The sequence below is a fragment of the Lithobates pipiens genome, unplaced genomic scaffold, assembly GCF_037356315.1.
Source record: "Lithobates pipiens isolate NorthernLeopardFrog02 unplaced genomic scaffold, aLitPip1_a1.2 Scaffold_19, whole genome shotgun sequence".
NCBI classification, from domain to species: Eukaryota; Metazoa; Chordata; class Amphibia; order Anura; family Ranidae; genus Lithobates; species Lithobates pipiens.
Window position 1 is genome coordinate 84,423,221 of NW_027507764.1, and position 69,245 is coordinate 84,492,465.

Below are 69,245 nucleotides of genomic sequence, written 5' to 3' on the forward strand. Positions count from 1 at the left end.
GCCTCCACTCTGAAATGCTATCTCCAAGCCACAGCTCCATTCCGGGCTTCCATCAGACTGTTCATAATTCCCTGGGGAAAACGTAAAGGAAAGGAGGCATCAGCCAGAACGATCGCTTCATGGATCGTCAAACTCATCCACAAGGTGTACAGGACAAAGGGACTAGAGACCCCTTCAGCGGTCAGGGCGCACTCCACAAGAGCGGTCTCTGCCTCTTGGGCGGCAAGAGCGAATGTGTCGATCGAAACTATTTGTCGGGCAGCAACCTGGTCATCCCAACACACATTCCTGAAACATTACAGGGTGGACCCAGGAGCTCTCTCCTCAGTGGAGTTTGGCAGACAGGCAATCACTTCGGCCTTAGCCTCTTCTAAATAATAAATTCTTTAATAAACCTCTAAGCATTATCCCACCCGTCTCAGCTAGTTATTTGTCACAGGTATGCTGCCATGGAGGCACCAGGAAAACAGAAAATTGTTCCATACTTACCGTAATTTTCTTTTCCTGGTGCCTATCCATGGCAGCATACAATCCCACCCTCGGTATTCTATATTAACGAGAATGCGGGGGCTGTACTAACCTTTTCTTTTATAATATTCACTAGTCCTGAGGGAGGAGCCAAGGCGGAGCTTGTCACAGGTATGCTGCCATGGATAGGCACCAGGAAAAGAAAATTACGGTAAGTATGGAACAATTTTCTGTTATTTTGGCTATGCAAAGTTACAAATTAAAAAAAAAACAAATGTTGCATCTAAACCAGGGGTCTCAAACAGGTGGCCCTCCAGCTGTTGCTAAACTACAAGTCCCATGAGGCATTGCAAAGCTGGCAGTTACAAACATGACTCCCATAGGCAGAAGCATGATGGGAATTGTAGTTTCGCAACAGCTGGAGGGCCGGCAGTTTGAGACCCCTGATCTAAACAAATGCAATGGAATTAATAATAATAAAACATTTTATTATTAGTGTTATTTATTATTATTAATTCATTACATTCCATTTATTTAGATATGGCATTTGTTATTTCGGGAAAATTCGCAACTTCGGATAAATTCATATTCGTTACATTCACTAACAGCAAAACTTGAAAGGAAATTCCAATACCTATAATTTATTTGTAGGTAATAGTTCATTTATTATTAGTTAGTTATTTCAGATTTTAAAATTTTCGTTCTTTTCATTTATTTTCAGATTTCCGAATTTTCAAATTTCGTAAATTCGTAAATTTGAAAATTTGAAATCCAGAAATTCAAACATTCATAAATTCTTAAATTCAGAATTTTTACATATTCAAATTTACAAATATTTGGAGAAATTTGTTAAACAGGTTTTCATTAATTCGTAGAGAACATGCAACTAATGCATAAGGAGCCTCCCCCTTGGACTTTTTAGGTAGAAAGAAGTATAGAAATATAGAAATACATAAAAGGCAACTCTGTGCCACTTTTATTTAGATACAAAACGGTTTTGTATCTAAATAAAAGTGGCACAGAGTTGCCTTTTATATATTTCTATATTTCTATACTTCTTTCTGCCTAAAAAGTCCAAGAGGGTGACTCTTTATGCATTAGTTGCATGTTCTCTATGTTTATAATACAGAATGTTGGCAGTCCCTCACATTCCATTCCCCAGCAATCTAGTTTTCGTTAATTCGGATATTTACGAATTTACAAATTTGTCGAAGTGCGTTAAAAAACGAATTCAGAACTAAACGAATTGCACATGTCTACAAAACATGTATTATAGGGATGTGCATAGTTTTTCATTTGCCCAGACATGCATTTTAAGTCTACACACAATACCTGCTAAAATAAATTGAAGAAAGATATAGAAAAACTCAGAGCATCTATGCAGCTAAATCCCCCTAAAACTATAATTCCAAGAAAAACCAAGATTGTCATAATAAATCATACCTTTATTAAAGATTTAAACATTTGTATTCATTTTAAATTTGTATAAAGTGTTTTTCATCCCCTGTAGTGAAACAATCAGACTTTTCCTACTAACCCTGATGCATTCATGCAAAATTTATTTTTGCACCTTGCAGGTTGCACTGCACCTCTTGTACCATTTCTTAGGATCCTATCCTCAATGATACAGAGAATAACATATACATTTGTGTACAAAAATCTTAGAAAATCACATAAAAACAAATATTTTGTCTTAATAAAATATAAATATATGTATGCACATAAAAAAAGAAATCATAAAAAGCGACCAATGATATATGGCCAGAAAAACAGGCCGATTCACCTCAATTCACTTCCTCTTAAAAAAGTTTATTACGTTCTCAAGTCTTTTTCTATGCACTTAGAAACAGAGAAAGTTTGCTTTTAGTGTTTATGTGAATTCCACTTAGAGCATTGCAAGATCCTCCAGTACAGAAAAAAACATGATAATAAAAGCATCCAAAGTTGGCTTAGTCCTTGATAGAAGGAGTGTACTTCTTAAAAGCAGAGCTGTGTAAATTATTTCCCCCACATCACCAATCACATTCAAACTATCAAAGCAAACTTAAAACTGATTGGTTTATTTATTTATTCATTACAGGTACATAGCACCTTCAATTTATGGCACTACCTGCTTGGAGTTTGCATGTTCTCCCTGTGCCTGTGTGGGTTTCCTAGAAACTAGAATACCTCCCACACCTCAAAGACATGCTGGTAGGTTAATTGGATCCTGTCCAAATTGACCCTAGTATGTGTATGTATGAATGTGAGTTAGGGACCTTAAATTGTAAGCTTCTTGAGACTCATGTGAATGTGAATGTACAATACATATGTAAAGTGACGGTTGCAATAAGAAATTCCATAGCACTGGCATTTTTTAACATTAGACAGCAAGGATCTTTGACTAAGGCAACTCTTACGTTAGCCATTTTTTTGTTGAACGAAAAAAAAAAATGTATCCCATTTCCGTATCCACACATTTGAGGTGGATGGGGGTATTGCTCCCGCTGAGCTTTAGTGTTCTGATAGTGGGGAGACTTCCCCCCATCAGAACACATTGATCAGCACTGCTATAGCCGGCAGCGCTAATCAAATGGTATTTATCCAACAGGGTGGTTGTAAAAGAGGTAATTCGGTAGATCTACTCCTGCACAACCAATGTCCCCATACATGGATCAAACATTTAACCAGTCCCTGCTGGACCTGCCAGATTTCTATCTATGTATGGCTGACTTAAGTAGCATCCCTGGCAAATGTGTTTTAGGATCACCTGATTACAGGCAAAGGGAACTGAAGTGGATTTATGCACTCCAGCAATGTTTTTGCTCAAAAACTTATTCACTCAGCAAGTAAGTGGTGTCATCTGTGTGCTCATTAAAAAGCTAAACTCCAGGGGGAAAAAATTACCCTTACAGTGAGGCTCCCCTAGCACAGCAAGGTTTAAAATCTAATTTTTTTAGGTTGAACATAGTCACGACCAGTCTCCAAAGACTGCTTTCAACATTCTGATCAATGGTCATACTTTGACTTCATCATGTACAATGTAGGTATAGCATGCATTGTAAGTGAGGAAGTTGAGGGTCCACCCACAATCTTGAGTGTTGGAGACCAAAGAAAGGAAACAAGAAATAATGTAAGTAAGACTGCTTTTTTCTGTTAACATTTACCCCTATTGCAAGGGTCACTTTCTTCCTTTTCTTCCCATTGTTCTTTTTTTAAATTTGACTCCAGCATACAAAATTCTGTAGCAGCTTTATTGATGGCATATTTATGGTGATCAAAATACTGTATATTAAATCATGGCAAAGCAAATATACCATGCTTCATTTGATAAAATATAGTCTTGGTAATGCTGCTACGCACTGTTAGAGTGAACAATAAAAGTGTACGATTCATGATTTCATTATTAAGCATGATAATTCATACACCAGAAGACTGACATGTAAGATTAAGTTTGTCTCCTCAGTTACAGGATCATCTTAAACTGTAGTCTGAGCAGTGTGTAGTCTGAGCAGTGTTCATATAGGTGACATTTTGAAAAAAATCTATGATGACACCCATAAGATAGATAAGTTTGTCCCTTTCTCAGTTGAAATCTGGTTGATTCTTCCACGTATACAATCAAGCGAAACTGATAAAAGTGTGCCGTTTTCTACATAAAAAGATGAACGGAGAGATACACTAGTCCATTGAGTGCCTTCTGGCATCTGACCACCAATTTGTTGCGTGACTATAGATGGCTGTGCTTGGTCACTTATCTTGGTATTCAATGTCACCTTTATAACATTACATGAGTGGATTAATTTTAAGTTGAAAGAAACACTTACGCCACCATTTTCAGTGAACTTAAAATATTTATGGGCATACTGGCCAGTGGAGATGAGTTGGATAATTTTGTCTTGTGGCAAATCGTGACTGAAGCTCAAGAGTTTGTTCTTGACCGCCCCTGTGGGTAATCCAGTTGCAGACACTGAAGCTGTGATAGCAGTGGAAATACCGGTGGGAATCCATATTAGGCTTAGCATGCTGATTCCAGAGTTTTCTCCAAAATATCGAACATTGCATTGTGCAGGAGAAAGGACTTCAAAACTTATTATATCTCCAGAATTGACCTTGGCTGCGCTGGATCCTGAGATAGATGTATCTCTATAATTAACACCAGACTTAAAGACCTGAATTAATTCTGAATTGGATCCATTTCTGTTGATGTAGGAAAGGAGAGTAAAACCTTCCCGCACACAGGTGGGACCCATGGAGTAGAGAGCTTGCTGGAAAACAAATTTAACAACACCAGATTCAGTAAATTTAATGCTTCTTCCATCATGAGTCAAGCTGATCATGTACGGGTCAGAAACAGATAAGATCCTAAATGTTGGTCTGTAGTTAGTTTGGTAGTGCATAGCTGTAGACATTTGAGCACTCATGGCCACTGCACCTGTATCATGAGACAACCAAAACAAACTAAGTGGCATGTTCAGATCATAAACATGCAGGTCTTTGCTTTGATTGCAGAACTGATTGGGGCTTTTAAGAACCACAGATAAAGTCTGGCTTGGCTCAACTTCAGCAGCAGAACTTATACTTGTGCTCTGAAAATATTTACCATCTGGCTGCTCTATCCGTGAGCCACTTAACTCGTAGCCTTCCTCACTGTTGTTGAGTTTTAATGAAAGCTGTAAAAAATTCCTGCAGTTATGTCTTACTGCAAAGTTAAGGTCAACCCATAGTAGCCCATGTTGTTTGAACACGATCTGGTTGTCATCTGGTGACAAAATTTCACATTGCACTTTTTCCTTGATCTTCAAGCTGAGACCTGGGAATATTTGGGAGTTAGCCATTTTAGGTGAGGGCACTGACAAGCCAGCAGACCATGATTCGAACAACTTGCTCTCGCTTGCCATTGTGCACACAGTATCACTATCTGCTGTGCATGGAAAAGCAACAACACCTTCTTCACACTCCGAGCAGGCCTGGCACTCTTGCAGATCTTTATTGAAAAAGTATTGATCGCCACAAAGTCCCAAAGCAGCATCCTTTTCAGGAACCCCAAGGCATCTGAAGCCACCTAAAGAGAACAGAAATCATATATTAGACTCCCGATTTAGATCAGAATTACAGCCCTAGCAGAATTCCACAAATTAATAACATCACACTCAAAGGTGTTTATGTCACTTCGGGCCACAATATCAACCATAACTGTGTCCATACGATTTTTACCTGGAAAAAGAACAAGATCAATGGCTTCACCATGAATACAATGAATGCTGCCTGACCAGACTTGAACTCTCAGAACACAAAGCTGTACATTTATTAAAGGGAGATAAGCTGCGACAGTAGCTATTGCTGCTTATCTCGGGTGTCAAGCGGTTTCAAGCTGGGCTGAGGAGTGGAAATTACGTTTTCTGCTTCTCCTCACAGCTGTGTGAGAAATTGGCACTGCACTCAATAGAAATGGGCAGTTTAATAAGGAGTACAAAAGCACTGTACAAAAGTTTTAGGCAGATGTGACAAAACACTTTAAAGTAAGCATGCTTTCAAAGATATATATTTTAATAGTTAATTTTTTTTATCAATTTACAAAATGCAAAGTGAACAAACAGAAAAAAAATCTAAATGAAATTAATATTTGGTGTAACTACCCTTTGGCTTCAAACCAGCATCAATTTTAAGCCCTTGTACACAGGGTCGGAGATTCCGACAACCAAATCCGTTGGATTTTGTCCGACGGATTTTGTCCGAAACTGTTGCATACACACGGTCGGACAAAGTTGTTGGAAAATCCGATGCGATTACGTTATTTCGTTACGACGGGACTACGTTCACGCTAGTAGCCAATAGCTTTGGTGTAGGAATTTGATCTGAGCATGCGTGGCACTTGGAGTATGTCCGATCGGAGCATTTTGTCGGAAAATTTTACCAACAAGTTGGAAAACTTGGTCCGTCGGATACTCCGATGGAAACAGTCCGAGGTAGACCACACACAGTCGGAATATCCGACAAAACAGTCCGATCGGACACATTCCGTCGGAATCTCCGACCTTGTGTACAAGGGTTTACACTTGCATACTTTGTATACTTGCACAAAGTCAGAGATTTTGTAGGATTAGAGTCCGGTGTATGAATAACCAGTTATACCATACAGGTGCTAATGTTCATCAATTTCATATGTAGGTTGAAACAAACGTATTAACTGAAACAGAAACAGCTGCTATATATATATATATATATATATATAAATTACACTTTGCTACAATGTAAAGTAGTGAGTGTACAGCTTGTATAAGTGAGTACACCCCTAACTGAAAATATCCAAATTGGGCTCAAAGTGTCAATATTTTGTGTGACCACCATTATTTTCCAGCACTGTCTTAATCCCCTTGGGCATGGAGTTCACCAGAACTTCACAGGTTGCCACTGGAGTCCTCTTTCATTCCTCCATGATGACATCAGGTAGCTAGTGGATGTTAGAGACCTTGCGCTCCTCCACCTTCCATTTGAGGATGCCCCACAGATGCTCAATAGGGCTTAGGTCTGGAGACATGCTTGGCCAGTGCATCACCTTAACCCTCAGCTTCTTTAGCAAGACAGTGGTAGTCTTGGAGGTGTGTTTAGGGTCATAATCATGTTGGAATACTGCCCTGAGGCTCAGTCTCCAAAGAGAGGGGATCATGCTCTGCTTCAGTATGTCACAGTACATGTTGGCATTCATGGTTCCCTCAATGAACTGTAGCCCACCCCAGATCATGACACTCCCACCACCATGCTTGACTGTAGGCATGCAGGCCATGCAAGACACAAGACACTGGTTGCCATCACACAAACGTGACACCATCTGAACCAAATAACTTTTTATTGGTCTTATCAGACCACAGGACATGGTTCCAGTAATCCATGTCCTTAGTCTGCTTGTCTTCAGCAAACTGTTTGCAGGCTTTCTTGTGCATCAACCTTAGAAGAGGCTTCCTTCTGGGATGACAGCAATGCATACCAATTTGATGATGAAATGTGCGACGTATGGTCTGAGCAATGACAGGCTGGCCCCCCACCCCTTCAACCTCTGCAGTAATGCTGGCAGCACTCATATGTCTATAGCCCAAAGACAACCTCTGGATATTACGCTGAGCATGTCAAATCAACTTCTTTGGTTGAACATGGCGAGACCTGTTCTGAGTGAAACCTGTCCTGTTAAACCACTGTATGGTCTTTTCCACCATGCTGCAGCTCAGTTTCAGGGTCTTAGCAACCTTCCTATAGCCTAGGCCATCTTTATGTAGAGCAACAGTTCTTTTTTCAGATCCTCAGAGAGTTCTTTGTTGAATTTCTAGTGACCAGTATGAGCGAGTGAGAGCAATGACACCAAATTTAACACACCTGCTCCCCATTCACACCTGAGACCTTGTAACACTAACAAATCATATGACACTGGGGAGGGAAAATAGCTAATTGGGCCCAAATTGGGCATTTTCACTTAGGGATGTACTCACTCTTGTTGCCAGCAGTTTAGACATTAATGGCTGTGTTTTGAGTTGTTTTGAGGGGACAGCAAACTTACACTGTTATACAAGCTTTACAAGCAGCAACACTCTATGATGTTCAGGTGTGTGTGAGTCGCCATTTAGTTTGGTTGTGTTTTCTGCAGTGTGCCAAAAAAATGCTAAGTTTAAAAGTTGAACGTGTCAATTTGATTTTTTTTTTAAATTGCACAAAACACCAGCAGAATGTTTTCAAATGCTTACTACAGCTTATGGGAATGATGGCTTGTCTCGTGCATGTGTGTTTGAGTGGCACAAAAGATTCAGCGAGGGACATGAGAATGTCAAATAGGATGAATACCTTGGATGACCTTGCACTTCATGAACCGAAGAAAATGTAGTAAAAATCTGTCTGATTGTTCGAAAAGACCACCGCCTCAGTGTTCGAATTATAGATGAATCCATGCTCACTGTGTTTTTCGATATCAAGGGTTTAATTTTGAAAGAATGGGTTCCAGAAGGCTCAACAGTTACCAGCATTATTATAAGGAAGTTTTGATAAGGCTGAGAGAAAGAGTCTGAAAAATATGTCCGTAACTGTGGGAAAATAGTTTCATTCTTCACCAGGACAATGCGCCTGCTCACACAACACTTTCTGTGAAGCAGTTTTTGACTGACAAGCACATTACTACACTTGAACATCCTCCATATTCATAAGATTTAGCACCATGTGACTTTGATCTTTTCCCAAAAGTTAAATGAGTGCTTAAAGGGACACGTTTTGAGTTAGTTGATGGCGGATGTGTTGAAACAGCTGACAGAAATGGATTTTCTCCATTCCATCGACCAGTGGAAAACAAGACTGTAGCAATGTTATAGTGCAAATGGCGAATATGTTGAAGGGGACAAGCATTAAATTTGTAAGGGAACTTTCACACTGGGGCAGTGAGGTAGTCAGCGGTAAAGCCCCGCTAGATTTAGCCGGGCTTTGCCGTTGCTTTAGCGTTGCCTTTTCGTCCATTTTTAGCCCCTGATAGTGGCTGAAGAAGAGATTAATAGTGCCGGCTTTAGCACCACTGCCAACTCATTTCAATGGGCAGGGGCATTTTAGGAGAGGTGTATTTACCACTCCTAAACTGCCCCAAAGATGCTGCTTGCAGGACTTTTTTTTAACGTCCCGCACGCGCACCGTTCCAGTGTGAATGCACTCAGGCTTTCACACTGGAATGACAGGAGAGGCATTTTACAGGCGCTTTGCACACTCATTACTATTTTTAGCGCTAAAACGCCTGTAAAGCGCCTCAGTGTGAAAGTAGCCTAATACATATAAATAAAGGGGAGTTATTTAGTCAGTCTTGTTATTTAATAGACACGCCTTGTGTGTGTGTGTGTGTGTGTGTGTGTGTGTGTGTGTGTGTATATATATATATATATATATATATATATATATATATATATATATATATATATATACTATATTGACAAAAGTATAAAAGTATTAGGACACCTGCTGTCACACGCCCATGAACTTTAATGGCATCCCAGTCTTAGTCCATAGGATTCAATATTAAGTTGGCCAACCCTTTGCAGCCATAACAGCTTCAACTCTACTGGGAAGGCTGTCTACAAGGTTTAGGAGTGTCTATGGGAATGTTTGACCATTCTTCCAGAACTTTTTTTTCTTTTTTTAATTGCAAATGGCAATTTTACATTGTGGGACAGCAATGCAACAGTGAGCCAAGTGTTTAAACGTAATGGGCTATTTTGATAGGTGGTGCTACCTGTCAAACTCAGCAGGCTGTGTATAAAATGCTGCAGTTGTGCAGTAAAGCATTGCAGCCATGGCATGTATACAGCCCTGCCAGACTATATTAGGATTTGTGTGGGCAGCCAGGGATTGCAGTAAATCCATGGCTCAGATGCCCATGTTGAAGAGCCTTTAGGCTGCATTCACATTTGACGTTTCCTGTATGTGTGACAAAGTGCACAGGTAACATGCGTCTGGTACTGCATTTTAGAAATGAACTGCAAATGTGCAAAGTACGTGTGGTGCCATTCATTGTTAATGGCACACCAAATGCAATTAGCAGACCTGCGATTTGTTATGTGACAGACTTGCAAAGCTGCACGCCCTTAAAGGTTCTAGAGCCTCAATGATTTGTTTATCCCACATACGGCAGCCAATTCAATTAATGGAGGACTCCCCTATGTGCGAAAAATAAGCAAAAAAAAAAAAAAGGCTGGCTCCTGGCATATTTACCCCTCTCCAAAATCCTGTAGTTTCTGTTGTTTCACTCCAGCAGCAACTGTAGCTGTTGACTTTTAAATAACACACCCAATGTCTTCAAGCTTCACAGATCACTTCCTGATCACTCAAACTTTGTAGTTTTGGATGGCATATGGAAGGGTTAGAACCACTGGCAGGTTTCCGCTGCTGTTATTACAAATACTAAGAAGCCAACTGTCAATTGGTTTTACCATTTAAAACCTTCAAATACCTATACCAAGTACAACCATAACAATAACCCCTACAAAGTAAATATGCATGAGAGTATATATTACGATATATTTCATACTGTATTTTTTATTTTTTTGCAGGGAATAAAAAAAATCTTTATAAGGTTCATAAAACCTTATGTATGTTGGGTATAAAACAAAAACATACTCTGCTCTATCCAAATCTGAAAAATGGTTGTGGATTTAGATAAACGTACAGTAAACTTTTGCAAGTAAAAGTGTATGGAAAAATACAACAATTTAGATTTCTTGGTTAAACCACTTGCAACGACAGCAATATTTGTTTAATTCCAGTTTGTAACATTATAACCCTCAGAAGTTTTTCTTTTTGGTAGTATTCAGTATTCAAGGGAGGAGGACATATGGATACCAGATAGTGGTTGGGAGAGGTTAAGGTGGATTGCTTTGCCTTTTGCTTTTTAAAACATTTTAATAAAATGAAGCTACTTATAATAAAAAGAGTACCTGGAGTATTTAGGCATTTTATCTTCTCTCCACATATACTTGGAGAATCCATACATTCATCTCTGTCCTAGAAAAGAGCACGGTAAATGTTAATGAGTATTCAACTTTAATACCAATTGTGCAAACATTGCATGCTATGAAGCAAAGCTGGTCATACACAGAGTGAATTTCGAGTTATGGGTGGCCCAGCCTACTCCCTCCTGCCTGACATCCTTTTTTGATATGAAAATCGAAAATTGTCTGCTAAACAGCAGCTGGACCCAATCAGATGCAGCTACTGATTGAGTATTCAGACGGCCAAAGGTTCTGGTTGTCAGACTACAAGAGTCGGCAGGGGAGATGTTTGGTGTGGATAGGGAATCAATAGATTTCTCTTTATCAGCCTGCTAGTTTATGGTTTATGGCCAGTTTAAATGTGTAATTTTAGCCCTTTCCCAACCACCTACTAGGTAACCTGGACTATATGAGCTGTGCATTTCGAAAATACTATATTTTACCTGCCTTCCTTAACTAGATGCTCCCATTATTCAATGCATTGCTGGCTTCAGATAAAAGAGCACTGGCGGATATCCAGTTGCAGTTGTAACCGGCCAGTGACCCCTGTGATTAGACATGGTGATCACACCGGAAAAAAATGCCAAAATTATGTAAATGCAAATCTGAGCCGTCTTCCCATTTCCGTTCATCTAGTTGGAGGAACACAGAACACTGTTAAAACTTAAATTCATATCTCTGTTTTAAATAGAGCTTGTTTCTAGACCATTCAGAAGTAATAAAGTAAACCTTTTCAAAGTTTCCTTACCCTTTTGACACCACCATCCTAAGTGGAGGTGGCAACTAGAGTCGCCACCTCATCCCTTTAAACCCAAACACATATTAATTACAGGCTAATTACTGAGGCTAATTTAATGCAGATAAGACACTAAGCGAGTTTAATTACCACCTTAATCAGCCACAGAACCTGTGTAATTAATATGTGTTTGTGTTTAAAGGGATGAGGTGGCAACCCCACCACCCGAATCTTTGTACTTACCTAGTTTATACCACTGAGGGTTCAGACATTGTTTGCAATATTCTATCAGTTTCTTGACCTGCATCTACAAGGCCGAACTGCATGCATTGGGTCAAGAAGCTAGCAGATTAAAATAAACAATGCAACTGCTACTTTAGTGGTGAAAACTAGATACGTATAGAGATTTGGGGGGAGTCTAAGCTATATCTGCTTAGGGGAGTGGGGGAAAAAGGTTAAGGAAACATTATGCAAAAGTTTTTTTTTTTTACCCTTTAGTTTACTTTATTTATGTTATTTACCTGTAAATGCCATCCATTGTGTAGACATCCAAAATACCTGTGACTCCTGTTGGGTGTCACCAATGTGGATTGCTTTGTAATATTATTATTGCACTTAGTATTTTTTTGAGATTGTAGCGCTGTAATTTACTTGCCATTTTTTATTAACTCTTTGTTATTGCACATATTTAGGGGTTTTATAATAGTTTACAATAGTTGCTGACTTATCGTCTTTTATTTATAACACACTAAAGCCAAGAGCATGGTTAATAATATTATTTAAAATACTTTTTCAATTTTGTAAGTTGTCAAGATCTCTCGAACTTCAGAAATTAACAACACCACAAGATTTAGCTGTAAATCTGGGGGTAATGGTGACCATTATCACTGGGACAATTAAGGCAATATAAAAGATTTTTAGTTGTCACAAAGTCAAGAATTGCGGGGCGGTTTCCAATGGGGCCATCATAGTCCTAGCCATAATAAATAAAGAAAGAATATATTAACTTACTATATATTCTTTTTAAGAAAGCAGTCTACAACTTGGTGAATCAGAAGAACATGATTTTCTGACTGTCTCTGGGTCATGGAATAATAATGTAACCAGTTTCTGCTTCCCTTTGTCAATCGATGGGCTATTCATGCCCACCACTGGCCTTAATTGGCTTGGTAGCCTCTGGGAGGTGACTAACGGTAGGTTCTTAAAAGGCATTTACTGGGCATTTTGGTTCTAAATTCAAGTAGTAAATAGACACAAGTCTGTTTTTTCCCCAAGAGACTGCATAGTTAAGTGTTCCTTTTCATGTACTGTAGAATCTAAACAACTCAACAACTGGAGCCAATCTAATCAAATCAACCAAGCAATTCATTGTAGCATTCAACCAAATACTGGCTGCAGTTGTACATGACGCACAATGCCACGCTAAAGGTAAAGGGTTATGATCCACAGCTGATTCTATTACAGAGTACTAAGAATAAAGACGTTTTCAAGATGCAATCACCAACACCAACAAACACGCTGCAAGAAGAGTACACAATGCATCAAACTCTAGTAAGAGGGTTCTCCCTTCATCCTTGGATGCGGAACTCTAAGTGAAAAAAAAACAAAAAAACAAATGGGCCACCAAAAGTAAAAAAATAAATAAAAATAAGCACCTTTTGCTGCAATACTCACTTTCAATCCAGAGCTGTCTCTTGCAGTAACGCCTTTCTGCCATTAGTTATCTCCAGGTGTCTAGGTTGAATAACAGCCAAGCCAACAAATCAGGCTTTCCTACTGACTGGACACACTCATTGAGAAGAAGTAATTGGCTTGGGATAGGAGTACTACTGCACTGCCACTAAGCAGTATTAATACATCATTGGGTATGCACACTAAAGTCTAGCAGTAAGGACTGCCCACTGCTGCCCCATAGAAAAGAAAGGACTTATGTCATCAGACCGACTAGAAGTTCGATTTTAGGAAGGGGGGTTGCCTTATAGAAAGAGTATAATTTTGCTTTTACTCTTTTCATTGGTACACCAATAGACTTGAAATTTTACCAAAAACCCCGAAAGTTATTTTTTGGGGGGTCTATACCTAATATACAATCTTATATGTGATACCTAATGTTACCAATGGCAATAGACTACATCCAGGATAATGTAAGTAAAAACACATTTTGGGTGGTGAGCCTCCTAAATTGGACATCATTTGAAATCAATGCAACAGAGCTTTTAATTCACCTGACAAATTCGGTCAACATTTTCTGTGCAGTCGGACATTTGGAAAAATCCAGCAGGACACAGAGTGCATTTTTCACATTGTGGAGGCGACTTTTGGAAACTGCAAAACTCATCACCTTCACAGGGGCCACAGTCAGGCAGAGGTGCACCAGCACCGACGTCGATAATATTGGCATCCACATCCATTTTATGCACAGAGTAGGTTTTCTGGAGGTGGCTACGGACCTGGTTCTGCAAACCTTGGAGATGAGCTTCGAAGTACTGCTGAATGTCCTCCTGCAAGCTTTGGAAGGACATCTGCTTCACTGTGTCAAACAGAATGCTGTACTGGACTTTGATCATGTCCATTTGCTCATACATCCTCCTTTGTTGATCAAGAATTTCCCGCTGTTGGTTCACTAGTAAGCTCTGCTGTTCCGACAGCTTCTGTTGCAATTCAGTTATTGTCTTTTGCTGGCTCTTTAGGGCCTCCACAAATTTCTCTTGTCCTTTGGCTAGCTGAAGTTGGAGAATCAAAGCATCTTCTGATGGGACCTCATTCTCTCCTGTAAGATGCAAAAATTGTAGTTATTTGCATGGCTTCCCTCTTGTTGGCCTAAAGCTTAACTCCAGGCAGATATTAAAAAATTTGACTTTAACAACTTCAGCCCCAGAAGGTTTTACCCCCTTCCTGACCAAAACACTTTTTACAATTTGGCCCTGTGTCACTTCAATTGGTAATTGCGCGGTCATGCAATGCTGTACCCAAACAAAATTTGTGTCCTTTTTTTCCCATAAATAAAGCTTTTTATTGGTTCTATTTTATCACCTCTGTGGTATTTAATTTTTGCTCTATACACAAAAAAAGAGTGACAATTTTGAAAAAAAAAACTGAAAAAATATATATATATTTTGCTTTTTACTATAATAAATATCCCCAAAAATGTTTTTAAAAAACTATTTTTTTTCATCAGCTTAGGCCAATATATATTCTTCTACATATTTTTGGTAAAAAAAAATTGCAATAAGCGCATATTAAATGGTGTGTGCAAAATTAATAGCATCCACAAACTATGGGAAAGATTTATGGCATTTTTATGGCATTTTTATTAGTAGTATTTTTATTTTTTTACTAATAATGGTGGTGATATACAATTTCTAGCGGTATTGCAACATTGCAATGGACAGATCGGACACTTCTGACACATTTTTGGGACCACTGATATTTATACAGCGAGCAGTGCTATAAAAATGCACTGATTACTGTGTAAATGACACTGGTAGGGAAGAAGTTAACACTAGGGGGCAATCAAGGGGTTAAATGTGTGTTCCCTCAGTGTGTTCTAACTTTATGGGGATAGGACTGAGTAGGAGAGGAGACATATCGCTGTTCTTTCTTACTAGGAACAAACGACATGTCTCCTCTCCTCTGACAGCACATGGATTTGTGTGTTTACACACACAAATCCCCGTGCTGGTTCTCATGCACACGATTGCATCTGCCAGCCATGTGCATCGGGTCCTCCGCCATGCAGTGGGCACACGCGCTCCCTCTGGCGGCTCTTAAAGGAACCCTGTACCTGTATGGGGGTTTCGCGCAAGGGAGCCATTCTGCCCCCATAAATACACGTGAACCGGTCGGGAACCGGTTAATATTTTTACCTCAACTAGCCTATGGGGTTGATTTATTAACGGCAAATAGACTGTGCACTTTGCAAAGTGCAGTTGCTCCAGAGCTTAGTAAATTACGTAAAGCTTCACTTTGCAAAGAGTACCCAATCAGGTGCAAGGAAGATTTAAAAAAAACAGCATTTTTGATTGCACATGATTGGATGATGGAAGTCAACAGAGCTTTTGCTCATTTACTAAGCTCTGGAGAAACTGCTCTTGCATAGTGCAACTGCACTTGCAAAGTGCACAGTCTATTTGCCTTTAGCAAATCAATCTCTTTGTGTCTAGAGATTAAACATAAACATAAACGCATGCTGATGCCCACGGGTTGCCAAACTGCACATACCCAAACACGAGAGGGGATGAAGGAACAGAGGGGTAAAAACACAGATCCCAAAAGACCTCCAGGGATCCAGGAGCAAGGCAGGGAGATGGGAGTCTACAGGCATATGAACAAACCAATGTGGTGCAGGTCGCACCAAAAATAACATAAGGTATGCATTGCCCATTTAGTTACCAAGCTAAACTAGCACAGAACATGTCGAGCTATTTTGCTAACTAAAAATAAGGACCCACATACCTGGCACCACTCTCTGGGACTCTGAATATTTTTCTACTATTGGAGACCAAACCAATGGCTTTGTATTGTTAACTATTGTATTATATACTTTACTGGAGAATATCAGTGGTCAGGCAATATGGGTCGAGCAACACTATGTTTTATGTAAATAATTGCTGTACCTATGTGATTGTTTTATGTGTATGACATTTTTGATAATTAAATAATAAAATATTTCTAATACTTTTTAGATTGAATACTCATGTGCCGTATAAAGTCCACCTAATATTACCCTTTTTTCCTTATGTAACCCATATCGAGATGTTGGCACATTAATATTGGTGTGTTCGTAGTGTCACCCTACGATACATACTATCTCCTCTAGACACTTCCTCATTCTCATAACCTGTCAAAATCAGGTACCCGCCCCCCAAAAAGTGTCAAATGTGGCAGTGGAGGTGCAAACAAGCGGAGCTTCCCCTTTTGGGTGGAACTCCGCTTTAAGAGCAAATCATTTATGCACATGCTGACAAGGATAATGCTGGCAGGAGGAAAGGGGACAGTGAACAGAGGAATCAGACAGAGACTCATTTTTGTGCTGCTACTCCTACATTATCCAATCACAGACCTGGAGCAGGTTTTTCTTAGTTGCAGTAGAGAATAGTCAAGTCAGGTGTCCACAATTGTTTTGCCACATATGTGTGCTTTTTTTTTAATATTGATAATCTGTTTTCATTTTGTCTGGTATATACAAGCAGAAGCAGTCATCATGTCTGCATATACAAAGCCTGATGCATTTACTATCTCTAACTCTATCCACCAACACTTGGGAAACACAAGAATTGTATAGGTGTACTACTAGTATGGGGTAATGATATGACATGCAGAGATCATAACATAAATATCATTTAAAAGGGGAAGGATTTAGCCAATCTTGTTAGCTTCTATTTTCGCCGTCTACAGGCATTATTGGGAGATTTATTTCAATTGACAGTACATGTTTTAAGGGGCTTAAAAAGCTCATTTACACTGTGACGTGAATACAACTCAGTCTTTTGCTCCCTAGAATGTAATCCTCGCATTAAGTGACCATCTAATTGAAAGTTATATAGATGGAAAACATCTGTGTGCACACATGAGCCTTGGGGCTAATATGAACATATGTTTTGAAGACACAGAACAGACGTGGCGGCAATTATATCAGTGGCGGATCATACTCAGCTGCTCCGGAATGCTGCCATAATACCCCAAACTGCAATTGCCCCCAGACTAATTCGCTGCCAGCAAAAATTACACTGCGTCATTAGTAAGCGTTCAGATTCGACAGCATTAGTAGTAACGTAAGCCATTTTTTTTTCATTCATTCAATTCTAAACAAAGCCATCCGCAGTCACTAATGATCAGGAAAGACATGGCAGCAAAACAGTCCGGAAGATTGTGGTAAAAACATACAGGTTCCCACTGGGTGAGCCAGTATGGTTGTTCCTACAGAGCTCCCAGCACCCCACATTAATGAAAAGGAAAGCACCGCTCCAGGATAGCCCTCCATGGCAAATGCTCTTCCTCCTATCAGTGAGCCCCAAGTGCTGGCTGATACAAACACAATAGCCAGGTAGGCAGGAAAAAACTCTGGATGGCCGCACACCGGAAAAAGACTTAAAATCCTGTATTTTATTGAAAATCGTAGGTCACATCACATCAAATAATCCACAGCAAAGGAAAAGGGTGAAAAAATACTCACGCGTTTTGCACTGGAATCAGTGCTTACTCGGTAAGCACTGATTCCAGTGTGAAACGCGTCAGTTTTTGCACCCTTTTTCTTTGCTGTGGATTATTTGATGTGATGTGACCTATGATTTTCAATAAAATACAGGATTTTTCCTGCCTACCTACCCCACATTAATCTTTGGTGTTCTTTCTCTCATGAGAAAATAGAAGCAATAAGCCATGTGAATTCCAATCTGTCTGATCCCTACACTGCAGGTCCTCAGGTATAGTTTTTTCTCCAGCAAGGAGAACAATGATCAGCACAATGGTAACATTATTAATTCTCATTTCAAGACTGGCAGTAACAGGCAGCAATGCTTCAGATTAGGCATTACTAAATAGCAGACCGTTGTCCAGACCTGGAACGAGTGGCAGTTCTATCTGGACCGCCATCCAGACTTTAGCACAGGTTCCACCTCTCGGGCTGTTAGGACTGACTTTCACTAAAAGGGGATGCTGATGTCAGGGGGCACGCTAATGGTGACACCTGATGTAAAGGGGGTACTCTGATGGGGACAATAGATATAGGGAGGCATTCTGATGGGGAACAAACAACTGCCCACTGCCCCAACCTTCACAGAAAGGAGCATGTGGAAGGGCAACACATGCAAAGCAAAACCAAAGAAAGTTCCCAGCTTAATCCACCAGCCAGTCTGCAACCAACCAAATTATCTTTTGGGATAAAAACTGGGGTTTAGTTAGCACACATTTACAAATGCATGCATAAACTGCAGAGCTGCTCCAAGGTACCCCATTATTATCTGCAGTCCTAACTCTTGTAAATTTATGAGAGCATCCATAGTAGAAGCACAAGCATTCTAATGGATAGATAGAGGGCAGGTGAGTCTGGAGAGAGCCCATCCCTCCTTAAAGACACAGGAGCACACTGAACACATAGCACAATGGCAGCATAGGTGTCCAGTGTGTCCTCTCACCAATATTACATCAGTAACAAACAACTGGCCCCTGCCCCAACTTATAGCTGGACTTCATAGCATGGAGCACATAGAAGGGCAACGTATGCACAACAAAACCAAAGGAAATTCCCAGCTCAACTTGCCAACCACTCTTATGGGCCCATTTAATGTAGGGGAGCACTCTGAGAGAGACACCTGATGCAAAGGGACACTCCGATGGGGACACACAATGTAAGGTGGCACACTGAAAATTGATAATAGATATTTAAATGTTAGGTAATTTGTACTTTGCTTATTTTTTGATAGACATAAAATGGCTTCATATAATAAGACATCAGTTATAGCACAAGCATGAGATTCGGACCTCTGCTGAAAGGAAATTTTAGTGACTGGACCTCCTTGAATTTTAATTCAATACTCCTGCTTTAAATTATGTCATAGGCATGGAAAGAGTACTGGTATTCTTCAGGAAGAAATCAAGACAGGTCTTTTGCTTAGACACAATTAAAGTAGAACTGAAGCCAATATGTTTTTTCTTTTTCATTCTGGATAGAGTATGAGGGGGTTATAACTGCTGTCTGTACCCCATGGGGCAGATTTCCCCTCACTTTCACTAGTTTTAGGCAAGTAGAAGAGTTGGGAAAGAAAGTTAAAGGATTTATTTATGTATTAAAGTTACCTAATTGTAGGGGTGGGGGCTCAGGGGGTCATTGGAGTGAGGAGAGGATGGAGGATCCCATACCTCCCAACTGCCCTGGATTTGGTGGCACTGTCCCAAGATTTGAAATTACATTTCGGTAACCCGCAAATCCAGGCTGAATCTCAGAGCCCAGTGCCAGAACAAGTTCCAGCTCTTGTCTCCACTAATTACCCAGGCAGGGGCACTAGCACAGGCACCCGTCCTGCATTTCTTGCTCCTCCCCTTTATTTAGACCCTTGGCATGTGATTAGCAGTGGATGGGGTTTATCTCTCCCATGCTATGTGCCTAAAAAACAAAAATACAGGCAAATGATAATTTTTTCATCATAGTGAGGATCCAGTGTATGCCAGCCCTTCCCACCCCCCCCCCCCCCCTCCAGGAACTGCAGTGCATGGAGAGTCACTAGCAGGTACATCTGAGAACTTGAGGGAGCACCCAGGGACTTCAGAGACCTTAGACCTGGTAGGGTCAGTTATAATGATATTTTGTTGTTCTATTATGTATTTCATGTATGTTTTGTTTTTTTGTTTTTTGTTCAGGCCATTTGACTCCAAAATGGATAATGGTTGTCTGGTCATTTGGGATGGGGGGAGGTGTAGTAGTTGTGTGTTTCATGGTTGGAGTAAAGGTAAGCCTCAGTATTCTGCAGTCCCTCAGTTATGTCTCTTAGTCACAACAGGAAGTTCTGAAAGGAGGGAAATCCCCTCACAGGCAGGTGTCACTAGAACTAGAGTCCTTATTGGAAGATGTCCATAATATGATATCTATGTATAAAAACCTCAAAAGGTCCATATGGTAAACTTGATGCAAAGGGGGCACTGTTTCTGTCTGGACGAAAAGAGGCTTAACCGCCGCCTACAAAAAGGTGTCTTATAGAAAGACCTGTAAAAAATACAGAACAGACTTCCTCAGGAGCTTTTTCTAGCCCTCGCAGTAGAATGTTTGAATAAAAAAAAAAGCCAGATATATTTCTCAACACAGAAAATAACTAGTTATTCATATTTATAATTAATAATAGGACTGAAGATTGTTGATCCAGAGAATATCCAAGTGCCTGAGGACACATGTGTCAAACACAAGGCCCACAGGCTAAATCCGGCCTGCCATGACATTATATGTGGCCCTCGCACACCTGTGAGCCCTGCACTAGGTTCGTAGCACACCTCTGAACCCTGCACTAGATACATAGCACACCTCTGAACTCTTCACTCAGTATGTAGCGCACCTCTGAACCCTGCACGCAGTATGTAGCACACCTCTGAACCCTGCAATTGGTACATAGCATACCTCTGAACCCTGCACTCGGTACATAGCACCTCTGAACTCTGCACTCGGTATGTAGCACACCTCTGAACTCTGCATTTGGTACATAGCACACCTCTGAACCCTGCACTTGGTACATAGCACACCTGTGAACCCTGCACTTGGTACATAGCACACCTGTGAACCCTGCACTTGGTACATAGCACACCTGTGAACCCTGCACTTGGTACATAGCACACCTCAGAACCCTGCACTCGGTACATAGCACACCTCTGAACCCTGGAAATTGGTACGTAGTGCACCCCTGAGCCCTGGACATGGTAGGTAGTACACCTCTAAGCCCTGCACTTGGTAGGTGGTACACCCCTGAACCCTGCACTGTGTACGTAGCACACCTCTGAACACTGCATTTGGTACATAGCACATCTCTAAACCTGCATTTGGTACACAGCACACCTCTGAACCCTGCACTCGGTACGTAGCACATCTCTGAACCCTGCGCTTGGTACTTAGCACACCTCTAAACCCTGCACTCGGTACATAGAACACCTCTGAACCCTGCACTTGGTACAGAGCGCACCCCTGAGTCCTGCACTTGGTAAGTAGTACACCCCTGATCTCTGCACTATGTATGTAGCACACTTCTGAACCCTGCACTTGGTACATTTCACACTTCTGAACCCTGCACTTGGTACATAGCACACCTCTGAACCCTCCACTTGGTACATAGCATGCCTCTGAACCCTGCACTCGGTACATAACACACCTCTGAACCCTGCATTTGGTACATAGCACACCTCTGAACCCTGCACTTGGTACATAGCACACCTCTGAACCCTGCACTCGGTATATAGCACACCTCTGAACCCTGCACTTGGTACATAGCACACCTCTGAACCCTACACTTGGTACGTAGTGCACTCCTGAGCCCTGCACTTGGTAAGTAGTGCACCCCTGAGCCCTGCACTTGGTAGGTAGTACACCCCTGAGCCCTGCACTTGGTAGGTAGTACACCCCTGAACTCTGCACTATGTACATAGCACACCTCTGAACCCTGCACTTGGTACATAGCACACCTCTGAACCCTACACTTGGTACGTAGTGCACCCCTGAGCCCTGCACTTGGTAGGTAGTGCACCCCTGAGCCCTGCACTTGGTAGGTAGTACACCCCTGAGCCCTGCACTTGGTAGGTAGTACACCCCTGAACTCTGCACTATGTATATAGCACACCTATGAACCATGCACTTGGTACATAGCACATTTCTGAACCCTGCACTTGGTACATAGCACATTTCTGAACCCTGCACTTGGTACATAGCACATTTCTGAACCCTGCACTTGGTACATAGCACATTTCTGAACCCTGCACTTGGTACATAGCACATTTCTGAACCCTGCACTTGGTACATAGCACATCTCTGAACCCTGCACTTGGTACATAGCACACCTTTGAACCCTGCACTTGGTGCATAGCACACCTCTGAACCCTGCACTTAGTACGTAGAGCACCCCTGAGCACTGCACTTGGTAGATAGTACGCCCCTGAGTCCTGAACTTGGTAATTAGTTCACCCCTAAACTCTGAACTATGTACGTAGCGCAACCCTGAGCTCTGCACTTTGCATGTAGTCCACCCCTGGACTCTGTACCATGTGCATAGTGCACCCCTGAAACTTCACTCTGTGCAAAGAGCCCCCCTGAACTCCACATTAAATGCACTCCTGGTATTTATTGCAATTTGGCCACACCCAGCATTCAATGTGGTTTGGTGGGGGGGGGGGGGGGGGATCCTGCACATATTCCCTGAGAAAAAAAGCCCTGGATACATTTATGTAGTCTTACAGATACAACCAGCCCTTTGAGGGCAACTATAATGCCGATGCAGCCCCTAATGAAATTGAGTTCGACACCCATGCCTTAGGAGATCAAGAACATGTTTTCCCTGTTTTAGTAAATTGCGCATTCTTTAATAGGGAGGTTTTTTTTGCATTCCTCTGGAACAACAATAGGTTTAGAGTTCTGTGTATGCAGGTTTTATTTTTCAAAGTGGTAGTAAAGACTAATAACAATTTGTCTTGAAAATGCTCTCCCCACCCCTCCTCCTACCTATCCTGCATAGCCTGTATAAAAAATGAGCAGTCTAAATACATTTTTTTCAATCCGGTCCAGTCCGGTCACATGATCTAGCAGCTCCAGCTAAGGGAGCTCTCGACAACGGGTGTGAATTCCCGGAGCCGTGAAATTACCCATAGGCTCCTAACGCCCGTCTGTTGTCAGTGATCTCTCCTCTCCTCTGCAGCCACCACTCTCTGACACAGGAGAGCTGAAGCTGCTGGATCATGTAAATGGACCAGACCGCATTAAGAAAAGGTTATACACAGGCTATATTGGATAAATAGGAGGAGAGGGGAGGCAGCATTATAAGATAAATTGTTATTAAACTTTTCTTCAACTTTAATTCATTTTTTATTAGTTTAACTCAATGGACTTGGGTATTTTTTCTATCTGAATAACTATTTACACACACAAGTTAAACCAAGTGATGCTGCGCGCTGCCAAAAAATAAAAAATAAAATAATCTTAGTGTATAAAAACCCTAAAAAAGCTGCCGCAAACACAGATTTTGTCCCCACAATAATAAGTACTAAAACAAAAATATTTTGTGCTTGCGCTCCCAGAGAAAAATTCCATAAACACCTTCTTACAATATTGTAACCAAAACTAAATAAAAAGTGCATAATAAATCAACCTTAATATCAGCACAAAATGAAATAAAATAAATGTGCAATCTCAAGTGAGTCGGTGCAATGTGTTTAACTACAGCAATATTGCACTATAAGTCCAGCAATAAATAGCTTCCAAAAGCAAGTCCAAAGCTCAGAAGGAGATAATGTGCATGTGTTAGAGGCTCTTCACCCTCATAAATGAAGTGCTCCATCGCCAAACAAGTAATCTTCCACCAACTAAATTGTTCACTCACCTTGTGAGTGGCCCCTTAAACAAGTATAGGTCAATCAAACATATCAGGACCGCATCAATGGTGCAATAATCCTCCAGCTTAGGTCATCAGCTTGGATCCTTTTTAAATGTAAACAGCAACCTCCACTGGCCCCATCTCCAAAATATACTAATATTAACCACTTCAGCCCCGGAAGGATTTACCCCCTTCCTGACCAGAGCACTTTCTTGCGATACACAACTGTGTCGCTTTAACTGACAATTGCGCAGTCATGGGATGTTGTACCCAAACAAAATTTACATCCTTTTTTTCTCACAAATATAGCTTTCTTTTGGTGGTATTTGATCACCTCTGTGGTTTTTATAACAAAAAAAGACTGACAATTTTGGAAAAAAAGCAATATTTTTTACTTTTTTGCTATAATAAATATCCCCAAAAATATATATATATAAAAATGTCTTTCTCAGTTTAGGCCGAAATTTATTCTTCTGCATATTTTTGGTAAAAAAAAATCACAATAAGCATATATTGATTGGTTTGCGCAAAAGGGATAGATTTATGGCATTTTTATTATTTTGTTTTTATTAGAAATGGCGGCGATCTGCGATTTTTATCATGACTGCAACATTTTGGTGGACACATTGGACACTTTTGACGCTATTTTGGGACCATTGTCATCTGTACAGCGATCAATGCTATAAAAATGCACTGATTACTGTGTAAATGACACAGGCAGGGAAGCAGTTAAACACTAGGGGGCGATCAAGGGGTTAAGTGTGTCCTAGGGAGTGATTCTAACTATAGGGGGGATTGTCTCACTAGAACACGATGGAGATCACTGCTCCCAATAACATGGAGCAATAGACCTCTGTTGTGTTGCTAGGCAGAACCGGGAAATGCCTTGTTTACATAAGCATCTCCCCGTTCTGCCGCTCCGTGACACAATTGCGGGCCCCCGGTAGACATTGAGTCCGCTGTACCCATAGGCATGCTCACGGAGCACGCGGCAGGAGCGCACTATGCCGCAATTTAAAGGGGACATACCTGTGCGCCCATTTGCCAAGCCGTGCCATTGTGCCGACATGTATCGTCGTGCACTGGTCGGCATGTGGTTAAGGTGTATTTATTTTGCACTTACTTAGTTTCGGTTACAATATTATAAGAAGGTGTTTATGGAATTTTTCCAGCAGCACAAGTACATTATATTTTTGTTCTAGTATTTGCACACACACACACACACACACACACACACACACATACAGACGCACACACCTATCAAGTGTCATAGCAGTCAGTTTAACAGTGAATAATTAAACTGTCACTAAGTACATCATATGGAAAATACCCCAGGGAAAGCAACCTGATATTCTGAAAAGTAATTCTGCCTTTCAGCAGATTTTACTTCCAGTCGCCTGGTGCCCCGGACACATAACTCAAGATAATTCTGTACAGAGGATACAGAGAAGGAAACATGAAAGCAATCTCATTAAGAAGTAGCTGCAAGAGAGGAGAATCAGGCAAAATAAACACCAAAATCCTTCACTAAAAAGTCTTATCTCCTGAAGTGAAATCAAAGGCTGCAGAAAACTAACAAGAAATTTCATTTATTTATTCTAGATACTGCTGCAAGTGTTCTCTATTCCTTTTTTTTAATCGGAGAGGGCAATAAGAGAAGCAATGATAATCTGCACACTGCAATAGCTCCTAGCAACCAATCATATTTCAGTGCAGATTTCATTTGCAGATAGATCTGTGCAAAGTTACTTTAAACATCAGAAATCAATACATGTTACATTTACAAACACCCTCCTCTGTGCACCCCTCTGATTTAGCTTCACTTTGTTACAGTGACTTGACATCTGGACTAAGCCTTGTCTAACTACCAGCCCCCTATCCGATCAATACACTTTATTTGTCATTAAAGTGTGTCTAAAGAGAATACTTTTTTTTTTCAATCTACTGATCTGACTAGAAAGAAGTCTATTCCACATTTTCAAAGCTCTTACTCCAAAGAAGCCTTTTTGTAGGCAGAGGTTTAGTCTCTTTTCCTCCAGATGCAAAGAGGGACCCTTATGTAGAGCCAGGTACTGAAGAGCATGTGCTATGTGTTTTTCTCTATTTAAAATGAGTAAAACCACAGTTTGGTTTTGGGCTTAATTATACCAAATTATGGTTTCAGTACCAGTCTAGCTGGATTGCACTGTGTTCTGCTTGGCCACAGGTGGCGCTGTCATCACTGGCAAGTGTGAGAATGCAGTTCAGCTGGGTGCATTGAGTGCCACTTTTTCTCGGAACCAGCCCAGTGGGAGTGGCATCCTGCTGTGCATTCTGGGAGAGGGTACTTAAGGTACTAACATCATGTGCTTCTGGGTTTCAGTCCAGAAGATTCTTCTGTCTGTTTGATCCTGGTCCTCCTGACCAGCCCCCATGGCTCTCATGGCCTGGGGTGCGGATCCATCCAATTCCGAGTCTCAGGGCTGGCTAGCCCGAGGCAAAGTAACTGGAAGGAGGATTCAAAGGGGGTCCAGTGCCATCTCGTCTGAGGAGAGGCCAGGGCAACTGAGGAAGCAACCAGGGGAGGACACTTCGGGAGAAGGCAACACTGAAGGCTGGCTTCTCAGAAAGAGCCTGGAGGCTTAGTTGAAAGACACCAAGTGAATCTACACTCGTACAGTATCGCCAGACCAGCTGCAAGATATTGGTACCATATGAGGGCTCCCTAAATTTACCTACATCCTTCAGTTACTACAAGTGTTCTACAACAAGTCTGTGGCAGAGCCTTTACTACAAGTTTTCTACAACAAGTCTGTGGCAGAGACTTTACTACAAGTTTTCTACAACAAGTCTGTGGCAGAGACTTTATTCACAAATGTTATACAAGTCTGTGGCAGTTGTGAATGGCTATACTCTGGATTTCTATGGTGAGAGACTTTCTATTTTGAGCAGTTCCAAGAGTACCTGAACTTTCTGCCTAAACCCTCTAAAGCCCCGTACACACGAGAGAACTTATGTCCGACAGACTTCTGAAGGAGTTCTGCCGGAGTTCTGCCGGAGTTCCGACAGAGTTCTGACGGACTTTTCGACTGAGCGGACTTGGCCACACACAATCACACCAAACTCAGACGGATTCGAACGTGATGACGTACGACTGGACTCGAATAAGGAAGTTCATAGCCAGTAGCCAATAGCTGCCCTAGCATCGGTTTTAGTCCGTCGGAATAGCATACACACGAGCGAATTTTTCGGAGGGACCGGGTCCGGCGGAAAAATTTGAAGCATGTTCCATTTTCTAAAGTCCCTCAGACTTTTCGAATCAAAAGTCCGTTGCAGCCCACACACGATCGAAAAGTCTGACGGAATCATTCCGTCAGACTTTGGATGTTGAAAAGTCCGCTCGTGTGTACGGGGCTTAACCCTCATTGAGAGACTGTGTTTTGTCTACTCTTTTTTTAGTGAATAAAAATCCCAAAAGCGTATCCAGTGTCAGTTTCTGAAATTCTTTGAGGCATCTACCTAGGGAAACCCCTAGACGTACACAAGGTCAAGAAGGTAACGGTAAGCCCAACAAAATCAGACGCTCCTTCAGGAGACAGTGCTACACTTACTTTAGGTACCATTTATGAATTTATACATAGTGATCCTATCCCTCCATAAATGTGTCTTCTAAAGGGAGAATACATTAAATTCAGCTAATCATTCCTCATAGCTGAGAGCCTTCATGCCTCTTTAGTTTAGTTGCCCTTCTCTGAACTCTCCTTAGTTTTACAACCAAAAAGGATATAAACATGTGGTCAAACTTAGGCTCCTTTCACACTTCTGTGACTTGGGCTCAGAATTGTGAGACCCCAAGTTGCAAGACATGTGCATTTCAAAGTATGTCTATGACAGCCGTTCCTGCTGATACTACTGAAGTTGCTGCTACTTCAGGAAAGATTCCTGCACTACATTATTGTTGGTATCCTTCCAGAGCCTGGACTGGCTCTGTGACATCAGCCAAAAGTGGTCTTTAGAGTTCCCTTTTGAAAAGTGAAGATTCGTTTTTTTTATAAAAAGAGCATCTAGAAATTGTGCAACTGCAGCCAATTTTTTTTTTTTTTTTTTTTAGAACACGTGTCCCGTTTTATTTATACTGGTAACCATTTTGACCAGGACTGAAAGTGAAGGGAAGTCCCAAATTTTATAGTTATCACAAAATCAGAAACAGGAGAACTCTTCTAATGGGGACATTTATATTTTAGTGACAATTGTCTAAGTGGGCAATTTGCTCACTTCTGATAGATTTATATTCACTTCCTGTTTTGTCTAAAGAAGAGTAAGTGAATATAAATTTCCTCAAAGGGTCACATATAGCAGAAAAAAACTGATAGAAGATATAACCTTTCCCTACTCTATCCAAAAAAACAAACAAAAAAAAAGTCTGAGCTTTAGATATACTCTAAAGTGTATCTTTAGCCAACCTTTTTGCTGACATCTCCATTGCACCACACACAGGTTGAGTTCAATCAGATCCCTAGATTTTCTTCTGCAGGCACTGGTATGCAAACTATGCACTCCAAATGCCATTCATACCTTATGGTGTGTAACACTCTCAGTGTACAGAGTAGGAACATTTAGCTGGGCTCCTCTGTAGGCAGAGGAGCTGGGGTAATTTGTTTGTGTTATCTGGGCAGAGCTCCAAGGGCTGGGTATCTGTTACCTCCCCTGGCTTCTAGAACTCACTGGATAGTTCTGGAACATAGAGGGTGGAGGCACAGAGACTAAGCCTGAATATTTATAGAGTCTCCTCCAATCCCTGGGTAGGTAAGGCCCAGTAGGTGGGGAGATGGGCAATAAATGTTCTGGAATCTGGCCATGTGAGCAGCAGAGCCTGGTGTCCAGTTGCCTAGAGGAGATGCCTGTGCTGAAGGGCTCTGCCCCTAGACAGAGGGAAGAAGCTAGTAGAAGAGAGAGAGAGAGAGCTGAAGACTCACACTCTTTCAAACCTCAACTAGACGTAGCTGGAGTTACCCTGAAAGTCAGGAGCTGGGCCTGTTCAGCAGTCTCCTGGACTTTAGGATCAATTCAAGAGGGACTGAGTGAGTAACCTTCATTCTTCACACCCCAAGCTTGGACAGAGGAGGGGCAGCAAGGTGCCATACTCTACTAGCCTGTAACCAGGAGGCAGCTTAGAAACATTTCAATTGTTAAAGCCACCCTACACCTCTAGCTTGAGTCCAAAGTCAGCCAGGTGCATCAGCATTTCCTTATGGATCAGCACCTGCACTCAACAATTGGGACATTCTTTTTGTTATTGAATCAGCTGATCCTTCAATTCTATGAGAGGACAGCATATCGATTTTAATTAGTTCATTCCTAGTAGCTAGAGACAGTATCAGGTCCTTAAGTTTGTTTTCAGGGCATCCCATGCTTCTATCCCTATCCACGTTTTAACTAACTAAATAAACAAAAACACAACAAAATACCCTGGACTGGTTCGTAATATCTAATGCCTGGCTGTGTGTAAGGGAGGGCCTGAAAATCCTGCAGCCCTTACAGGGGTGGCACGACAGGTGCATACACAGTAGCCTATGTAGCCCTGTGGAAACTCTTTGAATGCACAGGCGTGCACACTATGCTTTACAAAGGCATCTCAGAATGTCACACCATCTAGGTGCCATGTGGGTTTCTCTGTGTCTCCACATGGATGCCCCGTGAAGGACACTGCAGGATAAAACCCTATGAAAATCTTGCCTTGTGGAAGCTTCTAGAGAGAAAGAGGCAGATAACAGAGAAGTAGTCTCTCTAATCAGACAAGTTATTTGGAATTTTTTTTTTAAGGCATTTTCTGCAACAGCACCGTTAGACAGACCTTGCAACTAGTCACTGAAGAGAAAACTGCCTTAGACAGTTCACCCGGAAGGGAATCTAAAGAAGAAGCCATTTCCCCTCACGTTACTCAGTGACAATGATCATTAATAAATACAAATATAGGGTACATTTTCCTGATGAGAACAAAGTATGTAGCACACCTAAAGAAATCATTACCAAGTAAAATATCACTCGGAAATTATTTTAATCTTTGTTGTGCATCAAGTTTGTAAATCCTCCAAATCACTTTTAAAAATTGACTTTTTTGGTGAGCTTTCTGAACAATTCCTCACTTGTCCCTTCTACTGGAGCAAGGAATCCTGCTAAACCATCCCTGCCTAATCTCCCATATGTTTCTGAATATATTAGCAGGGCTGAAAGGTCTAATCTTTTCCTCCCTCGGGAGCTGTCATCCAGTTTCCTGTTATGAAATCAGCTTCAATCACTACATGATTGACTGATAGATTTGTAACTGAAGATAGCACAAACCTTCTCACATCTCTGTGACTTGAATGAAGTAATTTAGACTAGCCATTAGGGCTATGATATGCTAAGGGTTTTCATAACCTGTCTGGGGAGTAAGCAAACCTAGAATCTGAAATCTATTAAATGATATATAAATCCTCACCTTGTAAAGCTTTCCATAAAGTTTCAAATATAAATGAAAGGCAAAACATTTGTGTATACATATAAAAAACATTATAAATACCGGTTTTCCTTTTTTTTTATAAGTGATTACCTCTGTTTTCAGCTGCATAAGGAGCTCAGAGACTTAGGGGAGGATAAACAGCAGTACACTGCTCTTCCCAGTGAATGGCTGCATGTATGTGTGTATCAGGGACATGCAGTCAGGAGAGGCAGGTGAGGCAAAGCCATGAACATAACAAAAAAAAAATATATATATATATATATATTTTTTTTTTTTAAACCAAGCTTCGAGGGATGTAGCTTGGCGACCTGAGATCACAGAGACCCCATTTGGGCGGTAGGTAGCCTAAATGTTACCCCACCACTGGTAAAAATTTGGAGCTCTTGCGACCTATGGTTCTAGAGATATGGGGCTCCATGTACAGCCTGTCAGAAGCTACATACAGAGCGGCCAGTTTAAATACAAGCTGGCACACTCAGCAGACTGAGAGGATGAGCTCACAGTGCCTCTCACTTCTTCTCAGAGGTACTGAGCTCAATGGAAAGCTTGGAGTCTTGGACCAATGGTAAAGTACCATTAGCCCCAGCTGTCCAATAAAAATGCTGCAGTGGAGGCACTCCTCTCACTGCAGAGTCATAACAAATGCTCCCTTCCAGCCCAGCCCTCTAAACTAGAAGGAAAAAACGGAAATGGGTTTATGGGTATAAGATTTACTCACACAGTTAAGAGGGAGAACGAGAATTTGCTGCTTTTGAAAAAGCAATAATCAAGCTAAATAATATATTATTATCCTATATGTTATAAGATATATAACATATTGCATGCTCTGTAGACAGCGGTACCTGTCTTTTGCAAATATCTCCTAAACCGTGTAGGTTTTGAGATATTTATTGCACCTACAGGTAAGCCTGAATCTAGGCTTACCTGTAGGTCAAAGTGGTCTGTAAGGGTTTACCACTTTAAAGTGTATGTAAAACCAATACCTTTTTTTAAATTTTTGTATGGAGTAAAACCCATCAGCTTATTTTATGCTGTCTTTGTCCAGTTAAAGAGATATCCCTTCACTTCTTGACCCACAGAACAGGAAGTGAAAGACAATCTCTACAAAGTGAGGGAATTCCGCTCAGAACGGGAGTCCTCCCTGAAAGATTTCCCCTCAGTTCTTGTTTTGGCGATGACTGTACCATCTTGGATTCCCCCACACTCTCTATTTCGGTCAACTGGACAAAATCAGAGAGTGAATAAAGAGTAAATGTGACCAAAAAGGTTTCCTAATTCTAAAAGCCAGCCATAAATGGATCGAAATTCGTCCGGTTCAACAGGCACCGCCCAAATTTTGATCCATGTATGGGAACTACGGTTGTTCAGAAGTCAATTTACGGGACAACTTCTGCACAATCACCCTGACAGATTTTCCCAGCTCAATCTGCACTGCAAGCTATAACCTGCAATGCTGGCCAATGTATTCTGATGACGGGGAAGTCTCCCCGATGTCAGAATACAAAGACACAGCAGGATGGTTTCTCTCATCCACCTTGGTCTGTTTTTTTTTTCAACCCATTGCATAAACAAAAGAAAAGCAGACTTATCTATGGGCAGTCCATGCAAATACCAATGTTCGGAAAAATTATTTTTTGCTTTGGGGATCTGAAGTACTTTCTGAAGAGGGTATACAGAAACAATGTAGCGACGCTATTGCGCCTTTTTGTTCATACTGTACAGAGTCATTGTCAAACTGTTCCTTCAAATGCAGCTGAGGTACACAAAGAAAAAACTGCTAAAAGGTAGAATTATTTTTGAAAGAAGAAAAAGTCTCTTCTCCCAAACATGTTTTCCCTGGCCTCTAGCAATGTTTTAGTATGTGTGCACTGTCTGCAGTGCATGGACAGTGTACATCCATGGCTCATCCCTGTAATATACCAAAACTAGAGCCTGGGATGATGTAGTTGTTGGGCGCACATGCAGGAGTTACATCATCAGTAGCTGCCCAATGGTGGAAGTGGAATGACACTGGACCTGGGCAAAATGGCAATCAACATAGCAGCAAGGGGGGTGAAGTAACTACAGCGAGCCTGGACCTGAATGCTTGCACACTATGGCACCCAGCAGACTTAAACACGCCCTGTCATGACTAGGTCACTTATATGCTAAGCACACCCTCTAAAACTAGACTCGAGCATCTACACACAACTTTCTGGCAGACCATATCTTCAAATTCCATTGCTTTGCTGCTCCCTGGCCAATACACTTAAGGCTGTTTTTGGGTGCTGATCTCCCTGGCACGTGCTTGTACATAACTAAAGGATGCAGGACCTGGCAGGAGGAACTACACAGCAGGTATTCAACACATCAGACATGGACCTCCAGAACATAAGTATAGATGCTCTTCTTTAATAGGTTTGTGGTGATCACAAGCCTGTATTATGACAATTTGCAGGCTACTATTGCTGACCTTGTAACATTTTGAGTAATTGTGCCATTTTCTGTAAAAAAGTGTTAATGTGTTGTGAGTACCTACATCCAAAATGCTATGTTTCAAAATATGGTACTGTCATAGGAACCTTTACGATTGGTGTGCCATCCTGGCCTATGGTAAGCCTTATTTTGATTTTTTTTCTCTATAGATATTTGTGCTCTCTACTCTTGAGAAAGCGGCAATAAGCCACAAAACATGTTGAGAAGAATTTGAATAAGACTTACCGGTATGTGAAAGGCTGTACCATCTTGTAATTTAGTATCACTCTAATTGATTCCAACTATTATGCTGTGTACACACGAGCGGAATTTCCATCAGAAAAAGTTCAACGGGAGCTTTTCATCATATATTCTGATCATGTGGACTTTTTACATTAAAAATTCTGACGGACCTAGAAAGAGAACATGTTCTAAATTTTTCTAATGCTGTTCCGACGTACCAAAAACTACGCGTGCTCTGAAGCAAGCACGAGACGGAAGCTATTGACTACTGGCTACTGAACTTCCTTTTTCTAGTCCCGTCGTACATGTTGTACGTCACCGTGTTCTTGACGGTCGGACTTTGGTGTGATCGTGTGTATGTAAGGCAGCTTGAGCGGAATTCCGTTGGAGAAATCTTCAGAGTTTATTCCGACGGAATGTACACGGCATAAGAGAGCATTTTTAGTGCTTAATAATTGGCATTTGTATGTATATGTAACACACCCCCCCTCCCTTTTTTTTAATGATCGATTTTGTAATAAAATATGTTTTTATAACGAATTACTGGTGTCTCAAAAAAATTTAATTTATTTTGTATCCTCACAGGGTGACACTGTGGATACACTAATAAAGATGTGCCACCGTCCTGATAATGTTTTAAAAAAAATTGAGATTACAAGAATGGACTTTATAGGCACACATGTTTAGAATAAAAGTATGAACATTTTTAATTGAATAAGGTTAAAAAAGCTTGTATACAATACATAAAAGAGATCACACATCATACAACAAATTACATAATTACTGGTGTCTATGGCATTACCACAAGTAGACAAAAGCCTCCACAAATATTTTTAGACCTTGCTGGCTGCCTGGCTGCCTCTCATTTCAATAGCTGTGCATCACTGGCCCCGAACAAACATGTAACAAGTCAAATGGAAATTAGAACTGATCAGTACAATTTTTTATGGCGTAATGACTAGTAAAGTATTCAAGCCTTTGGATCAACATGACACCCAGGCAACTAACATTAACATAGTAAAAGAATAGCAGTAGCAGCCTCCTTGCTATTTTATATGTTCCTTTCAAGTAAATATCACACCTTACTACATAACCTTAATTTTAAATGGCTTTACTTCTGATAAACTATTGTAATATTTCCCAAAAATCAACATTTTACTTGTGTTTATTGTCCCCTCTTAGCTGAACCCCTGGCAGGTTTTAATATTAATTGATGTGGTTAATGGTGACTGTTGGACAAAGTAAGCTCACGTCTTAATTACTACACAATGTCTACAGCTCTTTTAATCTGACACTGACAGATAATAATAATTAGTGCTACAAGTTCCAGCAAGTCAGCAACACAATACGATACACTTGCCAACCATCCAGGCTTTGGAGAATTGTCACTTTCACTGGAAATCTCCTGATTTGGTCTCATAAATAAAATCCCATATTTAATGTATTTTGAACTGTCAACTTTGCTTTTTCAGCTGTCTCGAAGGCACACGTCAACCATACGGCTGAACAGGTGTAGGCAGTTATGTCTGAATCAGCAACAATTTTTTATTCTAATTTTGTTATTGATAATAATTTTAAAAAAAATCAAGGATCCTATAGGCAGATTATTTTCCTCTCCTGTGCAGGTTTGCCTACCTCCTGCAGCATTTTTTTACTGACAAAACATGGAAAATTTACTGGCAGAACACATTGTTTACTGGCAACCTGAGAAATTACAGAACTCCTATTGAAAACTTACACAGTGGATAATTTAACTGTATAAAAGTGATATGGAAACACCAACAATACATAAAACAAAGTAATTTGCTGGTTTACACTTAAAAAGTCAATACAGCATGAAATTATCAGCCACTGATATTTACTGGCAGTTGTAAAAAAAAAAATCACAGATTTTTACAAACTGTCAGTAAATTTACTGGCAGTTGGCAACCCAGCTCCTGTGTCATGACTTTGTATTTGTCTGAAGTCTCTTAATTGGTCTCTTTTATTATTGTACAGTACAATGTGTTGTCACTCTATAAATACGGATAGTAAAAACAATAAAGTGCCAATGACTGCTACTAGAAAATGTGTGATTTATAACCTATTGGTTTACTAAAATAAGTTACTGTTAAATTTACACTTAGCCTAAACCACAGTTCTTTATTTTTATTTTTTTTTATCCAAAAGAGTTCTTATCAGTATTAAAAAACTTTAACAACATCAATGCTGACAAAGACATGCACCGATGTTGTACATATTTAGTAAAAGCACAGTTTTTCTTTCAGTACTATTTCCACATAGCTCTTCTATTCATGCTATTGGATGACATTGCTTTCCGGCTTGAATATATGACAATACTAAGCAACAGTCCACAGCAGATTTAGCAGAAAATGTCAATGCACAATAAAGCATCTAAAGTTGTGTTAATTTTATGATCCTTTAAATTTGTAAAGTAATTAGGCTTTTTAACTTATTTGTAGAGTACAATTTCTATTTCAGATTTATTCCTGAAATGATGTATTTGGTCAGTACATTGGGCACTTACCTGGCTTGATATCACAGGTGAGCTGAACTCCCAATGGAGCTCCTCCCAGTTCTGCATTGGCGTATTGGAATTCCGGTACTTCGCCAATGAAGTGTGCCGCTCTGTCTGACAAACGCACAACACCCTGCTGTCCTTCTGAAGGTGGGCATCCCTCCCCGGTGCACAAAACTCTGCCTCGAGACTTCATGCGGATCCGCAGGGGCAATTTGCATTCAATTCCTTTGCAGTCCTTGGTGGCATTGTTGTGTAGGTGGGGAGCTCCTCCCCAAGTGTCTGTGGTACCTGAAACTTCAGCTCTTGAGGATGCTGAGGGCAGATGGCTAGCTCTCCCAGGTTGTAAAAAGCCATCACTGCTAGCTGTGTGTTGGTATGAACGAGAAGCTCTGCTGGCTTTGGCTGGGCATCTGGTGCCCACACATGGTTTTTGTTGGTCACTGTCTGTAGAGCCGCTGGTACAGGATGGACCCCCAGTACATCTCTCCGCAGGGACTTCATAACAAACAAGAAGGAAGAACAGACAACTCAGTCTTACAGAGGACTGCCAACTCACCATTGTTACCTGCAAATCAAAAAAATAAAAATTAAGAACCTTAACTGTTACCCAACAGCCAATTCAACACAATTACTGTGGAATAAAATGCATTATGACATTCGATTTCTCTAAACAGCTGTGCTGAGATCTTTGGAGAATACAGCTGCGAGCAAGTTCACATCTCTGAGTACTCTGTGACACATAAAATGCATTCTTCCATGCAAACAAAATAGAACCTCTTTAATGTCTCTACATAAAAGCTTTTGGAGCATGTGTTTGCAATTGTCTCTCTTTCAGTGTTCTTGGATTCAAGTATTTTCGTTAAGCTAGAATAGATTTGTAAAGAGACCTTTTTATGGCAGGAATACCTTGGGAAGGCTTGCAGGGTCTAGTCTTCTATGCTGCTACCTCCAATTAATGACTTATCATCTGTGCAGAGTGCTCGCTCTATCCAAGCAAGTGTGACCTCTACAGAGCTACAGGCTGGAGAATGTTATGTGCAACATTCCTCAGATTTCATTAGCTTCAAATTTCTTAGAGACCACCCATTAACCCTCCCCTCACAAGCCTAAATTGTTCTGCAACTTACCTTAAATGAAAGTCTCATTCTGCAGTTCCCTCTACGATTCTTCATTTATATACTGTACAAACAGCCATGCTGGTTTGTGAATTCCATGTCAGCTTTTCAGTCGTTCATTAAGAGTGTCCTGGGTTCCCCCATGCTGTCACTTTGATAGAGGAGAGAAGAATAAGGTTAAGTGTTAGTGACTCCCTCAAATGTAAATCCAAGTTTTAGCCTAATTATGGTAGCCAGGGGCAGGAATGCTTTTCATTGTGTAGTCAATCTTCTCTTTCAGACTGAAGTTGGTAAAACCTTTTTTTCTTTTTTCATTACTCTCCAAGGTTCAGCTATACTCAAGATGTTTAAGAGCTATTGGGTTTCAAGACCACTTCCTGCATTTTTGTGGGGATAGATAATTTACTTACAAAAACAAAAACAGAAGCCAAGAATAGGTATATCTCCAACTCTCTCCGTTGACTTCCATATAAACGAAAACATAAGTAGGAATATTTCAACATGTCTATTCCAGGAGAATTTCATCTTTGTTTTCAATGGGGGCAGAACAAAGGATCCTGAAGTGTTTCCATGCCAAGTGCTAAATAAAAAAAAAATTGGAAAAGGAATTCTCCAGACTTTGTTTAATTTACCATATATCAAACAAAGTCCATGGCTCGTTGGGGGGTTCTACAAACACACCGTGTAAGACATCCCAACAGAGAATGACTGTTGCCTTTTCTGGTTGAGTTTGGAGGATGAAGCAAAGCTCACCGTAGTCTAAGCCCTTGTACACACGGTCGGACATTCCGACAACAAAATCCGTCGGATTTTGTCCGACGGATTTTGTCCGAAACTTGTGTTGCATACACACTGTCGGACAAAGTTGTCGGAAAATCTGATCGTACTTAACGTGACAACTTTATTTTGTTACGACGGGACTACGTTCAGGCTAGTAGCCAATAGCTTTGGTCTAGGAATTTGATCTGAGCATGCGTGGTACTTTGTCTGATCGGAATTCTCTACACACAATCGGACAAAGTCCGATCGGATCATGTTGTCGAAAAGTTTTATAGCCCAGCTCTAAAACTTTGTCCGTCGGATATTCTGACGGAAACAGTCCGATGGAGCCCACACACAGCCGGATTATCCGACAACACGGTCCGATCGGACATTTTCCGTCAGAATGTCCGACCATGTATACAAGGGCTTAGGCATGTATGAGGACACTCGTGATTGGTAAATGCATATTTTGCATGAAGAAATTACTTGGAAACCTCTGAAAACTTAAATTAACACCTGTTAAGTAATTTTATATTTTTTTCCAAATGTCCACCTTTTTAATTTTGTACAAACCTAATGGTCAAAGTATATTTATAGTCAAAACTATAAAACCTCTAACAATTTGCTCCCTGCTCCCATTTTTTTTCTTTTTGTTTTTTTTTTATTTCCACTTAGTTCCTATTCTGCAGAAGCATTGGAAAGTGAGAAAAAATCTCTTGAAATTTTCCTCAAAAAAAGTTGTTACTGGAACAATAGAAAATGAAAGTGCCCTTCGTTTGGATTTAAATTGTACCTCATTCTCTCTTTCTATTAGCCTCTGATAGTGATCATCAAAGCAGAATTCATACTGGGAGGGATGCAGAAGCACTGTAAGCCAATCAACTTAAAGCAGTATTGAACACAAAACCAAAAATGAAATATATTGCAGCTTTCCAATCATTAGATGTGGTGGCTGCATTAATTTTCTTTTTGAGACTTTTTTCCCTCTGTTTTCACCTGGTGAACAGTCCTGCTTTACTAGAATGCCTCCACTCTGGATGAAGGAGCAACAAAACGAAGAAAAAAAACGCAGAATGCCAACGCACAGCTTGTCCCGTCGTGTCACTTCTGAAGGAGCAACTGAAACACCATTGGATAGCAGCACATCTAACAGGGTGTACTAGCAGATTTAAATACATTAACCACTTCAGCCTTGAAAGGTTTACCCCCCATCATGACCAGGCCATTTTTTGCAATACGACACTGCGTTATTTTAACTGACAATTGTGCGGTCGTGCAACGCTGTACACAAATAAAATATATGTCCTTTTTTCCCACAAATTAGGCTTTCTTTTGGTGGAATTTGATCACCTCTGCAGTTTTTATTTTTTGCACTATAAATAATTTTTTCAGCAGTTTAGGCCGAAATACTACATATTTTTGCATATATTGATTGGTTTGCGCAAATCAATGTGCCTCTCCTGTGAATGATCACTGGGTCCAATCACAGCCGGTCGCTGGCAGTGCATGTGCATGCTCCAGACCCACTGCACAAAATCACGTACCTGTACGTGATTTCATGAAGGAGGGCTGCCCTGCCGCAGTATATATGCATGGGGTAGTCCTTAAGTGGTTAAATAAATTGAAGCCAAATTCCAGCTAACAGTTTTTAAGCAGGTAAAGCAACAGTTTTTTTCCTTTTGCGATAAAGGCTTTACATAATTAAATAAAAGCTGATCTTTGTAAGCATCCCTGTCAATGTTAAATGGTGTGCCTCAACCTTCTAATTGCTACATCTGTAGGACAGATGTTCTGTTGAAAAACAGCAGATTTACTGGCAGAATCAACAGGTGAAAATAAAAGAAAGAAAGCCTGGCCAGGAAAGTAATGGCGAGCATGCCCCCCTCCCCAACCAAACCAAGACACTTGCCCTTAACATGGGGGGTTACCCCACTGGGCATGTTACCCTAACAAAGCACAATGTCCCCATGTTGATAAGACCAAGGGTCTCTCTCTCACAAACATGACTTGGTGGTTGTGGTTGTCTGTGCGCTGGGTCTTATCGGACCCTAGGAGCACCCTTTACCAATAAAGGGACACCCAACCCCCTCTTCCCACATTAAAGAGTAAGGGGAACATAGTAAAAAGTCTTACAATGTACATCTATTGCCAGTCATGTGGTCCAGTGATACAGTTCCATGTCAATCACAATGTCTGATCGGCAAAATGGCCGACGGATCACTTTCTGTTTGCAGTTTCTCTAAGGGGACACCATGATTTGAGCAGTTTTGAGAGGATAGAGGACCCCTTAATAATATCCTATATGACAAAACGTCATGGGGATGAGACACTAGTGCTAATGTCAGGCCACTGTTCGACACTGGGACGGCAATGGCACCCATTGTCATAAGTTTTTATGATTTATTTTATTTTGGCTTTTAACATACAAATTCAATAAATATTGCACTATGGAGACTTCATCTGGAACCCATTGAGCTTTTATTTACTACAACTACATCTGCGAGTTTCTGAACAGCCTTCCCCACAACCAAGGGCATTGCTAGGTCTGCAAAAGATCTGGGGCTAGAGCCCATAGCAGTAGTCACCAACCTTTTTGCATGCCTACGGGGGGGGGGGGTCTGGTGGTAAGAAATTTTTCATGGGCGATGGCTGGTGTTGGCACTTCAATCATCATGACACCATGGTTGATATGATGTCAGGGTGATTGAAGTGCATTATTTCTAGATTGCCACTTGCCACATCACCTGCAACCATTTGCAGATTGTCACTTGCCACATCTCTTGCCACTATTTGCAGACTGTCACTTGCCACGTCACCTGCCACCATTTGCAGATTGTCACTTGCCATGTCTCCTGGCTCCATTTACAGATTGACACATCTGCTGCCACCATTTGCAGATTGTCACTTGCCACGTCACCGGCCACCAGATGTGGGTTGTCACTTGCCAACTGATGTGGATTGTCACTTGTCATACCAGCCAGTGCCACCAAATGTGCATTGAAGCTGCATTGGTGGCAGGCTGACAGCACTGGTCCATTTATGGAGAGCAGGAGAGTGGTGATGCCGGGCGGGCAGTGAGAGATGATGCCATCTCGCTGCTCCACCCGCACCTCCGACATTGAAGCAAGGGGGTCTGGCTGCAAAGTGGAGCTCCATGATGACCTCCACTCCATTGTGCTGTGAGGGAAGAAGAGTGCAGAGGTGTGGCGGGCAGTGAGAGATGATGTCATCTCTCTGCTGCTCGCTGCACCTTGCTCCCAAATTGAAGAGGCCCGGCTGTGAAGAGTGTTGATGTGGAGCGGGCGGAGAGAGATGTCATCTCTGCTCGTCCGCCTGCTCGCTTCTTTCCTCTCCTCCTCCTCTCTCATGCAGCCAACCCGCCCACCGCAGCAGCCGCAACCCTCTGGTTAGACAGGGAATCTGCAGCAAGAGACTCGGGGTTATGGGCCCCAGATTCGGGGCTATAGCCCCAATAGCCATCCACTAGCAACGCCCCTGCCCACAACAGATGGCGGATCTACACTGAGCGTGTGTTTGCTGCTGTAACGGCAGCCAGCTTTCCGGTGAGTGTCCATTTCACAGGGGTGCGGTGGATGATTCTGGAGCACCGTACTGGATCACCTCTTCATTTTTCAAGTCACCACCAATTGTTTTGTGCACATATTAGCACTGAACTATTGTGTTTTCACCAATAAGTTTGTATTGCTGATCTTATCATGGGACTGTGCATTTAAATCTATATTTTTCACTATATTGTTTTTTTATTGTTGATCTCCATTCAAGATTGGACTTATATATATTTTTTCAATTTAGCATTTTTTTCAATTTAACACTTTTTTGCACTTTATTTCAATGCGCTGTCCATTTAAAACACAGTATTCACATTTCATCGCTGTTCATTAACTTTTGGCGCTACACAGTTTTTCTTAAGATTATTTATAAGTTTGGTATATTGCTTATCTGTGTAAGCTTCCACCCCACCACAGCAGAAAGATAAACCTTTTTTTTTATTAATGTATGATGCTTGTTGACCAGCCAAAAGAAAAAAAAATGCACACTACCGACCCACATATTGTCCTCTCGTGTCACTCCTGCCAAAAGAAAGGTCCAGCAGATGAAAAATGTGTATGATGTATGATGTAAACAGAGGGTCAGGGTTTTCCGACTGACGTAATTGACCATATATGGACATGACCATATTTGGTTCGCTATAATACAAGTGGCTTAATTTCGGACCTTAAGCCCCATACACACTATCAGATTTTCTGCTGATTTTTGTCTTCAGATTTACCAAAACCATATAACATGAGGTCAAACCTTAGGAGTTTCAATTTGTATGCAATGAGGCAGGTCCTTGCACTACATGGTGTTGGTAAATCTGAAGACAAAAATCAGCAGAAAATCTTATAGTGTGTATGGGGCTCATCCTTACAGTGCAATTATGATCTAATTGATTTTGTCATATTCAAACTCCTTACGTTCCTCTGATTCTGATTTTATACCATATAAAACATTTAAAAAAAAGGGAAAGGGGGATCTGACTCATTTGCATGTGTGTGTAAATTTCATCCTAAGCTATTGAGCTCTGTTAACTAAAGGCTTTTTTAGCATAGCAAATAAGAAAAGGCTGCAAGATTGGAAAAGGAGTCAAAGGGCTCGTTCACATCACCAGACTGGGCCACTCACAGACAGTTTGCCCCCAGGACCGTTCATCTGTGCCTAAATGCATAAACCTGTTCAGATGTGGTCTACATGTGAACAGATATAGCACCTGTTGTCCTGAAATTGCTTTGCACAGGCTGCTGACTGTGGCTAATAGCAAACACCTGAGTGTACTCATGACAGAGAAACATTGATTCTTGGTGGTGTACGGCCCAGATCAGCCACGTAAATGAGCCCTAAAGCTTTATCTGCTGGCTGAAATAAAAATATAAAATACGCTTAAACAATATTTCATATATACTGGGCTAAAAAATGAATTTTTTAATGCTAACCATAACAAACAAAGAAAGGTAATTTATATACAAAAGCTCCATTCATTCCTTTAGAGGTTGCCCTTTGTTACTGACATAAGAGCTTAAGAGATGTAAACATGTTTATATAGCTCAGACTAATTCTATAAATCCGGCATGCTCCACTGCAAGAAAACACTGTGGTTTCCGCTTCACTGCATCTCTTCTATAAGCTCTTTCCAATGAATTTCATACAGAGATATTCAGACAGGCACCTTAATATCTTAGTGCTTCACTCCACGGCGGTTCTTAAGTGATTCAACACTAATCAGTTTGAGGCAGAGATTGCAGCGATGTTGTAGCATCATGGCAGATACATACAGATCTAAACTTCATTATGGCTGATGGACACTTTACATATTTGTTACATCTTTTACTACCATACACTCTTTAGCAGGATAATCACCCAGAGGTTTTTTTTTCCATTTAACCTGTTGGTTGAACGAAAAAAGAAAAAAAAACACACAGATTCCCGTATCCACACAAGCAATATGGACGCAGTGATCTCCCCTACTGTGCTATTGCGTTCTGGTAGCGGGACTCTCCCATCTTGTCAAAATACACAGATCAGCTCTACAGCCATTGGCTGCAGTAGCTGATCAAACACTGGCTTTCCAGCAGGACTGCATAGACAGAAGCAGGTTTAACGATCAGCCTCTGTTGAACAGTGGGGGCACAGATATGGAGGGAGGGACAGGGAACGGCAGGATCAACCAGGCCTTTTGCAATCTACAGAAAAAAAATGTTCTAGTGGCAATGTGAGTATGAACAGTATGAAATATAGTAAGTACCGGTACTGACAGTTTATAATAATTTGGGTTCACTGTCAGAGTCATATAGCTTCCCCAGTGACCCAGGATACCATAGAGCAGTGTTCATCAACCCTGTCCTCAAGGCCCACTAACAGGCCAGGTTTGCAAGATAACTGAAATATATCACAGGTGATATTTGCTGCTTAGTGATTGCAGTATTCTAGTCTGCATCTCCCCAAGTTAATACATAAAACCTGGCCAGTTAGTGGGCCCTGAGGACAGGGTTGATGCCACTGCCATAGAAGAAACATGTTCCTCTTGACTTCTCCACCTACAATGGAGAAAATAGACTGCACCTGCCTACAAGCTGATGCAGAAAATTTTCAGCTTCTACCTAGCGAGTGGGCCATTTTCAGGATCTGGGAGAAATGGGTCAAATTGAAAAAAGAGGGAACTGCCCTGCTGAACGAGGGACATTTGCTAACCACACATGTGTTGGTCCTTAGGCTCACCTGGGTGATGTTTCTGAGTGTGATCTTGCTGGTAAAATTGTCCACAATAGCACCTGATTAATTGGTAGTTATGTCTACACATGCAGTTGAATGTACAGTAGTACCTTGGATTACGAGCATAATCTGTTCCAGAAGAATGCTTGTAAGCAAAAGCACTCGTATATCGATATGGATATGGATATTTAGGGGGAACCCAACGTCAATTTTTTTTATTTGACGCAGGGTTTCCCCTTAATATCCATACCAGACCTGAAGGGCCTGGTAATTGAATTTGAGGGAACCCCACACTTTTTTTATTTTTTTTTAATCAATGACTTTCAATGAGTGTTCTCTGTATTATGGGATCTGACAATTCATTATAGCCGCGAGTGATCTTAAATGAATTTTTTTCCTGCAGAAATTACACTTTGTGCAGGGACAGTTCTAAGCATGGGAAACATGCGCCCGTTCACAGGCATACTATAGACCCCCCCCCCAGGTACGAAATTTAAAGGAATATTACACATTTATTGTTTCACTTTAATCATTATTAAAATCACTGCTCCGGAAAAAACTACAGTTTTTAAAACTTTTTTTTGCATTGATACATGTCCCCTGGGGCAGGACCCAGGTCCCCAAACACTTTTTAGGACAATAACTTGCATATTTGCCTTTAAAATTAGCACTTTAGATTTTGAACGTTGGAGTCCCATAGACTTTAATAGGGTTCTAAAGTTCAGACGAAGTATGCTGTATAGAGTTTAGCAGCTCCGTCGAATCTTCTTTATACATTTGACAGACACCATAAGCCTTCAAAGACAGATTCGACCGTAATTTATGTGGATTTTCAGACGAATGCAATTTTTGAACGAAAAACTAAATAAATAAAAACTAATTTCGGGAGTAACTAAATAAATTTATTTTTCAGACGAAAACGAAATTCCGAAACTAAATATTTCACTCTGCACATGTCTAGTGACAATACAAAATATGGGAAATTCTTTCATTGGTGATAATGATAATGGTAAACATGGCAAATAGGGTAATTTCCTTAACAGGGAAAGAGACAGCAATAAAAGCCTAAAAGATGTTCTAAACCCTCTTTACACTATCTAAAACGAAAAGTTTTGCTTTTAGTTATATTTTAACTCTAGGTCACTCATATTTGTTGGAAATTAAAATAATTGGATTGGACATGTCACATCTACTATTAGGAATGACCCCTCGTTGAAATAAAATTAAGCTAGCCATACACTAGTAGATTTTCAAAGTTTGTACAAAGTTTGTACAAACGTTCATATGAATGTAGCGCTCACAGCTGGAGGGGCTGCTGGAAATATACATGTCTCCCTTACATGTTAAAAGGCTGCCAGCCTTGCTACCAGCTCCAGAAGCCCAACGACAAAATTCAGGCTCAGTCTAGGGGGTGTCTTTAGAAGGATGAGGGTGCAGGATACTCAAAAATCCATGCAGGTCTTGGTGGACTGATTCTTAAACAAAGTCCTGTTTTAGCAGAATTGGGCCCATCAGTAGAAGCTTCAAAGTAATGCTGGAGCTACAGGCAAATGGTCCTACTCACAATATCCAGAGGTAGCACCCGCCCTGCTCCCCTGATCCTCTTTAGTGAAAGATTTCCCTGTCCAGCCCAGGTTCCTCAGGTAGTGTCCTTCAACAAGTCTACTTTAATCCAGCCTCATTTAGCCCCTCAGCCATAGCACATGCAGAGGCCTAACAGCAGTAACTCTTGACCCCAGGAGGAAGGAGACCCCAGGAGAGAGCTCTGATCAGACCCTCCCAAAAATGTATCCTCTCCCCAGCTACACTTTCTGGGACAGCCTTCCATGGGATTAACTAGGGTCAGATAAATATTCATAATCCAGGGACTGACCCTCCTACACTATTTCTGGAAAAAAAATTCAGAGGCAGATAGAAACAATCAGCCACCAGGTTTAGGGATGAACCTGATCAGATCTAAAAAATAAATTGCAGCTCAGCTGGTTACAGCAAAGCCATACACTAAATTTAGCTGGCACAGGGCAGGGACACTACACAAAAATGCTCAGTACATTTGATGACTTTACAAATGTTGTTTGAATGTACTTCAAAATTATATTTGCTTTTAACATCCAATTTTTGAATGAATAGGCTTTCCGGAAGGAAAATCACAGTAAGAAATGCTATAAAAAAAATTCCATCCTTCAAATTTTCTCATCACTGCGGTCAAGTGAATTTTAATTTGGCCCCTGAATGATTAGAGTTTCTAACAGGTGTTCTTAAAACAAAACAATTTGAACGAAATTCCGATGACCAGCTTTCGGATGCAGTCACTGCACATAAATCAGTAAGATGCGGTTTTCTGTTGATAAACGTGGTGAAAACAGCTTGATGAACTCTTTAATTTGATGCATTGCCCCATTAGGATGTTCATTGTTGCACCAATATAGTAAATGGACATACATGTAACAGTTTTAAACATCTCACAATGTTTGAAGTTCCTTTCGCAGCTTGCATAACATACGTCTTACACAACATAATCTACCATATCAAGGTGTAACAGCTGTTCCGCATATGTGTGCTGGATTAGTGTCCAAAGTTTGGTCCTAATCTTCTCTGCTTCCAAGTAAATACACAGAGGCCATAGATAGTATACTTTCATCTCCACTTTAAAGATGAGCTTATCTTTGTATTCACTATTAACAATACATTTCCCAATGAAAGCTTTGTAGCAAAAAAATCCAAAATCAGATGACTTTGAGAGCACGCACCGCTCAGTCCCCAGAGGGGGATGCTGGAATTTCAATTCTACTCCTATAGAGAAGCAATAGCTACCTTTGCAGGTGATATTTCAGAACGACTGGATTTTCAGTGCTTTGAGTGGGTCATCATGACATAACCAAGCCATTGTTCCAAAGGAATTGGGGCTTGTTTTCATCCATTAATTAGAGTATGGGGACAGAGTTAGCCAACATTTCAATTGTTTAAAGTGATTCTTAACGGGGATTCCTCATTCCTGCTGGATGGACCGTCATTGGAAAGAAAAAATGATCCCAATATTCTTGGACGCTGATGAGTCCATATTGTAGTAATCACCAGCTGGTATTAGTTGGAGAGGGGGACACACTGTTGAGGACATTTCCCTTCACTTCCTGTCCTGAAAAGGGCATCAAGAAATTCTTTAAAGTGTGGAAAAATCAAGTCTTAGCTTTAAGTTCCACAGGTGTTCCTATTTGAGCATTTCCCTTCACCAAAAATGTGGGATTTACCATCACTTTCTGCCAAGGTATAAATGGTCACCAAGATAAATAGAAAGGCAGAATCTCTCTATCAGGGACCAGGCAGTAATAAAAACCTGACAAAAGATCTAATCCTTCCCTAATCTATTCAAAAGTATTTTAAAAAAGTTGTGGCAAAAGATATAATTTAAGGTAAATTTTGTATCTGATACACATTGTACTAGCTTACTTCTCCCCAATTTTGTAATTGCAATAAAACACAACTCTGGAAAATGTGAACATTATCCCTTTCAGTGGGACTGCACAAGGGAAAGGAAAAGCACTATCCTCCACTCCTCCGACAGACAGTGCTCTGGCAATGGATTGACCTTGGTGTCAACACGGCCAATGCAGAGCTTTAAACCTTGCACTGGTCTTGATGACATAAGGTCCTTAGACCGCTGGAGCATAGGAAAAAAGAAGCTGCAGTACCCAGTCTAGCAGCATGGAGAATCTGGTAAGTAAATCTTGCTCAACAAGTTTCCTAGACCTAAACAAGCAATTTGCCCTTGAAGTGGGAGCACAGACCCACTGCAAAGGAGAATGTTTAATTTTTCGACTCCCCGGAGTGGGACTTTAAAAAAAGATTAGCCAGTAAAGGTAGCTAAGTGCAATTATTGTCTCTTGCCTAGCAACTGTTGAGATGAGTTTTCAGCCACACAAAGAGCGCATTATTTTAATTTGATTAATAGACCTGAATTGTAGGAAGAACCAGTAAAGCACAGCCATTGTGGAGCACTACCATGCTGAAGACACTGCATATATATATATATATATATAAAGAAAATACAAGACTGCCCCCATGTAAATATATACTCACAAAATACATATATTTGGAAACAAGTTTGGTCCAAATAAACTATTTAGTCAAATGAAACATGGAAATCAGCTTTAAATACTATCCTACTTTTAATTTCTGGCTATTTCCCATAAAATAGACATAAAGCATGTATTGCTGTAGACTTCATGGGAAAATTCCTGGGGCAGGTGGCTTTCTTCTTTTAAATGAACGGGTCAACTGTACTGAGGTTGCTTTGAGATGACTGGGTGAATAGGCAGGGCACTGATGAAAGGTAGCATAATTGCTCATAACACAAAGAGAGGGAGATGAGCAAATGAGAGACTGTTAAAATGAACTGTTACTTTGACATTAACCATATCATAACTACAAAGTGCGGGAAATTGAGCAGAGCAGAAGGGACTGGCAAAACATCAAAACAAAACAGTTCATAAAAGCAGATGGCTCATGTCAATTCATTTATTCCATCATACTTTAAAGTGAACCTGTTGGCCGTTTGAACTATAACTGAAATCATGGCTTGGTGCTTACACGAGGAGAGATCCAGGTGACAGCGCTGGTGTATGAGCGGCCAATCACCAAGTGCCAGCACTGTCATATGACAGAAAGACGAGGGGATCCACTCCACTTCTTTTAAATCCACTCCACAACAGTGGTGGGGAATCAAATGGTCTCCTAAAAACACATCTATTATACTTACCGTTAGCTCCTCTGGTGAATTCAGTCTTCTCTCTTTTTTTGCAGAGCTAGAAGCACCATTAGGTTCTTCAGCATATTCTCTGCAGGGACACACTAGTGGCATATTGGATCGCTAGGATCTTCAGCATCCAACACATGAATGTGTTGGACACCTGCATCAACCCGATTCTAGTCTCTGCAAACATCACTAATGTGTCCCATAAAGCTGATGCTTAATATCTTATTGGTGTTTAAAGTTCTGCAAAAGAGCAAAGGCTGAATCCACCGGAGGCGTTAATGGTAAGTCTAATACAAGAATTTCAGAGAGAGACGGTCGTTAAGATACTGTACATGTATTGGAAGGAATCTGGGAAAACACCACTCTCCCATATGGTGATTTGTCACTGAGGTAAGCACAAACAATTTGTCAATAATAAAATAGTATATTTATTACAGAAACATAAATAGCATAAAAATTTACAAATAAATCGAGCCACATTTGGCAATTGCCAACACTACTTGAATCCTTTAAAAGCTTGAAAGATGCTGGTGCATGGAGTATTCCAATGCGATTTGGAGAGTCATGAACTGCTTCTTCTGGGTAACTCTACATGCATCTATATTTATCAATCAGATTACAAAAAGCATCATTATAATAACATTAATATCATTTTAATTTAATTTATTCTCATAACACATATGATACCATTACTATAAGTGCTCACCAAATTACATAATATTGACCATATGTGACCAACAGTATCACAAGAAAGAGATTCGGACCATCATCCGGTAATTGATCGATAGTGTAAGAGTCATTGATCTAGTCTGGTGGACATCAGATCGTAACAGAGGCAACGGGACAGCCATCAACCAAGGATTTCCTATATTACCAAAGTTATATACTGAGATGCACAAAATACATCTTCATAGTGTACACTAACGATATATGGCAATTAGACCAAGGTATACAACTAATCTCTATTTTCTGCATAAATCAACAGGCAGTCCGGGCACAGAAAAGGTTTCAAAAGGGGCAATGAAGGAGGCATTCATTCACACAAAGCTAACTAACCCCATGCAAATCCAACCAATCAAAAGCAACCACACCACAACAGCGCTAGCAAATGCTTGTGCCTATTTACATACAGTCACCCTCATATACATCCACATAACCATAGGCAACCTAAAAATACATACAGAACCACATACAGCATAGGATATAGGGACTCTAATCACACACATGTGAAGAAACCACCTGGCCAACCCAAGACACCAAGTGATACAATCAACCATGTGGTCTCCATATACATTGTGTAATAGAATCAGACCCATACCAATTGCAATTTTCAGTCATCCATGGTAGTGCTGAACCTAGTCACAAACAAACCAGCCTCTATCTAATTATCTGATTGAGAGTGTTATCATGCATAAAGGTGCATAAGCCTAGAGTGTCGATTCGCCCCAGCCTAAATTGCGTGCATTTCCACTGCCGTGGTATGCGAAACATACACAGCCCAGTTCTGTGAGGAGAGGAGAGAGAGATCATGAGTTCCGACGACCTGGGAACCATGATCTCTCATCTCCAATAGTCAGTCCCATCCCCCACAGTTAGAGCACACACATAGGGAACACAGGTAACCCATTGATCGCCCCCTAGTGTTAACCCCTTCCCTGCCAGTGACATTAAACAGTAATTAGTGCGTTTTTATAGCACTGATCGCTGTATGATTTTCAATTGACCAAAAAATGTGGCAAAAGTGTCCGATGTGTCCACCATAATGTCGCAGCCTCAATAAAAATAGCATAGATCGCCGCCATTACTAGTAAAAAAAAAGTATAGTAAAAATTCCATAAATCTATCTCCTATTTTGTAGACGCTATATCTGTTGCGCAAAGCAATCAATATACGCTTTTTGCGATTTTTATTACCAAAAATATGTAGAAGAATATATATTGGCCTAAACTGAGGGAAAAAAATGGGGCTATTTATTACAGCAAAAAATACAAAATATTGTGTTTTTTTTTTCAAAATTGGCTCTCTTTTTTTGTTTATAGCACAAAAAATAAAAAACGCAGAGATGATCAAATACCACCAAAAGAAAGCTCTATTTGTTGGAAAAAAGGTGTAAATTTTAACACGATCGTGCAATTGTCAGTTAAAGAGACGCAGTGCCGTATCACAAAAAATGGCCTTGTCATTGAGCAGCCAGTTCTTCCGGGGCTGAAGTGGTTAAAGTGGAGGGCCACCCTAAAAAAAAAAAAAAATTAATATTCTTAAAAAATAAAAAAAATAAACATTTGAAAATACTTTTTTTTTTTTTTACTTACGAGAAACCCCTGTTGCTAGACAGTCTTCCTAATCTGCCTCTTCCTACTCCGCGGTAAACTTCAGTCTTCTCTTCTCCTCACGTTGTCTTCTGGGGAAGATGGCGCGGTGTGTTCTGGGAACTCTGTGTGTCCCAGAACACAGTGCGCCCCATTCACAAAGAGCCGCGTGACTCGCTCATGCGTAGTAGGAAACGGGCAGTGAAGCCGCAAGGCTCCATTGCCTGTTTCCCTTAGTGAGGATGGCGGCACTGGGACACGATACAAGGGACGTATCGGCCTCAGGGGGGGTGACATCACGGGCACCCTGGACAGGTAAGTGTCCTTATTTAAAGTCAGGAGCTACAGTGTTTGCAGCTGCTAACTTTAAAAAAAAAACACCCGCTGAAACACCCCTTTAATCACCGTTATGATCCCTTAGTGATTTTGTTTTTTGCCTTAGAAGTCTTCTCCCAGAAATTGCGGGGGGGAAATTTTGATAAAAAGATATTACAACAAGAGGCTAAATGTATTTATAATCAAAAGGCGACTATACCACCGGCAGGGCCGGACTGGGAATAAAAACCAGCCCTGGAAAAAATGTCATACCAGCCCCACAGCATTATTATACCAGCCCAACAGCATAACGTCATTATTTTCTTGTTCATGAAAGATAAAACCATACATTTTAAAGCACATTTGATGAAGAGTGTATTATATACAGATATTAAATCACATAGGGATTTTTATATATATAATTAATTAATTCAAGTTAAAAGTGGTAAGTGGTCAATCATCAAGGGGGACCCAGGAACTCAGGACGTGGGGGGACCACCTTCCACAGAAAGAATACACAAGGTAAGAGGGGGCGTGAGTTACTACCGTGTTTCCCCGAAAGTAAGACAGTGTCTTACTTTCTTTTTATCCCCAAAAGCCCCACTATGTCTTACTTTCGGGGTATGTCTTATATTGGAAAAAAATCCCAGCATGCAGAGCTGCACTGCGCTACAGAAGAGGACTACAAGTCCCAGCAAGCAAGGCTGCACTGCATTACAGAGGACTACAAGTCCCAGCATGCAAGGCTGCACTGTACTACAGAGGAGGCCTACAAGTCCCAGCATGCAAGGCTGCACTATGGAGGACTACAAGTCCAAGCATACAAAGCTGCTATGCTCAGCAGAGGAGAACTGTAAGCCCACACAGCCCGGTATGTTGGGACTTGTAGTCCTCCTCAGCTGCATCTTGCGGTTACATAATAAGAGCTGCAGAGAATCTCTTCACATCCCCCCTCCCCCTCCCCCTCCTTGGTCTCTCTCTGTATGACCAGCACTGACCTGTACCGGGAGGACACAGAGCCAGTGACACCTGTCGGCAGTGATCCGGGACCTGGCGCAATAATCCCCTTCTCTGTGGTTGCGTCGCGCCGTTCTGATCAGTCTCGGGCAGCGGCTGTCACTCACAGCTGAGCAGAGTGAAGCCACCTCCCCCTCCTCTTGTATGGCTACACAGTGCTGTGTATGGAGGAGGAGGAGGAGGGGGAGGCGGCTTCAGGGAAGCCGCCTCCCCCTCCTTCTCCTTCATGGACAGCACTGTGTAGCCATACAAGAGGAGGGGGAGGCGGCTTCACTCTGCTCGGCTGTGAGTGACAGCCGCTGCCCGAGACTGATCAGAACGGCGCTGTCTCTTCAGTCGGAGGGGGAGGGCGCTGGCCTGGCACCCCCCCCAGGGTGTGGCACCCGGTGCGGCCCGCACCCCCCGCCCCACTCTTAGTACGCCACTGGAGGCAGCAATACCCCCGTGTTTCCCCGAAAGTAAGACATAAGTCTTACTTTCGGGGTACGGCTTATATTAGCCGACCCCTCTGAAACTCCCGATACGTCTTACAATCGGGGGTGTCTTACTATCGGGGAAACACGGTAATATAAGGAGGAAACCCTTTATATCAGTGCCCCCTTACTTTATAAAATTCACTCCCCCTTACATCAGTGGCCCCCACCCCCCACCCCCCCTGACTGGCCTGGTGGCGCTGTCACTGACCTCCTCTCAGGTGTACTGTGCAGGGTTCAATCAGTCGGCTCCAGCTTGGTGGCTCTGGTTTGATCCTATAGTCTCCTGTCCACAGTCCACACAAGTCTGACTTCTCCCATGACCCCCATCCCGGTGGCGCTCCCACTTTTGACTCCTCTCCAAACTCAGAGACTGCAGACATGATACAGGAGATGGTCAGAGACAGCAGTCTTGATGCAAGAACTCAATGCAGCCTCACCAGTGCCCATCAAATGCAGCCTCACTGTCCCCATCAATGCAGCCTCACTGTGCCTGCCAATACAGCCTCACTGTGCCCACCAATGCAGCCTCACTGTGCCCACCAAATGCAGCTATACCTTGCCCGTGAATGCGGTCTCACTGTGCCCACAAATGCGGCCTCACCGTGTCCACCATTGCAGCTTCACTGTGCCCACCATTGCAGCCTCACTGTGTCCATCAAATGCAGCTTTACTGTGCCGTGAATGCAGACTCACTGTGCCCATCATTGCAGCCCCTCCTGTGCCCCATGTCCCAGTCTGCAGTCCCTGTCTGTGGGAAGGTGTGTTGTTGATGCTCGGTACGGTACCTTGCATGCCAGCAGAATATCCATGGCGGCCAGCAGCAGGCAGGGTCTGTTCTCGTTTTGGATGGGGACAGTGCTCCTTCCAGAGGATCTGTTTGCTGTGAGATGGAGTGGTCCCTGGCCACCTGCACCTTCAGCCCTCCTAATTTTACGGCCCGAGTCAGCCTGTTCTCTGGTCCTGGGGAAGTTGAGAGCACTGGGTGGGAGCTGGAGAGAAGGGGGAGCAGAGAGTTCTGGTGGGGTTGGAGAACACATGGGTGGGACAAAGAGCAGGGTGGAGTGGAGATCACAGGGGTGGGGAGCGGAGAGCGCTGGGGGGAACTTGAGAGAAAAAAGAACAGGGGTGCAGAGCACGGTAGGCTGAGAGCAATGGGGGGGCTAAGAGTGTGAGGTGGTGAAGAGCACTGGGGGGCAGAAAAACAGGGGTGGAGAGCATGGGGGCTGGAGAGTACTGGGGGGGTACAAAAAGCAGGGGGTAGTGGAGAGAAATGGGGGGAGCTTGAGCGCACCAGTGGGAGCCAGAAAGAACAGGGGTGGAAAGCCCGGGGTCTGGAGAGCACTGTGGGGGGGGGGGGGTGGAGAGCACTGGCAGGGTTGGACAGCACATGGGTTCGGGGCAAAATGCAGGGGGGAGTGCAGAGTACAGGGGTGGAGAGTCCTGGGGGTAGCCAAAAAGAACAGGGGTGGAGAGCAAGGGGGGGAGGTAGAGAGCACTGGGAGGGCTGGAGAGCGATGGGTGGAGCTTGAGAGCACCAGAGGGCCAGATAGAATAGGGGTGGGGAGAATGGGCGGCTGGAGAGCACTGGGGTGGGGGCTGGAGAGTGATGGGGAAAGCTGGAGAGCACTGGGGGGGAGAAAGAACAGGGAGGAGAGCACTGGGGGGAGTGGAGAGCACTGGGGGGGAGGACAGGGGGGAGATCACTGGGGGGTGTGGAGAGCACTGGGGGGAGAGCACTGGAGGGAGTGGAGAGCACTGTGGGGGGAATGGAGAGTACTGGTGGGAGTGGAGAGCACTGGGGGGGTAAGAATGGGGGGAGAGCACTGGGGGGAAGAACAGGGGGAGAGCACTGGGGGAGTGGAGATCACTGGGGGGAAAGAACAAGGGTGGAGAGCACGGGGGGAGAACAGGGGGGGGAGAGCACTGGGGGGAGTGGAGAGCACTGGGGGGGAAGCACTGGGAGGAGTGGAGAGCACTGGGGGGAGAGCACTGGTAGGAAAGAACAGGGGGGATAGCACTGGGGGAAAGAATGGGGGGGCACTGGAGGGAAGAAGAGGGGGAGAGCACTGGGGGGAGAACAGGGGGGAAAGCACTGGGGGGAGTGGAGAGCACGGGGGGAAGAACAGGGGGGAGAGCACTGGGGTGAGTGGAGAACACTGGGAGGGGAAAAACAGGGGGAGAGCACTGGGGAGAGTGGAGAGCACCGGGAGGAGAACAGGGGGAGAGCACTGGAGGAGTGGAGAGCACTGGGGGTAGTGGAGAGCACTGGGGGGGTAAACAGGAGGGGGGACACTGGGGGGAGAACAGGGGGGAGAGCACTGGGGGAGTGGAGAGCACTGGGGGGAGAACGGGGGGAGAGCACTGGGTGGAGTGGAGAGCACTGGGGGGAACAGGGGGGAGAGCATTGGGGGGAGTGGGGAGCACGAGGGGAGAACAGGGGGGAGAGCACTGTGGGGAGTGGAGAACACTGGGGGGGAGCACTGGGAGGAGTGGAGAGCACTGGGGGGAGAACAGAGGGGAGAGCACTGGAGGAGTGGAGAGCACTGGGGGGAGAACAGAGGGGAGAGCACTGGAGGAGTGGAGAGCACTGGGGGGAGTGGAGAGCACTGGGGCGAGAACAGGGGGGAGAGCACCCGGGCCGGCTATGACGTCAATGATCCACGTCAGGTTCAGTCATTTCCGGGAGGATTGTTTTATAAGGACAGTGACGGCTGGACTCAGTGGAATGCATACCAAGGCAGTGGAAAGGCTTGCAATTTAGGCTGGGGCGAATCGACACTCTAGGCTTATGCACCTTTGTGCATGATAACCCTCTCAATCAGGTAATTAGATAGAGGCCGGTTTGTTTGTGGCTAGGTTCAGCACTACCATGGATGACTGACAATTGCAATTGGTATGGGTCTGATTCTATTACACAATGTATATGGAGACCATATGGTTGATTGTATCAGTTGGTGTCTTGGGTTGGCCAGTTGGTTTCTTCACATGTATGCGGTTGGATTCACTATATCCTATGCTGTATGTGGTTCTGTATGTATTTTTAGGTTGGCTATGGTTATGTGGACATATATGAGGGTGACTGTATGTACATAGGCACAAGCATTTGCTAGTGCCATTGTGGTGTGGTTGTTTTTGATTGGTTGGATTTGCATAGGGTTAGTTCATTTTGTGTGAATGTATGCCTCCTTGATTACCCCTTTTCTGTGCCCCGGACTGACTGTTGATTCATGCAGAAAATAGAGATTAGTTGTATACCTTGGTCTAATTGCCATATATCAATAGTGTATACTATTAAGATGTATTTTGTGCATCTCAGTATATAACTTTGGTAGTATAAGAGATCCTTGTTTGATGGCTGTCCCGTTGCCCCTGTCACGATCTGATGTCCTCAGACTAGATCTATGACACCATTGATCAATTACCGGATGATGGCATGACTCTCTTTCTTATGATGCTGTTGGTCACATGATCAATATTATGTAATTTGGTGAGCACTTATAGTAATGGTATCATATGTATTATGAGAAAAAATTTAATTAAAATGATATTAATATTATTATAATGATGGTTTTTGTAATCTGATTGATAAATATAGATGCATGTAGTTGCCCAGAAGAAGCAGTTCATGGCTCTGCGAAACACGTCAGTTTACTCCATGCACCACCATCTTTCAAGCTGTTAAATGATTCAAGTAATATTGGCAATTGCCAAATGTGGCTTGATTTATTTGTCAATTTGTATGCTATTTATGTTTCTGTAATAAACTTACTATTTTATTATCGCCAAAATGTTTGTGCTTACCTCAATGACAGCCTCACATCCTTCAGCGGCCAATAACCATATGGGAGAGTGATGTTTTCCCAAATCCTTTCCAATATACTTCATAGGGATGTGGATGTGATTGACTGTCCCTAGAACTGATCTAACAACTATATATATATATATATATATATATATATATATATATATATATATATATATATATATTGTAAATGTATTCTTGCTCAGCAAATACAAATGATGCGCCTTAAGGCACCTATTAAAAGCTGCAAAATGCTTGATAGCAATATATTGGAAGTGAACTCAGGTAAACGAGATCATGCAAGCAGAGGAATGGATAGCCACCTGTAAGGGTACATTGGAATATTTCCATACAACATGGGCAACCTGATAAGAACACACCACGGCTGCGGAATATGCTTCATCTAGCCTCGATGTTGCCCTTCTAAAATTAGCAGATCCCAACTTTGGGTTAACTACTTGATTTTAACATGTGTTTTTCTGCAAAATGGTACGTGCCAATGTGAGTGGTCTCGTGGAGATATACAATGCGTCCAATCCTTCCCCCCCTTTTCCACTACTTCTTATCTTACCTCCCCCCTTCTCCCCCTCTTACCTTCTCATTGATTCTTTGTTCACCTACTGTTGATGCTGCACCTAGGAAATATGAGGCGCTTAGGTAACTAGACTAAGTGCATGATAGATAATCTTATATTATCACTCTGGTGGTTCCGGGCTCCCAATAGACCTTGAGGTGGGTGCCAGAGCAAACCCCCTGTGTGGTGTTCACACCTTGCGGCCCATTGATTACTGCCCAGACCTTGTTACAGTCAGTGTGACCCTTTTTCTTCTGGGTTGGCCTCTGATCCTTATGGTTACACAGGATACTGCTGATTCCTTTTAGGCTGGGGTTTGTGTTGTGTCTGTGTATGTTGACTTCGACCTTTAGTTTCTTTTGTGTGCCGCGTTTTGTTTTTCGTCCCCTTTGTTTTTTTTTTTTTTTGTTTCTTCCAATATGTATTCTCATGTATGTCACTCAGGTGATTTCTAAAGTGTGCTTTGAAGCATGGTTGGATACATGTAGACAACTGTCTGCACATGTTATACTGTTAATTTGTTATGATGTCTGTGCATAAAACTAAATAAATAAAGATTACAGTGGTGTGAAAAAGTGTTTGCCCCCTTCCTCATTTCCTGTTCCTTTGCATGTTTGTCACACTTAAGTGTTTCGGAACATCAAACCAATTTAAACAATAGTCAAGGACAACACAAGTAAACACAAAATGCAATTTGTAAATGAAGGTGTTTATTATTAAAGGTGAAAAAAAATCCAAACCATCATGGCCCTGTGTGAAAAAGTGATTGCCCCCCTTGTTAAAACATACTATAACTGTGGTTGTCCACACCTGAGTTCAATTTATATAGCCACACCCAGGCCTGATTATTGCCACACCTGTTCACAATCAAGGCATCACTTAAATAGGATCGGCTTGACACAGTAAGGTCCACCAGAAGATCCTTAAAAGCTACACATCATGCCGAGACCCAAAGAAATTCAGGAACAATTGAGAAAGAAAGTAATTGAGATCTATCAGTCTGGAAAGGGTTATAAAGCCATTTCCAAAGCTTTGGGAATACAGCGAACCACAGTGAGAGCCATTATCCACAAATGGCGAAGACATGGAACAGTGGTGAACCTTCCCAGGAGTGGCCGGCCGCCCAAAATTACCCCAAGAGCGCAGCGACGACTCATCCAAAAGGTCACAAAAGACCCCACAACAACGTCCAAGGAACTGCAGGCCTCACTTGCCTCAGTTAAGGTCAGCGTTCATGCCTCCACCATCAGGAAAAGACTGGGCAAAAATGGCCTGCATGGCAGAGTTCCAAGGAGAAAACCACTGCTGAGCAAAAAGAACATCAAAGCTCGTCTCAATTTCTCCACAACACATCTTGATGATCCCCAAGACTTTTGGGATAACATTCTGTGGACCGATGAGACAAAAGTGGAACTCTTTGGAAGGTGTGTGTCCAAGTATATCTGGCGTAGAAGGAACACTGCATTTAATAAAAAGAACATTATACCAACAGTAAAATATGGTGGTGGTAGTGTGATGGTCTGGGGCTGTTTTGCTACTTCAGGACCTGGAAGACTTGCCGTGATAAAAGGAACTATGAATTCTGCTGTCTACCAAGAGATCCTGAAGGAGAATGTCCGACCATCTGTTCGTGTACTCAAGCTGAAACGAACTTGGGTTCTGCAGCAGGACAATGATCCCAAACACACCAGCAAGTCCACCACCGAATGGCTGAAGAAAAACAAAATGAAGACTTTGGAGTGGCCTAGCCAAAGTCCTGACCTGAATCCTATTGAGATGTTGTGGTATGACCTTAAAAAGGCCGTTCATGCTCGAAAACCCTCTAATGTAACTGAATTAGGACAATTCTGCAAAGATGAGTGGGCCAAAATTCCTCCAGGACGCTGTAAAAGCCTCATTGCACGTTATCGCAAACGCTTGGTTGCAGTTGTTGCTGCTAAGGGTGGCCCAACCAGTTATTAGGTTTAGGGGGCAATCACTTTTTCACACAGGGCCATGATGGTTTGGATTTTTTTTCACCTTTAATAATAAACACCTTCATTTACAAATTGCATTTTGTGTTTACTTGTGTTGTCCTTGACTATTGTTTAAATTGGTTTGATGTTCCGAAACACTTAAGTGTGACAAACATGCAAAGGAACAGGAAATGAGGAAGGGGGCAAACACTTTTTCACACCACTGTATATAAAAAAGATACATGTATTCTAAATGTCTTTTAACCTTAACCACCTTATTTCTGGTGTACGTTTATTAACGGCAAGGTGGTGGACACTTATTTTGGTATATGTTATTTATAAATGCCAGCTGTTTTGTGAAGCCCTCAGGAGTTTGGTAGAGAACCTTAGTGAACAAACAGCATAATGAAGGCCAAGGAACACACCAGACAGGTCAGAGATAAAGATGTGGAGAAGTTCAAAGCAGGGTTAGGTTATACAAAAAATATCCCAAGCTTTCAACATCTCACAGAGTACTGTTCAATCCATCATCCAAAAATGGAACGAGTATGGCACAACTGCAAACCTACCAAGACATGGCTGTCCACCTAAATTGACAGGCCGGGCAAGGAGAGCATTCATTAGAGAAGAAGCCAAGAGGCCCATGGAAACTCTGGAGGCACTGCAGAGATCCACAGTTCAGGTGGGAGAATCTGTCCACAGGACAACTATTAGTCGTGCGCTCCACAAATCTGACCTTTATGGAAGAGTAGCAAGAAGAAACCCATTGCTAAAAGAAAGTCATAAGAAGTCCCGTTTGCAGTTTGCAAGAAGCCATGTGGGGGACACAACAAACATGTGGAAGAAGGTGCTCTGGTCAGATGAGACCAAAATTTAACTTTTTGGCCTAAAAGCAAAACACTATGTGTGGTGGAAAACGAATACTGCACATCACCCTGAATACACCATACCCACTGTGAAACATGGTGGTGGTAGTATCATGTTGTGGGGATGCTTTTCCTCAGTAGGGACAGGGAAGCTGGTCAGAGTTGAAGAGAAGCTGGATGGAACCAAATTCAGGGCAATCTTACAGGAAAACCTGTTAAAGTCTGCAAAAGACTTGAGACTGGGGTGGACCTTCCATCAGGACAACAATCCTAAACATACAGCCAGAACTGCAGTGGAATGGTTTAGATCAAAGCATATTCATGTGTTAGAATGGCCCAGTCAAACTCCAGACCTAAATCCAATTGAGAATCTGTGGCAAGACTTGAAAATTGCTGTTAACCGATGCTCTCCATCCAATCTGACAGAGCTTGAGCTATTTTGCAAAGAAGAATGGGCAAAAATGTCCCTAAAAAGACTTGCAGCTGTAATTGCAGAAAAAGGGGGAAAATGTCAAGGGGTATTTGGCACTGTATAGCAAATGGGCCCACCAAAACTAAAAGCACGTGAACTGACCTGAAAATGTTTAACCCCTTCCCCAGCCAGGGCCACCTGCTAAATAACTAACTACACATATATTACAACCTACCTAAAGGTAAGTATATTACTAGATGGGCTGCATTTCAGGGGGTACGAGTAACCCCTACCTCCCTACCAAATTAAGTGCTTTAAATCCATATTTACTTGGTAATTTCTCAAAAAAATATTGGGCATCATTCTGAGATGGTAATTTCTAAAAAATGTTCAGTCGTTCAACTACCCAGTCCCCACATTAAAATCAAACTGATATGCTATTGTATTGCATTCACAACTTCTTCCAGGCTCGTCACAGCCCCCCGTTTCTTTTTAAAATTAAACAAATCAAAATCTCAAGATAATAACATAAATCTCTGTATTTTTTAATAACTAAAACATTCTAATTTCCACAATGCAATCCACAATGCAGCTCTGGTTTTGAAATAGCTTTGTAGCTGCTGAAAGAGCTAAACCGTTCATTAAAACCCACTTTGAAGTATATTACTTTGTTAGCTCTGTTTTTCCGACAAGCCGATTCTGCTTATTTTGTTATGTTTTTTCCTACTGTTACATCCCTGGGATTGTCCAGACATGTCTTAGAGGACTTTTTAAATAGGTGGAATATCTTTTGCTGTGTTCCAGCAGCTTGTGCTAACTACATAATTACAGTACAATTTAATAATTATGTTCAGTTCTTTTTCACTCTTTTTTTTTACATTTTTTCATCACTTTCACAAAAACTAGGCCAAGAACCAGAAAATGCTGAATAAAACTTTTTGCATTATAAACAATAAATAAATAATAACTAATAAAAAAAATGTATTACATGGCAACGAGAAGGAGAGATGATTGATTTTCAAGAACAGCATCATCTAAAGGTTTTTTAAATCTCTGTTCACCACAAGCTAAGACCAGAAAAGCATGTTATAGCAATCTGCCGTGTTCTATGTGGACAGGCATGGATGTGTGTTGTCCTGTCTCTGAAAAAACAAAATAAAGCTACTACTGGATGCAAGCACACACCTGACGTAGCTCTCTTTGTCACTGCTATGTCCAAATGCATATCCTTTCGAAAAGAGTAAAGCTCTGGTAGTAGCAGAGTTTGCCCTCCTATTGACCAGTAAGGCAGCCATAGGGAAGGGCCAATAGGAATAAGAATACATGGAAGCAGGAGGTCTGATAGTGCTGTAGCTTAGCCCAAAGACTGGCATTTGGGTCTGGAGAAGGGCAATGAAAACAGGCATGTGCATTGACCTCTAGGTCTCTATTTAAACTATATGGGCAAAAACTCATGGACAACTTACCATCACACCTACATAAGCTTGTTAGGCATCCTATTTTAAAACCATGGACTCCACCAGAACAGCCTTCAGTCTTCTGAGAAGACCATTCAGCAAAAACAGCATTTGTGAGGTCAGGTTCTAATTTTCAAAGGATGAGGACTACACTTCTTGGTACAGTAACAGACGGGTGCTCATAATAACTGTAGTGGATGGTGTTGCGCAAACAACAGTGAAATCATGAGATATCACCAACACTTTGTTACAAATATATACACTCTTTTATTACTGCAATGTCAACCCATCAAGTAAGCTAATGTTTTGAGGCCATGCAGAGTCCCTTCCTGAAGGTAACAATGATGAACGACAGTTCAAGGTGCTGGTGACATCTCAGCGTTTCACCGGGTCTTCATTTTGGATGTAAGGTTCTCTACATTTGGTTTTTCAAACCCTGCCACAGTTCATCAGAGTGAAGATCAGGCCTCTGTGTAGGCCATTTGAGTTTTTTCCACGTCATACTCTTGAAACCATATCTTTGTGGAGTTGCTTTATGCACAAGGATGCTGAAACATAAAAGAACCCTCCCCAAACTGTTGCCACAAGTTGAAAGTGGACAATCGTCTAAATGCTTTTGTATGTTGTATATTAAGGCCCCTTTCACCTGTCAGTTTTTCAGGCGGACCTGAATTGGACCATCCATTGCTCTCTATGGTGCAGTGGATGTCAACGGACATGTATCTTCTGACACCTGTCGACATCCGATCCTGTCCGCTAAAAACAGATGTATGAGGCCGTTCCCCATCTCTCTGGTGAACCGGATGACAGTCAGATGGAAACGGACAGGCAGTCTGTCTCCATCTGACAGCCCATAGGGGACAGTAGCTGTGTTCATGTACGCTTTGCATCAGTAATACCAAAGGGACAGTTCTTGCTTTGTCCATCAAAGTAATCATAACCTAGCCAAGTGATGGAGTCTTTTTCATCTTGCTGTATTTTCCATCAGGCAAAGGTATAAAGAAAACAATGGCGAGAGTTAGGCACTGTTTTAATGGTTGTGGCAAGTCAAAAGTCATGGTATCAACATCTGTTTCAGAAATATTACAACTGGAGTTACCCCAAATGTACAAGAAGGTGGTGAGGAACTCTATTGCACCCTTCCAAAACATAAAGTGATACTAAACGCATACTGTTTATTTTATTTTATTTTAAAAATACCTAAGTACCTTTTTCCTAATTGATATACAGCTGTCACATGACCAAGCTCTTTCCAAGCCTGTCTGCAGGGAAACATAAGTAGAAGGAGCTTTAAGTCCTCTGCTGCTGGTCACATAAAAAATAAAAAAAACAGCCTTTGAAATACATTGTAAAAATAAATAAATAATCATATATCAAATAATCAATTAAAACAGTTTTACATGGTCATACAAATATATATTTGAAATTAAATCTTTATTATTTTTTAGCAACAACATGGTGTGGGCGGATTTTTGCCAGTCACAAGCCCTGTTACGCCCCTTCAGCCTATGTGTTGGAATAAGGGGGGTGAAGCTTCCATTAATCTACATGTAATATCCCACCCCCACTGTGTTTAGGTAGTTCGTGGGCATGGAGGAGGGAGGGGCGAGTGATTTACCACTGCGTATACGCATATGTGACTCTATAGTCACATGGACTGCTCAGATGCGATATGGAGGAATTGTTCAGCATAGAAGTTCACTGAAAACTGAGCATGTGCAGAGTTGCCACCACAGCTGCAAAGTCCCCAGCTGAAGCATTAACACAAGAGGGAGATACAGAGCAGCAGGATCAATCAGTTTTTTTTTGCAGAATACAGAAAACAAATCTCTTCATAGTTTTTTACGATGTGGGTTTAGTGATACTTTAAAGAATATCTAAACCCAAAAACAAAAATGTAATATATGGCAGTTTTCCCAGGCATTTGATAGGGTTGCTGCATTTTTTTCCTGCTTTTAAGGATTTTTTCCTTTATTTTAACCTGGTAGTCCTGCCAGTACCATGCCTCCTATAGTACAGTGTCAACGCTCACTCATTATACTAGATCTATGGACATGCAACATTGTTACCCTAGGCTCTCCTGATTTGGACTACAAACCCTCTTCCTTCTCCTCATCCCTAATACATAGGGGGCCTTTACTCCAAAGATACTTAGAAAGGTAATAACATTGTGAGTTACAAAAACACCCAAATTCTGTCAGAATCAACAGGTTTATGTTTTCTGTACTTGCAGAAATAGCTCTTAGCCTTAAAAACAGAAAATGTATCTGGCCACCACATTCCTCGCTCAAAACTTTAACTGAAAACTATATGGAAATATCAAAAAAATTATAAAACAACTTTTTTGTGATCAATTCACAAGTCACTGATCAAACCATATAGCGTTTCCCCCTTAACAAGGTTAGGTGTTAAAAAAATATATGATCTGGTATTTTAATTATATTCAAAAGAATGCTAAAAAGAATGTGCAGGTCTCTTTGGGTTCACTAGTCCAAAATAGACTAATCAATACTTTGAAAACATAAAAAACAGGTCCCTTTGTCCTATAAAACATCTTCATATGTTGCTTTTAAATTGAGTAATGTAGCTTGAAATGTTTGGGATGCCTTTTATAATCTCTTTTGTGTTGGGCGACCTCCATTCAAGTAAAACGTTCCCAACAAATTGGAGTTTAGCTGTGATGAGGGTAAACATCCTCTGGAAATTGACACTATTCATGAAGTCTCATTTTGTTAAACTGTATACAAACGCATTTACTCTGGGTAAGGTTTTAAAAAAAATGCAGTATATATATATAATATATATATATATATATATATATATATATATATATATATATATATATATATATATATATAGTATACTCATGGCCACTTTATTAGGTACACCAGCTCAATTGCTTGGTAACACAAATTGCTAATCAGCCAATCAAATGGCAACATCTCAATGCATTTAGACATTTGGATGTGGTAAAGACAACTTGCTGAAGTTCAAACCGAGCATCAGAATGGGGAAGAAAGGGGATTTAAGTGACTTTGAGCATAGCATGGTTGTTGGTGCCGGACGGGCTGGTCTGAGTATTTCAAAAAGTGCTGATCTACTGGGATTTTTACACACAGCTATTTCTAGGGTTTACAGAGAATGGTCAGAAAAAAATGCCTTGTTGATATCAGAGGTCAGAGGAGAATCCAGATGATAGAAAGGCAACAATAACTCAAATAACCACTCATTACAACCAAGGTATGCAGAATACCATCTCTGGATGCACAACACATTCAAGCAGATGGGCTACAACAGCAGAAGACCACACCGGGTGCCACTCCTGCCAGATAAGAACAGGAAACCGAGGCTACAATTTGCACAGGCTCACCAAAATTGGACAATAGAACATTGGAAAAATGTTGCCTGGTCTGATGAGTCTGATTTTCAGCTGCGACATTCAGATAGTAGGGTCAGAATTTGGCATAAACAACACAAAAACATGGATCAATCCTGCCTTGTATCAATGGTTCCTGCGGGTGGTGGTGGTGTAATGGTGTGGGGGATATTTTCTTGGATTGAGCATCATTTAAACCCCATGGTCTACCTGAGTGTCGTTGCTGACCATGTCCATCCCTTTACGGCTACAGTGTACTCATCTTCTGATGGCTCCTTCCAGCAGGATAATGCACCATGTCACAAAGCTCAAATCATCTCACCACTGGTTTCTTGAACATGACAATGAGGTCACTGTACTCCAATGACCGCCACAGTCACCAGATCTGAATCCAATAGAGCGCCTTTGGGATGTCATGGAACGGGAGATTCACATCATGGATGTGCAGCCGACAAATCTGCAGCAACTGTATGATATTATCAAGTCAATATGGGCCAAAATCTCTGAGGAATGTTTCCAACACCTTGTTGAATCTATGCCACTAATAATTAAGGCAGTTCTGAAGGTAAAAGGGAGCCCAACCTGATACTAGGTGTACCTAATAAAGTGGCCGATGAGTGTATTTGCAAATGTATGCAAACTTAACCCATGGTTTTAATGTGAACTGTTAGACAGGACAATTCACATTGTTGCAGGCTGGCTGGTAAGTGAGCTGGGAATTTTTCTTTGTTGTTTTTTCACATGCATCGCCCTTCCATGTGCTCCATGCTGTAAAGGCAAGTTATAGGTTGGGGTGGCTGCCATTTGTTTGCACTGTTGGTTGATTGGTGAGCGGTCCCACTGGATATGTTTGCTGCCATTGTACTCTTGCTGGGTGTCCAGTGTGTCCCTGTACCTTTAAGGGGAGTGGGCTCCCTCCAGGCACAACTGCCCTTAACCACTTTCAGACCGGACCATTTTGCTGGTAAATGACCAGAGGTCTTTTTACACTTTGGCACTGCGCTGCTTTAACTGGTAATTGCGCGGTCATGCAATGTTGTACCCAAACAAAATTTGCGTCCTTTTCTTCCCACAAATAGAGCTTTCTTTTGATGGTATTTGATTGCCTCTGCGATTTTTATTTTTTGCGATATAAACGTAAAAAGACCGCAAATTTTGAAAAAAAATGATATTTTCTACTTTTTGTTATTAGAAAAATCCAATAAACTCAATTTTAGTCATACATTTAGGACAAAATGTATTCAGCCACATGTCTTTGGTAAAAAAAAAGTCAATAATTGTATATTTATTGGTTTGCGCAAAAGTTGTCACATCTACAAACTAAGGTACGTTTTCTGGAATTTACGCAGCTTTTAGTTTACGACTGCCTATCTCATTTCTTGAGGTGCTAAAATGACAGGGCAGTACAAAACCCCCCCAAATGACCCCATTTTGGAAAGTAGACCCCCTAAGGAAATTGATAAGAGGCATGTTGAGCCCATTGAATATTTTATTTTTTTGCCTCAAGCGATTGAATAATGACAAAAAAAAAATTTTTTTTTTTTTTTTACACAAAGTTGTCACTAAATGATATATTGCTCACACATGCTATGGGCGTATGTGAAATGACACCCCAAAATAAATTCTGCTGCTTCTCCTGAGTACGGGGATACCACATATGTGGGACTTTTTGGGAGCCTAGCCGCGTACAGGGCCCCGAAAACCAAGCACCGCCTTCAGGCTTTCTAAGGGCGTCAATTTTTGATTTCACGCCTCACTACCTATTACAGTTTTGAAGGCCATAAAATGCCAAGATGGCACAAAACCCCCACAAATGACCCCATTTTAGAAAGTAGACACCCCAAGCTATTTGCTGAGAGGCATGTTGAGTCCATGGAATATTTTATATTTTGCCACAAGTTGCGGGAAAATTACAAACTTTTTTTTTTTTTTTTTTTTTTCACAAAGTTGTCACTAAATGATATATTGCTCATGCATGCCATGGGCATATGTGAAATGACACCCCAAAATAAATTCTGCTGCTTCTCCTGAGTACGGGGATACCACATATGTGGGACTTTTTGGGAGCCTAGCCGCGTACGGGGCCCCGAAAACCAAGCACCGCCTTCAGGCTTTCTAAGGGCGTAATTTTTTGAGTTCACTTCTCACTACCTATTACAGTTTTGAAGGCCATAAAATGCCAAGATGGCACAAAACCCCCACAAATGACCCCATTTTAGAAAGTAGACACCCCAAGCTATTTGCTGAGAGGCATGTTGAGTCCATGGAATATTTTATATTTTGCCACAAGTTGCGGGAAAATTACAAACTTTTTTTTTTTTTCACAAAGTTGTCACTAAATGATATATTGCTCACGCATGCCATGGGCATATGTGAAATGACACCCCAAAATAAATTCTGCTGCTTCTCCTGAGTACGGGGATACCACATATGTGGGACTTTTTGGGAGCCTAGCCGCGTACGGGGCCCCAAAAACCAAGCACCGCCTTCAGGCTTTCTAAGGGCGTTACAGTTTTGAAGGCCATAAAATGCCAAGATGGCACAAACCCCCCCCCCCCCAAATGACCCCATTTTAGAAAGTAGACACCCCTAAATTTAGGGGTACACTAGTGAGACTAGGTAATAAATGGCGGGTGCCCTGAAACTATAAAAAAATAACTAACCAACCAGCGTCACCTGTAACAGTTATATGGTGATCACTGGTGAAAGGGTTAACTAGGGGGCAATCAGGGGGCTTTATGCGGTAGTATATGGGGGTCCCTGGCGCTATAAAAAGCTGCGGCGAACCTAAATACCTACCTGCCTAACTAGCGTCACCTGTGACACTAATACAGCGATCAGAAAAACGATCGCTTATTAGGCTGGGTTCACACTGGAGCGATGCGGGAACGCCACGAATGCGCGGCGGGTTCCCGCATCGCATGCCTCCCGGCAGCAGTTCACACTGCCCTATGCGAACTGCTGGGAGTGTCAGTGAAATGTTAATGACACCCCCAGATCAGTTTGCATATCGCAGTGCGATCTGCAAACTTGGATCGCATGGTGTGAACACCCATGCGATCCGATTCTGCTGCGGACCAAAAAAAGGGTCCCGTGCGAGTTTGCGGCGGGTGCGACACGAATTCAGCCATACTATCTGTATAGCTGAACTCGAATCGCACAGAGATCGGATGTGATTTGCACTGCAGTGCGGTGCGAATCACATCCGTTCTCATAAACCGCTGCAATGTGAACCCAGCCTTAGTGACACTGGCGACGGGGGGTGATCACGGGGTTAAACCTTTATTGGGGGGGTTAGGGGGGTACCTTAGAACTAAAGGGGGCTAACCCTAACTGCCCTAACAGTTATTAGTCACAAATGACACCTGCCGGGTGATCAGGGGGTTAAACCTTTATTAGGTAATAAATGGCGGGTGCCCTGAAACTATAAAAAAATAACTAACCAACCAGCGTCACCTGTAACAGTTATATGGTGATCACTGGTGAAAGGGTTAACTAGGGGGCAATCAGGGGGCTTTATGCGGTAGTATATGGGGGTCCCTAGCGCTATAAAAAGCTGCGGCGAACCTAAATACCTACCTGCCTAACTAGCGTCACCTGTGACACTAATACGGCGATCAGAAAAATGATCGCTTATTAGGCTGGGTTCACACTGGAGCGATGCGGAAACGCCGCGAATCCGCGGCGGGTTCCCGCATCGCATGCCTCCCGGCGGCAGTTCACACTGCCCTATGCGAACTGCTGGGAGTGTCAGTGAAATGTTACTGACACCCCCAGATCAGTTCGCATATCGCAGTGCGATCTGCAAACTCGGATCGCATGGTGTGAACACCCATGCGATCCGATTCTGCTGCGGGCCAAAAAAAGGGTCCCGTGCGAATTTGCGGCGGGTGCGGCGGGTGTGGCGGGTGCGGCGGGTGCGGCGAATGGCTGAACTCGAATCGCACAGAGATCGGATGTGATTTGCACTGCAGTGCGGTGCGAATCACATTCGTTCTCATAAACCGCTGCAATGTGAACCCAGCCTTAGTGACACTGGCGACGGGGGGTGATCACGGGGTTAAACCTTTATTGGGGGGGTTAGGGGGGTACATTAGAACTAAAGGGGGCTAACCCTAACTGCCCTAACAGTTATTACAGTCACAAATGACACCAATGCAAAAAAAAAAAAAAAAAAAAAAAAAATGACATTGGTGTCACTGTGACTGGGGGGCAGGGGTAATTGGGGGGGTGATCGGGGGGTAAAGGGGGGGTGTGAGTGTGCCTGGCATGTTCTACTGTGTGTGGGATGTGTTGGTGCAACTCACTGATCCGCTCTCCTCCGTGTCGGAACGAAAAAT

General features: G+C 41.9%; 1 protein-coding gene across 3 annotated transcripts; it reads right to left on the reverse strand.

The window, feature by feature from the left end:
- Positions 1-1,892: 1,892 nt before the first annotated feature.
- LOC143996131 (uncharacterized) lies at positions 1,893-36,849 on the reverse strand. Of its 3 annotated transcripts, none has more exons than XM_077490994.1 (5): positions 36,574-36,849; positions 35,453-36,011; positions 13,917-14,461; positions 10,902-10,968; positions 1,893-5,512 (listed from the first exon to the last, which is right to left on the reverse strand). In XM_077490994.1, exons 1-5 carry the CDS (start codon positions 36,616-36,618, stop codon positions 3,993-3,995), a joined length of 2,736 nt encoding a protein of 911 aa, XP_077347120.1. In that variant the 5' UTR covers positions 36,619-36,849; the 3' UTR covers positions 1,893-3,992. The 3 variants fall into 3 exon arrangements, with proteins under 3 accessions (XP_077347120.1, XP_077347121.1, XP_077347122.1); XM_077490995.1 differs by lacking the exon at positions 36,574-36,849 and adding an exon at positions 36,353-36,470; XM_077490996.1 differs by lacking the exon at positions 36,574-36,849 and adding an exon at positions 36,334-36,464.
- Between the last annotated feature and the right edge of the window lie 32,396 nt (positions 36,850-69,245).

Bases quoted from the DNA above. Each gene is read 5' to 3' on its own strand.
- LOC143996131 (XM_077490994.1), bottom strand. From the start codon at position 36,618: ATGAAGAATCGTAGAGGGAACTGCAGAATGAGACTTTCATTTAAG. The intron at 36,012-36,573 runs GTAAGTTGCAGA...TTTGATTTGCAG, and splicing joins GAATGAGACTTTCATTTAAG to GTAACAATGGTGAGTTGGCA. The intron at 5,513-10,901 runs GTACTCTTTTTA...TGTTCTCTTTAG, and splicing joins AAAATGCCTAAATACTCCAG to GTGGCTTCAGATGCCTTGGG.